This window comes from Vigna angularis, chromosome 1 (assembly GCF_016808095.1).
Source record: "Vigna angularis cultivar LongXiaoDou No.4 chromosome 1, ASM1680809v1, whole genome shotgun sequence".
Lineage (NCBI taxonomy): Eukaryota > Viridiplantae > Streptophyta > Magnoliopsida > Fabales > Fabaceae > Vigna > Vigna angularis.
This window is the reverse complement of record NC_068970.1, coordinates 6,724,607-6,796,695: the sequence shown is the minus strand read 5'-3', so window position 1 is coordinate 6,796,695 and position 72,089 is coordinate 6,724,607. Positions and strand designations below refer to the sequence as shown.

Sequence of the window (72,089 nt, the reverse complement as noted above, 5' to 3'; positions counted from 1 at the left end):
CTCATTTCATGTGCTTCCAGCGAACTTTGAAGCTCTTCTACCCTCATCATTGACAGGTCTTTATGGCCACCACGATGTAATCAAACTTTTGTTGTAAAGATCGCATGATCTTTTCAATAATCATCAACTGTTATAGAATCACCGCATCCTTTCATCTGATTTGTAATTGTGAGCACTTTGTTGAAGTACTCACTGACTTTGTCAGTTTCTTCCATTTGTAGTAGCTCATATTGGTACCTGAGTGTTTGAAGTTTCACTTTTTTCATCTTATCTCCACCTGCATGACTTCGGGTTAATATATCCCATGCTTCTTTAACTGTACTTACATTCTGAATCATCTCAAATCAAAGTGTACATCATCAAAGCACAGATGGAGTAGAAACAAAACCGTATTGTCTTTCTTCTTGGTTGCTGGCTTTTGTACATCTATGGTTTCTGACCCAGCAGAACACTTTGTACAACGTCACTCACTTCTTGATACCAAAACAACACTTTCATCTGTGTGCTCCATCTATTCTTATTCTTTTCTGTAAGAATGGGTAGATTCATTTATGGGATAAGATTATCACTCCCTGTCGTCGTTTCTTGAATTCTGATCCTTCACAACAGTTCTTTGCTTTCTTAAGACTAAACTTTCTCTTCATACAACAAATATCTCAATCACATTTGCCGCAGTAATCCTTTCCATGCTTCAATAACTTTTTCCGTCACTCATGGCACAACGGAAACAAGCATGGTTGCACGCACGCAGCAAATGCATCCCTTGAACGTGATTTCTGAAGTGCGAACCATTGGTTAGATCTTAAGAGAAAAAACAAGAATGGATGGTGTGAAATGCCTCCTCTGTTTATTAATAAGAACGAAGGTATATATATATATATATATATATATATATATATATATATATATATATATATATATATATATATATATATATATATATATATATATATATATATTGGATGTGTATAAGGACCAAACCTAGGCTAACTGTCAAGCACGTTAAAACTTAACCAACAAACAATTTTTCTCGTTTGCGTCCAGTGATGTGATCATTGTGTTGGGCTCAGTCAAGGAAGGCCCAAAAGCACAATCTAAAAAGTAAAATAAATAAAGAGAGCTTTTCTCCTATACTTTCATACATTTCAACCTTAAGTCACTATAAAATTGTGAAATGATCTATTTATCTATATCTTCTTCTTTCATTATCTTCCTCCTACACTAGTCTATCCCTTTCCTCTTTCTTCTTCCTTCACCACCACACCCCTCTCTCCTCCATTTAATAGTATTTCACATTATAATGTTTTTATTCTGGAATAAACAATTCGAAAATCAAATTTTATATTTTAGAATGTGCATTTTGAAATACTTTTTAATTGTACCTTCTGGAATCCAAAATGAAAATCTAAACTAGAAGATCAAATTGAAATTTTCTAGTATACGTGGGGATGAAGAATGAGATTATGGAGGTGCAGGAAAAACAGAGCCAATAAACCATGTTTGGGTTTTGCATCTTTGTGCTTTGAAAGTCATTCATTCTAGATAACGGTGTGGTAGCTGAAAGCCCATCGTAAAAACAAAATACGACATGTCATTTATTTGGGTTAAATAGGCTCACTAAATTTTACAAACGTCTAATGTATGTAGCATGTCGGCACTTATGTTTTGTTAATGTTAATATAGATGATTTAACAAAGGACTAAATGGAATAATAAATTACAAAATTTAAGAATTATATTTGTGCTGTTAAATTTAAGAAGTAAGGAGAGCACACTTATCAAATTCAAGAACCAAATTGTTATTCAATCATGTCTTTTATGTTTAATATTTTTATCTATGTACGAAATTGTGGAGATTGTTAACATATCTTAAATTTTTTTAGTTTGTTCTCAAATCTAAAAGCTATATTCAAATAGAAGTACAATAAGTCTTAACTAGATTTATTCTATTTACTCATACATTATTTAAAAAAAAAAATACCTTATTTTAAGAACTTTTTATTGTTGATACCGAGTTCTAATATAAAAAAATATTATTCAACCGAGAGATACGATCTTTAAAAAAATTAATTTATGTATTCAAAATAATCTAAATCATTCAACAACAATAGATCTAGTTATACCCGGAAAAAAAAATCAGGGATATCTTAAAATTGATTTATTTTACCAAGATTAAATGAAATGACACGGAATTATTTCATTTTAATTAATGCTTTTCTGTAATAGTATTAACAAACTATTTGTTTAAAAAAAAACGAAATATTAATTTACATAATTCACTTTATATCAAATTAAATTATTTTTAAAAATATATTTAAACCTTAGTCTTTTACTCCTTAATTCGTTTTCCAATTAAAATTACCCATTTTACACCCGTTATGGATATCTTCAACAAAATAACTTTAAAATTTTATTGAAATAATTAACTTACAATATAAAATATTGTAAATATTATATATATATATATATATATATATTATTTTATTTTTTTAAAATCTCAAAATAAATAAGATTTTTTCTGTCGAGGTAGGAGATATTTGTCAGTGTACTTGTAAATGAAAATAACTGGTGGCAACCCAAGGCCAATCCTGCAAATAAAAATAAATAAAATGGAAGAGTGCATAAAACAAAGAAAAGACTGGACCACATGGAACAAAAGATGTAACCTAGGTTGGATTCTAGCATACCACTTCTTCTTTCATCGGGAACCGAATTGAGAGCACTATCAACTAATGCTGAATAGTAAGATAAATATAAAAGGTTGAAAATGAAGGAACGGATTTATCCAAAAACACAGTCCCTTCAATTCAATCTCATCTGGTTGGTTGTAACTTTCTATCCCATGGCAAAATAACCATTCTAAAAGAAGAAGAAACAGTTAGAAGCAAGAGTGGGAGACCAAACCCTAACATGCTATCTTTTACTAGATTTGTGGAGTCCTAACCCCCATATCAACATCTCCATATGTTACATGTTGCTGTCGGAAATTAATTACTTACTATGCATCCCTATTTTGCTTTACATCTTTATGCGTCCTTCATTGCAGTAGTGTTGCTGAATCATACGAGAAGTGTTGTGTTGTGCTGTGTCGTGTTGACTATGCATACATACGGTAACACTGTGGGGTCATCCGTAGAAGAGTTTAGTGGGGGTGATGATTAACATATGTTGATAAGTTTAATGGACCACACGCGACAGTGCTGCTGCAACCAGACAGCTGAGCCCACAAGGGGGTGGCTTGGGCGAGTGGCGCACGTGAAGGGGGTATGGGCCGGGCCCACTCTGTAGCCCATTTGACATTGACCCCACGTGGAACAAGTAACCGACACCTTTTCGTCTTCATTCTTCCATCCCTATTATTATTATTACTCGTATAAAACGCAGCCTCCCACTGTCCGTATCACTTTTCAGTTTTTTCAACACCAAATTAAATAAAAATGTTTTCATGCTAATAATTTGAATGATCCTCGTTGTAACCAGTTCCCCAAGAATGACACTTTCGCCTTCATTTCCGCGTCAACAATCTTGTTCTCAAGTAAATTTGTCTCAAATTAAACCAATAATATTTTTCAATGTATTAATTAATAGCGGAAAACGACATTTCACCTATAACTACTCTTAAAATTGTTGAAATTCGTCGTCGCTTTACGCTTAATTAATTAATTTGTGAAAAAAAATTGTTATAAGTAAAAGTAGAGAATAACTGGATATGTTTTAATTAAAAAAATTATATAACTTCTCTAAGAAATCACTTATTGGGAGAGAAGTAGTAGTGTATGTATATATACTTGAGCTTTCAAGAGTACTGGGATAAAAAGACAGAAATAAATATATTCTTTTATAGTTTCAATTTTGTTTCTATAGACTGCTGTATGGATAAATATCAAATTTAAATTGGAGGAACTATAAAGAGACAAAAATAAATATACTCTTTAATTGTTTCAATTTAGTTTCCATATTGTATATCAAATTTAAATTGGAGGAACTATAAAGAGACAAAAATTTCATTTTAATTTGATTAAGGATTATGTGAGAGTGAGATTGATATTCAACCTTGTATTGTTATTCTTCAAAATACTAATTATTAATTAAAATTGGGCTTAATAAATATTTTTTTTTATTTTTTCATTTTTATTTTTCTATCGTTAAAAAAATTAGTTAAATAACTCAATTTTACAAAATATTAATTTGTGATCAATATGCGCGTAAATACGTAACTTAAAATTGTCATTGTTTATTTGTATATAATTTTACCGTTTATTAAATGAAAAATAACTATAGTTACGTAGACCTTTAAAAATTGAGAATCTTAATTAAACCTTTTATTAATAATGAAACTAAAGAAAGTAAATAAATAAATATCAAATTTCTATTTTTTTGAGACTGTAACATCCCAAAAATACAGTGTAAAACCATAAAATAGAATGATCACATATAATAATATTACAGCTCAGTTCTTAAAAAAGATAGGACGTACGGTTAAGACACCTTACAAAAATAGCAGGGAGTTAAAATTGTACAAATGGCTACAATATATAGAACGAACGACTTATAACCCTTCCTATGTTGAACTGTCAAATCAAAAGATAAAGTAAACGAATGACCGAACGCTCCTACAGAAGAGTAGGCCAACAACTGATCGAGCGTCCTAAGGTTCGACCTTCACGTCCGTCTCTTCCAATGCTTCATCCAGCAACTCTTCTCCTTCTGCTCCCACCCACAGGGTGATCATCGCAATGACAAGGACGAACGGGAAACAAGATAAATCATTAATTCTTTCATGCAAAGCCTAATACTAGACTCTAACTGTCCGGATTGTATGAATTCTGTGTAGCTACGACGTTCGTGCACCCGGGTGATGTAATAACTGGGATACCCTCAACAGTTGTCACCCGAGGTTAGTCCTGTAACGTCCCGGCAACTCACAGGGACCGTTGACTGCCCCCACAGACCACCACCAGGCTTTCCAGTGTGCTTTGTCCTCACTCGCACACTTTCTGGGAAAACTTCCCAGAAGGTCACCCATCCCAGAATTACTCCAGGCCAAGCACGCTTAACCATGGAGTTCTTATGAGTCAGGCTACCGAAAAGCAAATGCATTTTGGTGATATAAGTAGCCAAATCAATTCCTTTAAGTTATCCTTCAACTGTATAGTCCCATACCTATACAGTCTCTAGATCCCTCTCATTCCGGTGTATGTTCGATTCGTCCATGTACCCCTTCCACCCGAAGCTGCCAGGAGCCGCTCCTTGTCTGTGCCCCCTGCACCATGCCTCTTGCACCGGCGTCACTCCCCGCCCTCGTCTCCGTGCCCGGGTGTCACAAGTCCTATCTATCCAAATTAACCATAAGGACTAGGACCTCCTGTCATTCCCACACATGACTTACCCTTCTCTACGTGAGAACGAGTAATCACGGAATATCAGGATGAACCGCCAGCTTAGCTTTATCCACATTCATACTTTACCAATTCCAATATCCATTCATGAGATATTCCTCTCCTGAATACTCTTTCATAACCAAAGTCATTTCATCCATATCATATTCCATCATCTTTCATTATTAAAACCTCAACTTAACCAATTTGAATGAAGATCCCGTAGGATACCAAATACCGAACGTTAGTTTTTAACCCAGAACAAGACTGAAAACTTGGAGTGGGAGTGAGACCGAGATATTTCCAACTCAAAACAGATCAAATCGAGAGAGTTACTCACTTGTTGTGAAAGGGACCAAATACAATAATACTTCTCAAAGACTAATAGAATCGAACGTTATTTTTCAAGTGAGCCAATTTAATAAACTGACTCTTGAGAGTTCAAACCGAACACCGTAAAGCCTAGGCCGAGTATTAAGACTTTAGGCCGAAACCAATTAAGACAGATACTGTAGGACATCAAATAATAGTACTTGACAAAATCATATGAAGAAACCGAACGCCAATAAATACTTAGTTTCTTAATGAGTTAAATATCAAGGAAATTGAATGTCAGTCGAAAACCGGGCACTGTAGAGAGCGAACGCTATTGAGTTTGGACGAACACTCTTATTATAAAGATAGATTATGGAAATGAGAATGAGCACCTGGTGTAAGACCGAGCACTTACTTAGTACGAGCGCTTGGTGTAAGATCGAGCACTACTTAGTACGAGCGCTTGGTGTAAGACCGAACACTACTTAGTACGAGCGCTTGATGTAAGACCGAGCACTGCTTAATTTATAGAATAAAGGCTTGATAAATATAAGATATCATTTAACTAATGTTCAAGAACAAACGAAATATACAAATACATATAGATATACTGAAGTTTATAATCAAATACCAATGAACAAATATCCTTGGTTGAACGCTTAAGTACAAATATTACAAAACGAAACGAAGACGCTAGTCTTCAACTAGAACTCTCTCCAAATGAAAGAATCCAGTTCCAACCAAGTCCACAAGAAAACCGAACACTATATCGAACGAGCGATGGTCTAATACCAAACACTTATTAAGAACGAACGCTTGTATAGTTGAATGGTCAATACTGACTCTCGACAACATCCTTACTCATTTCATGTCTTTCATTAATCATCAATACTTTTAAACAACATACCATATTTCATCATCAACCAAATCATCAAACACAATCTCATTCCAGTTTCTCATCTCTTATATTCATATACTCATACAATCAACAATGCAGTAACAACCATTTTTCATATTCATTCAGCAATCAATGAGCATGCATCCATTCAAAGTAAGAAACTAAATCAAATTATATAAGCTTCCATTACCTCTAAGCGTGACCGAACGTTCATAGAGGCAGAATACGGGTTCACCACTATGGTTTCTTCTACCCTTAAAGCTCACCGATTTCAAAACTATACCAGAGTAAAGGACCAACACACTATCAGAATTAAATATGAAAAGGTGATCAACTCAAGCAGCCAAAAACTAGGCTTGCATGCACAGAAAAACCACTCGGCTGAGAGAGATGAACTTGGCTGAGAGAGATGAACTTACCAGTCCAGAATCCGAAACTGATCGGTTCAAACGGACGCCCTCGACACTGGGAAAGTAGAAATGGTGCCTGAATGGTGATCGGAGGAAGGAAAGATGAGGATTTCTTAGAGAGAAGTAAGAGCTTTTTAGAAAGAAGGAGGAGAAAATGGTTTCAGAGATTTGGAGAAGAAGGTAAGCATGCAGAAGTGGCGTGAACTTTTGAAAACCTAGAATTTTACTCCTACCGTCATTAGCGAACGGCCAGCCTCCTGCTGCCACCTGTTTTCCAGTTCCAACCAAGTCCACAAGAAAACCGAACACTATATCGAACGAGCGATGGTCTAATACCAAACACTTATTAAGAACGAACGCTTGTATAGTTGAATGGTCAATACTGACTCTCGACAACATCCTTACTCATTTCATGTCTTTCATTAATCATCAATACTTTTAAACAACATACCATATTTCATCATCAACCAAATCATCAAACACAATCTCATTCCAGTTTCTCATCTCTTATATTCATATACTCATACAATCAACAATGCAGTAACAACCATTTTTCATATTCATTCAGCAATCAATGAGCATGCATCCATTCAAAGTAAGAAACTAAATCAAATTATATAAGCTTCCATTACCTCTAAGCGTGACCGAACGTTCATAGAGGCAGAATACGGGTTCACCACTATGGTTTCTTCTACCCTTAAAGCTCACCGATTTCAAAACTATACCAGAGTAAAGGACCAACACACTATCAGAATTAAATATGAAAAGGTGATCAACTCAAGCAGCCAAAAACTAGGCTTGCATGCACAGAAAAACCACTCGGCTGAGAGAGATGAACTTGGCTGAGAGAGATGAACTTACCAGTCCAGAATCCGAAACTGATCGGTTCAAACGGACGCCCTCGACACTGGGAAAGTAGAAATGGTGCCTGAATGGTGATCGGAGGAAGGAAAGATGAGGATTTCTTAGAGAGAAGTAAGAGCTTTTTAGAAAGAAGGAGGAGAAAATGGTTTCAGAGATTTGGAGAAGAAGGTAAGCATGCAGAAGTGGCGTGAACTTTTGAAAACCTAGAATTTTACTCCTACCGTCATTAGCGAACGGCCAACCTCCTGCTGCCACCTGTTTTCCACTCTCTGATTTCCATCTCTCTTCCTTGACATTTGGCTTCCACTCAAATGGGGTTTTTAGTGGGTTTTAAATGGGTTTTGACAGAGACTAGATCCCAGACTTTAAAAACTGATAATTTATTTTTAAAACAATTTAAAATATAATTTAATTGTCAACATATATCATAATAATCAAAATACATAAAGTTAAATACAACAATTAATTTCCTTAACTATCTCACATGAATTCATTAATTATATAAATTGTAAAAAGAAATTACTTATCACTTCTAATTACAATTCAATAACTTTTTATAATTATCACATTAATTTGCAGTGCAAGTAAGTCTAACCATACTAACAGAATATCTAATCCATTTTTCTTTATTGATCGACATCTTCACAAGAATCTGGTTAAGCATATATAAAAAACTAATACAACCTATGTTGTTCTTGGCCGGATACCTATTAGAAATTCAAGTATAAGTTTAAGTTTCACATTAAATAAAAAAATAAATAAAACATTATATAAAAATGAGAAACTCATTAACATATTTGTTAATATTGATCACAGTGTGAAAGTGATGTGGGTACTGTTAAACATAATGAAAATTATATATGGAATTAATCTTCCTTGTGTTAAACACATAGGGTTCTCTATTTATAATAGAAAAAAATATGGGATAAGCCCAAAATACAAATAATAAATAATAACAAACTAACTGAAAGATAAACTGAAAGATAAAAGATATAATATTTCTAACGCTCCCCCTCAAGCTGGAGCATACAAATTGTATGAACCAAGCTTGAAATAACTAAACTAGGTTTTGAACTAGATGATTTTTCTTCAAGAGTGAGACAATAAACACTTCAACTTCAACTTCAAAAGTGTGAACCAAGCTTGTGAAACTTCAACTTCAAAAGTGGATGAAGGAGAATAATGGAGAAGGAGGCAATAAACACTTCAACTTCAGAAGTGGATGAAGGAGAGCAGCGGAGAAGGAGACAATAAACACTTCAACTTCAGAAGTGGATGAAGGAGAGCAGTGGAGAAGGAGGCAATAAACACTTCAACTTCAGAAGTGGATGAAGGAGAGCAGCGGAGAAGGAGGCAATAAATACTTCAACTTCAGAAGTGGATGAAGGAGAGCAGCGGAGAAGGATGCAATAAACGCAACAGATCTGTGCGGCAAATACAATAAGAAAGGAAGAACAAGGCAAGAACAGCAATACAGAGGCGAAACCCTCTACGGCAAATTACGCAGAAAGAAGAAGGAGGTTCGAAGATACAGAAGCATGCGGTGAGAAGAAGACATATTTCGATGGCAGCAATGACTGCTCTTGAAGGTCTAAACAGAGAGAGGGAGGTCCGGTGATTCAGAGAAGGCAGTGGTTCGCAGGAGACTTGTCAATGATTCTGGGTGCTGAGATTTAAGAAGAAGAAAACTTGAATCTTATGAAATTTTTAGGGGCTGTCGGCAGACAGCAAAGACCACCGGAAGATATCAGAAATCCTGCTCTGATACCATGTTAAACATAATGAAAATTATATATGGAATTAATCTTCCTTGTGTTAAACACATAGGATTCTCTATTTATAATAGAAAAAAATATGGGATAAACCCAAAATACAAATAATAAATAATAACAAACTAACTGAAAGATAAACTGAAAGATAAAAGATATAATATTTCTATTTCGTGTTTAAGAGTCAAATAAAAAAATAATCAAAAACAAGGAAACAACGGCAATTAGATTGATCAATCAACAACGCCCAACTACAGGCATCAATCCAGTGGATGAGCCAAGACCAAGAGTTTGTGGGGACTCTCTTTAATCAAGGATATTTTATATATACATTATTTATAGATCTTTCAACAACACTCCCCTATTTATCTTTCTATTCATATTATGCAATGCACATTTAATGTTTTTACATCAATAAGATAAGATATGACTGTACTTTTTTTTATTTAATACTCCACCTTTTATAAAATACTCCTTTCACTTTAAAATTATTAAAAGTGATATCTTAGGCTAAACCTTTGAGCAAAGTTGAGCTCCGTTTTAGAGTATATTTTCTGTAGTAATTTTAAAAATATTTTTTTAATATTTACTAATCGTCATAAAACATGTATTTATATTGAAATTACAGATTACACCATATGCAGTGTATTTATTTTGTCGCTATTATATTAAAGTAAAGGTTTGTTTTTTGAGAATTTAAATAGTTGGAAACGATTTATTTGAATTTGAGGGCATCATTGGATCGATTTTCTCCCCAGCAAGACATTAATTGAAGTATGTGTATGTTTTGTTGGTGATACTATCACACACTCAATTCATTTCCAACTTCTTTTTCTGTTATTCCTTTTCACTTTTTTTTTCTCCTTCATTTCAAGTCGGGGATAAGAAGCATAAGAGTACACCACCAGAAAAAGTGCATTTTAAATATTTGCTACTTGTAATCTGTTTCCCGTGCTAACTCTGTCAAGGGACAGAAATAAAGCTCACGTATTTTCCGATTTTTTAGACTATATAAATCAATTAAAAAAATACATTAACTAAAATCACCTTTGAGAAAAAAATATACAAAACAGCACATTTCCCCCTATTTATGAATAAGAAATAAATACCCACACTCAATTTTAATATTCTTCCTCGATTAGTTTTGTTAATATTCTGAATCTAATCTTCGACTAAAAAGAAAGTAGCAATACCAACTATTTAAGTAAAAGATCGGGAGCTTCAATAGTTTACTTGAAAAGTCTTCAAAACGCGACTTAGAATTATTACTTTAGTTTAGTTACTAACTTGAATCGTATTAACCTATACAATTAATTATATTTTTTAAATTTTTATTAGTCTTACATTAAATAAATATTAGTAAAAAATAATTAAAAACTTTTTATTCTGATGTTAACAATGTAACGTTTGAGGACATCACCTTACACTTCATATTGTATTGTATTATATTATACATAAATATATTATAATTTAATTAAATTTGTAAGTAAACGAGGATCTCCAACAAGTAATAATTAGAAAGAATAATATATTCTTAATGTTATTTTCTCTGACATAATTACTATGATTATGAAGTTCCTGGCAAACAGAAACAAAATAATACAATAATTTAAATATTTGATTGGATTAATGTTTAGATTGTTATTATTCTTTTCTGATATCTTTGTGTTATGACATTTTGAGTAGGAAATGATTGTTTGTAATGATAAATAATGAAGAGAAGAATAACTTTCCAAACTTTGTCAAGGTGGAAGGTAACAACACCGACCTTCGTCTGACCTGTTACTTGCAAATTACATATTTATAATTTAACTGTCTCCTCGGATAACGCACAAGAATCACGTTTTTGTATGTGGAAATATGTTTGAAGGGTGTTTTTGGTAGGCTGTTAAATGTGGTTTGAGTATTTCTTAAAAAAAAAAAAAGGTTACATAATTTTATTTTCTCAATCAAATTTTCATTTTAGAATAGTTTATAAGTACATTGCGGCAAACATACATACTTATATTTAGGACAAAACTCACATAATATCGTATCTACTCTAGTGATGTATACTTTGTAGGAAATGTAAAGATTGGTCTAAGTTCTGTATTCGATGTATATGAAAAAATTGAATCAGACAAAAAATTTATAAATTTATTTAATAATAATAAATATGTGTATGATGTAGCTTCTATTACATTATGTATATCACAACTCACAAAAATAAAGGCAATTATTATATATTATTGTTGGTATTTAGATTATCTTTTGTAATTCTTTATTTTTATTTTAGATGTCACATTAATTTTTATAGAATCTCTTTACTCTGAAAATCGTTATATTTAAGACACGTTTGTCTTTCTAACTTTCTTTTATTCTTATTCCTCCTTCTTTCAATTCTTTCTTTTTGGGGGTTTGAGAAGAAGTTTTACTTCAGTATAATAAGATTTATAAAAATAATGTTTAATAAATAAAATTAGATATTTACTCATTTATTTATTTTTACTTATTTATTTTTATCCCTTTCCCTTTTCCTCTTTTTTCTCCATTCCTTTCCTTTCTTCTCTTTCATATTCTATCTTTATGTTCTTTTTCACTTTTGTTTTTCTTCTCCTCTCTTTATCTCTCTTTAGTTTCATCTATATCAATATTAATGCAAAATATAAATATTGCATGTTAAGTTAGTAAGCTTTAAAATATCTTGAATGATCATATATCTAAAGTTTGACTAATTAATATTTATCTTACTAAAAATTAACATCAAATTATATATATATATTAAAACACCACAAATAGTCAAACAACAATTTTATTTTTCTCTTCAGACACAGAATCATCACAAAGTTTATTCAAGATTATCAATTAGTTTTCAACTTATGGATAACCACCATTTCACCACAACAACTCAAATGTCAACATCATGCCATAATCTTTGCCTTTAAGGTTAAAGCATTACTAATAAAAAATGTATAACTTCTCCTATATACTTCATTGTTATCTCTAGAAATACTTCCACAAGTTTTTAAGTGAAGATTGCGCAAACATTTAACAATATCTATTCATAGAGGATTTCATTATATCCCGAGCATTTTAAGAACTTTTCTAGAATGTCATCTTAAAGTACTTTAGGATATTAAGGTCCTCAACACAATTATTCATCACTCCTTTAGATCTATTACCAGTGAGACTAATACTTGCAACAATTAATGCTTTGATAGAAAATAAATAAATAAATAAATAGAGAGATTAACCAAATCTATAGACATTGCTCATGTCCTTATTATGCCTCATACATCTCACGAAATGTGTCATATATAGGTTGATTATGATTAAAGTTAATTTTTGTCATGTAAGTTAACAGAGAAAAATAAAAATTGAACTAAATTATGGTAATTTTAAAAAGTATAAAATATTATTGAACATAAGATTTATAATTTAAAGAAAAAAATATTTATGGAAATTTATATCCTATGTGTCTTACCGTTTATGTTTTTATTTATTGTGATTTTTTATGAATAAGTATCTGACATATTGGTGAAACTCTTAGTGCAGGTGGTTGAACTTCCCTTTCCAAGTTGTGACCGAGTTGATCAATGTTGTTGTTATTATTATTCTCTTTATCAATTGCATCATAAATCGTCTGTGCAGGAAGTATGGGCTAAAAACAATCCACGAATAACACCATATTATATAATGAGAATGATGTCACCAAAGATGTGATAAATATATTTTATTAAAGAAAAAAATTGAATAAGGCGAAAAAATATTATATGCATAAAAAACTTGTTTGAACGAGGATTGATGAGGTAAATTGTGCAATAATCCTTATATCAAAACAATTGTTAAAAGCCATATTGACATATTACTCTTGACCAACATATTTGAAGAATAATGAATATGTTAATAAGTATATTAATAAGTACATTGTGGCGTGATTTGTTGATCTCTTGTGACTATGGATGAAAAAAAGAGAGGTACAAATAGATATTTGTAGATAAAATATGTAATTAATGGATATCTATAGTGTAATGAATATATATATAATTAATGGGTATGTTATGGTATTTTTAATTATTCAACTCTCAAATACATATTAACCATTTATTATTCTTAGTGAATTTTATGTAAATTTTAAAACAAAAACTGATTTAAATAAAATTATTGGTGAAAAAAAATATTAACTTTAAAAAAATTACCTAGAATCTAATTTTATGTTTATATTTTTTATTTGTAGTTGTTGTGGTAGTATATATGATAAAATATGTTAAATATATCTTTGCTTGTATTTTGCATTTTCACCCAAATGATTATGAATAGGTAAACTATATTCATAATAAAATATACAACTAGTTCAAAATAAATAAAGAAAATATCTATTTTATAAAAAGAAAAGTTATAACCATAAGACATTAAGATCATATAAGTTATAGAACTTTAATTTGCTTCAGTGAATGATTAATTAAATTAATTATAAATTTTATTTTACTCTTTTAATTTACACAACAAAACTTAACTTTGATAATTAACTTAGGTCTATATTAAAAAAACAAAACATTAAAAGTATTATCATCACAAATAACAAACGAGCAGTTAAATATTTTAACTTAAAAGAAAGGGTAAATTTTTAAACATTGTTTTTTCTTAAGTAGCACTAAAATGATTAAAATAATATAATTGGTCTATTAAAAAAATATTAAACATACTAAATTCATAATTTCATTTACATCTTTTTTTAGTGTTATAATAGTAATAAAAAAAGTCAAATATAAATGGTGTACCGTATATCCAAATGGGTATGGAAAAACTTACGGAATAAGAGCAACTGGACAAACGGTCTCAGACCATAAGATTTGAGTGTGATATTCGTTTATACTATATTAACTTAAATATCAAAGTATCTTTAACGGTATCCCTCCATATATAGTTTAGTTTAGAGTTCGTATATTAAGAATACGAAAATAATTGACTAACTGCGCTTGAGACAATGTATACATATGTGTGAATGAGTTTTTAATATAGATTCTCTATCCTACACCCCATAACAAATAATATTTTTCTTCTTTTATGTGTATTCTTCCTTCATTTTCTTCCTTTTGATTGCATATAATTTATTTTCATTTTTCGTTTATTAGATAAATTTATTTTGATTTCTTCTTGATAAGATAAATTATATTTACTGATAAAGGTGGAGTTAGGTAACAGGGGACCAGAACTTCTTTTTTCTTTCCAGTGGAAGAGAAAAAAAAATGCTTAAAAAATTAAGGAGTGACCATATTTTGATATCACGGAGTCCTTCCTGATTAACATTTAACTTATATTAACGTAAATATCGTTGATAACTGTATCAATCACTTAAACATCCATCAGTAGGTTAGCCCAACCAGTATATAGGTTTATATTTATTATTTATTTAATTATATTTTGATTTAAAAATAATGTATTGTTAATAATGTGTTTGGATTCTTCATATATGATTTGAAAATGCACTGTTAAAGTTATGATTTGGTAATATATAAAGTAAAAGATAATGAAGAAAGCAAAAGAGCAGAAATTAAAATGGTGAAACAATATTTACATAAGAGATTAAAGCAGGAGTAGTTAGGAAGGAATATGAGGGAATCAAAAGCTGAGGGCGTATGGAGCGTTAAAAGAAGAAAGGGTTTGATGACAGTGAAATAAAGAAGTGATTTATATATATATAAGTTGGAAATGGCAGCCAATAGGAAGGGGGAAAGAGATCCGTGATCAGGGTGATAGAGAAAAGAGACTTTTTTATACTAAAAAAAAGACAGCAGGGAAGGTAAGGCAGTGAAAAGAGTTTACAGTACAGATTCTAATGCTACACGAGGTGAAGACGAAGATGCAGCCCCTTTAAAGTTCTTTAGAAAAAAAAAAAAAAGTAAACGGGCTTTTCTCCTCCATCCTAATGAAACAACCTTCCCCGTGGCGTTCCAGGTAAGAATCACGTTCGTATCGATTCTTCACCTTTTTCCCTAATAATCAATCCCACAGAATCACTAATCATTATTCTAAGATTTCCCAACACTAGATTCATGCACCATCCCGTCATCGTTTCCTCTTTTATACCAATAACTAAAACGACGGTACCACGCCGTATGGACTGTCCAGCATCAGCGACGCAGCGCCTGGACTGTAGAGACGCTCCACATCAGAGTCAATTTCTGCTCGCTTCGCGAACCGCCCTTTTATCCTGGGTCGGGTTTCCGCATAAGCCTTCCGCGATGCGTATCGAATGGTTTTCTCGAACTTTCGGTTCTTCCTCTTCTCTCTGTATCGCAGCACCCTCGCTTCACGATCCATCCCACACAACTGCGTCGCCCCTTGCCCTCCACTTACTCCTGACAAACCAATCCCACTCGATTCCGAACTGTTCCGACCAAACGAGTACGACATCTCCGACACGGTGTTCCCGTCCGGCACCACTCCAACATCAAGCGATGACGACGAAACCTGTTACATAATTCAATTCTCCAGTCAATTCACTGGAAGACCAAAAATTTATACATAATATTTCAAATTTGTTACTGGATGGTAGTACTCACGCTTTGGCTAAGAGACTGGGATGGGTAATTAAAGGAGGAAAGTTTGGTGCGGCAAAAATCGATGTCGAAACAGCTTTCTGATTGTTGGTGGTTATTGACGAGGGAAGGAGCGAGGGAAGGTTTGGTTTGAACTGGAACGACACTGTCGTTTCCGGAGTTGTTGTTGTGGAAGGAGTTTGAGTAATCGAAGTCGAGGAAGGGGTCCATTTCTGAGTAGAAGATCTCCTTGGACTTGATGTCAGGGGCGTCCATGAATTTCGACCCGAAATTGGGGTTAGGGATGAGCCAGGCGGCAGCGTCGGGGTCGTCGGGTGCGAAGGCATCGGAAGCAGCGGTGGCGTCGTCGGAGGGGACGATGAAGCCGAAGGAGGCGGCGGCGGAGGCCTTGACGATGGATTCGGCAGAGTCGAAGAAAGGCTCAACGGGGACGCGGTCGTGGCGGCGCGCGAGGGGGTTGGCAGAGTGGATGTCAGAGTCACACGTGATGCAGAGGGCGGCGGCGTCAGCCTTGCACGTGACAGCCGCGGGTGCCTGCTCGCAGACCTCGCACATCCAGACGCGCTCGTGGCGCGACGCCAGCTTGTTGGCGCAGTGAATCTTGGAGTCGCAGGCGATGCAGAGAAAAGCGGAATCGGGACGGCAGAAAAGCGCCGCCGAAGCCAACTTGCAGGAGTCACACGGCTTTGGCGGCACGGTCCAGCCGCTCCTGAACCCCTTCAAGCCTCCTTTTTCAATTCCCATGGTCTGAACAGAAAGAAACAGTTTTGAAAAACGCGGCTAATCTAACGGTACTACTCTTTCAATTCCCAACGAGGAGTGGAATGGAATAGAGTTAGAGCGACCTAAACGTGGAGACGAGTGTGTAAGTTGATTTCTTTGGGTGCGGTTTTTCTATTATCTATATTACTCACTGGTCGCAGAGAGGAAATCTAGGTGATAACGAATCAATGCGGGACACGTGGTTCACTCTTGGCCACATAAATGGTTCGCTCAGACCAACAATATTAGAATAGATATGTATTGCGGAGTAGTAGTTGTCATCGTGTTGTGTCTGTGCCGACGTGGGCCCGTCACGGACATTAGATGCAATCACTATGCTTTTTTAACATTTTTATTTCTTACTAAAACAACGCAACGGAGTCAAGAGGATAATTTTCTTTTTCAAGCAACCCTCCTCTTATGATAAATATTCTTCTATTTATAATTTAAAACATAATTTTGACTACTTTTACATCATCGATTAATAGAATATGTTAACAATATAATTTTTTAAGATAATACAAATTTGTCATGTATGGTAATTAATGATTAAATAACTGTGTGGAGTTATTTTACAATATAAAAGTTTAATTTATTTTTTATTTTATCATAATTTAATGTGTATGATATTGCTATTTTTCCATAATCATTTTAATGATATAAAATATTCATATTTATTTCATGATAAATGTATGGAAACTAAAATCTGTAAACACATATATTATGTTTGCCCTTCCATCGTTAATGAGAGCCTCATATCCAACCATCGAAATATCAGAAGACACAATTGGGAAGGGGAGACATGTTAAAGTTGGCACAAATAGCCAACAGCAAACCCACGTGGGTAAAACAAGATATATGAGAGAGAAAATGGAACAATTTTAAGGTATTGACTTAATTGGTATTTTGTTTGGTATGTTATATATCAAATTTCTTCTAAATTGATGCTAATTTACTACTAATAGATATTAATTGGTGGCTCATATTGTACCAAATGAAAAATATTTCGTCAGAGTTGTAAACTTCGAACCATCTCCTATGCTAATTACTTGAAGTATTTTAATTTGTGGCTTACACTTTCATACGATTATTGACAGAATTTTGAAGTGACACTTTTAGACTCTATTATAGAAATAAAATGTTTTGAGATTTGGAAACAGACAATAGCCCATTATATATGTATTCATCTCATGTGAATTATGAAAACTTGCTTTCTAAACCGTAAAGAATCGAGAAACAATGTAGTAGTCAAACATTAACCTAAGATGCGGCCTTTACTTCTATATAGAAATAGGAATGGAATGTTCTACATAATTAAACACTTATTTTAAGCGAAGTTGTTCGCAAACATCGGATATAAATTATGTGTATCGGTGAAGTTGTTAACCGATGCTTTTAAAATATTAATTTAGAAAAAATAAAATATAAAACAAAAAAAAGACTAATCACTTGCTCAAATGTGGATATTATTAAGTAATAATGAATTGTATGACATTATTGAAGTCTATGTGTCCTTAGAGTTTAAATCTGGAGGGTTATGTACCCTACAAGTCGATCAAGATGTTCATATAAAGACAACATCATACCAACACAAGCATGTTTTTTTTATCATGCGAATATCGTGCAACGATTACATAATTTCCTTGCTCCCCAATATATGTCTAATTGATCAATTCTCAAAACTCCAATGTTATTATTTTCTGCACATATAATTGAAAACGCCAACCATCAATTAAAAGCATAATCACCTTCAATATTCAAATATCATATTGAAATAATCATCAATAAAAAGTTAACACGCATTTAATTATTCAAGTTCAACTTCTTCTAACCTAAAGTGAGGACATATATTTCATGTCCTACAACTATTTTTTTTCCACCACAATCCCTTTAGCCAATCATAATCCACATCTTGTGCTATATGTACAATTTATTGCTTTTATGAGTGAAGATAAAGTTGACCTAACAAACTTAAGTATTTCGCTTAGGAGAGAAAAAAAGTTAACATTTACAATTAAAATTTGGAAGAAAAGTTTGAATGATCTATAAAATAAATGACTATCAAAATATATATACTGTAAATTAATGATATTAATAGTAGAATCTTCAACATTATTTCTATAATTTTTGTGTATATATTTTTCTAAAGACTATTTAGAAGGATATAGTAATATTAAATAATTTACACAAAAAATTTACATAAGAATAAACTTGTATAGATTTTATAACCTTTTAATTTAATTTATACATCACAGCTTGGTTATTATCTTATTAAAATATTTATTAATTTATTTTATATATCTTATTTTAGTTATTATCTTATTAAAATATTTTTTCTTATAAATTAGTAATTACTAAAAACAATTATAAACTTCATCTTATCCATCCGTATCGTGAAAACTTGATATTTTTAAAAAAACGTTTAGTTATGACAATTGATTAATCCTTTGTTTTAAAAATAAATAAAAAAAGAATTTGAGCGGTAAATAGCACTTATATTAATTTATGATAGCCATTTAAGCTTACGTAGTTTCACTAAAATAATATTTAACTTATGTAAATTTATTTAGAAAAATCACGTTTCCAAGTTAAAAACTTAATCTTATAACTTTTTTATTTAAAATTAATGCAATTTATTTTAAAACAACTAATTCTTTTATGGTGACTAAAACGTATCCAAAACTTTAAATAATATTTTTTTTATAGATTGTACATAATGAAGCAATTTATTTAAAATTAATAATTTTTCAAAAAAAACACTATTATATATCTGAATATATTTTTCTAAAACTAAGCATATATCTTTTAAAAGAAAAAAAAACATTCCCAACCGTTTATACTAAACTAAAACCATTATAGTAATCATGATTTCCACAATTTATATGATACTAATTAACAAGCTGTGATTGTTAAATGTGAAAAATCATTTTACCAAATACCCCCATGTCATGTTTACCACATGTTTTTCTAAATCACCTTAATTAATTATTCTAAGACGGCACTACATCTCTATTAAAGTCATTGTTTCCTTCTCCTTCACCGTTTTCCATTTTCTCTTTCTCTCAAAAATTTTCTTTTCTCTCTCTCTCTCTAATTTTCTTCTTCTATAGTTTATCTCTTACAAAATTTGATCAAATCTTGTCATATAATCGAGGATTTAAGAAACATTTCCATCCGATCATATTTTCAAACAAATTAATTGTGTATTTGTTCTTGAGATTTTTTGTTCTCTCTTTTTCTCTTATGTTTTTATTATCAATTTTCAAACATCAGCACATTCTCTCTGCACCACGTGGCCTTAATTTAAGACCGTCTGAGACCAGTTAACGGTTAGGGTAAAATGTATTCATTTTTACAAAAAATATGACCCAATTGAGACAGATAAAAAAATGAGGACAGAACTGAGATTTCCATACAAAAATGGGACTAAGGGAAGGTTTAAACCATAATTTTATTAAGATAGAAATGGATTGATCATTTTTATCCATTTTTTTAGTTGAGTATATATATATATATATATATATATATATATATATATATATATATATATATATATATATATATATATATACATACTAACACAAAAAATGATTCTAATGTTTATTTTTTTAGGTTTTTAATGTTTGCTAAAGGTTTGATGTTATAGCGGAAGGCGTCAAATTGACATCTATTGTCTCTAAACAAACGTCAATTAACTTCTGTTACATTTATAACAATGTTAGTTGACGTATGTTGTAGGAACAATATACATCAATTTGTTATTTTTTTTAGGTTTTCACTAATATTTTCCTTCACTAAAACTAAGGAAAATCAATATACAATACAAGGATATACCATTAAAACTTTTAGAATTTTAGAAGTAGTATGAGTATCTAAAATAAAAGTGTAAAGTATATAAAAATGGTAAAAAATACTAATAAAATAAAAAACATACTTAAAGATGAATATTTGAAATTTCCAGAATATTCCAAGAAAATAAATATCTTTAATGATAATCAATGCATTCGTCACCTCATTTTTCAAATCTTTCATTTTTGGAGCAGCTCTATTCAAAGTTCATACCAAAAGTTATGACAATTTGAAGTTTACAAATCTTAATATTAAATTAAAAACTAAAAAACATAACCTTTGGACACACAATAATGGTTAGTGAATGAAAACATTAACCTTAATGCGAAATGTAATAAAAAAAATGAAAGTTTAAGCTCAAACAACACCATAATGGCAAGATGAAGGAAAATGAGTTGAAGAACTTGCTGTTATGAGTTTAGCATCATCGTTAAGGACAATGACGTTGTTTCATAAATTTTGAAAGAAAAATTGACGTCAGACACACTCACAGATGTTAATTTGCAATTTAATGTCGATTTTAGGGTAGTCTAATGTCATTTAATGTCTGTTGATCCTAGGATCGACGTTAAATTACAAATTGACATCTATTGTGAATGAGTCCGACATTATTTTAAACGAAATATTTACAAAAATGTTATCACATATTTTATTATCAAATTTTATTATTAATATAAATATTTGAACATTATAATCTCTTTTTGCATATTATATTATATATATATATATATATATATATATATATATATATATATATATATATAAGTGAAAAGTCTATTCAATGTATAAGTCTTTCAAAGTCAAATATCTATAAGTAACATGAGAAGAAGTTAAGAAAGTTGTATTGTGTGAGACTTGATTTTTGATGTGAATTATTATTTTAAGTTGATGATATAATATTATATATATTTTGTTGTAATTTCACTAACTTACCTTTTCATATATTGATGTAACGTGACCTGCGATGAAAATACTATAAACACAATATATGTAGAGCACGGGAGAATGAATATTTGGACAATAAAAAAAAATATTGTTACATTATCGATATTTTATATAAATTTAAGTTATATTTTGTTTTGATGTAAAAATTTGTTCAAGCGTTGATGAATTTATAGTATAATTAATACTGTAAACGTGAGAATGTTACATCAAGATCATAACAAGCGGCAATCACGAGACTTTCGGATTATTATCTTTTAATATAACTCATAGTTACTGAAAATTGTACACCAACATAACATTATAATGTCAAAGTCATTCATAGAAGAGGTAAATTGTTCAAAACAACAATACGAAGAAACCCTTCTTATATTCATTTGACATGCAGAAATAACGAGTTCCAAATCCAACGAACGATGAACGTGCGTTGAACAGTGAAATTGTGGCATTGCAGGGTGGTTGTGACATTATTTAACGGTGTCTAAATCTGGTGTGGTGCAATGTGGCCACACAATGCACGGTGGATGTGTCACCGAAGATGGTGAGCATGGCCATAGATAACGGGAGACAATATTTTCTCTGAAAAATATAAAATAATTGTTATTATGAACTTATAGCTGAATAATTGGATAAGGTGACAAACTGAATGGAAAGACTACTGTTGAACGGTTAAGGTTTGAATTAATCAATTAATTGGTCAGATTCTTTTAAATTCTATAAATAAGGGTTTAATTTTGAGGTAAATTCACTTTTACTCGTTATTGAATTACAAAAGTCCTACAGAGAAAAATTTTTGACTTGAGCATGAAAGTATATTTTGTATGTCACCTTCTACACCTATTGGTTATCCTAGTCCCATTTTATCAGAAACATTATTATACAATATATTAATCTATAAAGTTTCTGATAAGGCTCCATGTAGAGTACCTGAATAGGTAATCCACCTAGCATTCACCATATAAAAATCTTAATAAACATATGTTTGTCTCTTTGGTTGTGTCATACGGCTGGGCACCAAAAAGAGCAATTCTTATTTTATGACATTTTGTCATTAGAAATGTGTTATTTAACTCTGTCTTTTGATGATTTTGAAAAAAAAAATTCTGCAAACCACAAAATCAAGAGAGAAACTTTAAGACTTGGGTATATATGCGCGTTTTATAGAGTGGAAGGTATAAGATATAATTTAGAAGAGGTACAAAGCGAATATGGTATAGTGGGAGTCAGAATCATTGCATCAAAGACATTCTGAGCAATGTCAAACAGTGCGAGGATGTTAGAAATTATCATCTGGTGGGGACGCTTTATGTTTTTGTTTGGAGAGGGGAAAATGAAAGAATAAACAGTGTTAGCCTTAAGCAATGATAGAAAGGATAATGGGATAAGGTGCTATAGAAAAAAAAAATCTTTTGCTCTTCAAGTTATCGATAAAAGAAAAAGAAGTTATCTAAATTAACCATTTTTCAAACTATTTTCCGCTGAAAATATAAAAGGACAAGTTTACCCCCACCATGGTTTATCCCTGGCTGTAGTTGGATAAGAGAAACAGTTACAGAGATTAAGGTAAGAACTGAAACGTAGGTGTTAGGTAAGTTAGTTTTCAGGTCGGGTAAGAGATGCGAATAGCCAGCTATGAGTATGTATAATTATCAACTATCCAGCTATATATCTTAAAAAATATCAACCTCTAATATAACCCATTCACGTGTTTGGCATATAACTCATATTAACAAGAAAAAATGTAAAGATTCACGAGTTATTGGCATTAAATTAAATATAAGTGTCCATAAAAGTTAATTTAAAATATGTTTGAAATATTATTATCTTAAAGTGGTATATAAGGAATGTGTTATTACTTTATGAAAAAGTAATGTGAAAATAACAGTTTTTTATAACTAGAGAGATTAAAAACGGTTTTTATGAATTTGTTTAAAATTTTAATTTATTAATGGTTTAATTACGTATAGATATAAAAACATAGAAATACTATTTTCATTTGACACATTGGGATAAAAATAGTCTTTTGACGCATTGACCGAGAAAATCTATGCATCAAAGTAAACATTTAAAAATTCCATTAGTGATATGTTTTGAAATTAGAAAAGTGTGTAACTTAGCAGTTTATTTCAAAAATAAATCATGGGATATCCCTAACAAAATGCAGGAGGTGAGAATGAAAGAGGCCATGCCTTGACAATCTTTGAAGAAACATAATCACTTTAGATGTCTAGCATTCCTCTGTAACCAAAGATACTGACGCAAACTACCCAATTTCCTCATATTTAGCTTATGAAACAGGTCCAGTCCAAGGGGAAAATCGGGTTCACCCAATATGCCTTAAGTAATGTCTCAAATAAACCAAGATGAAAGAAAGGAAAATGGAAGTATTTTGACTTCAATTTCTTGGATTCAGTATTATTCTATATCATATTAACCATGTACAGCGTATTTAAATGTACATTTTTATTGCTGACAATATTGAAACAAACAACAAATTTATATTACTTACAAATTAATTTTAAAAAATTCTATAATATATTTTTGTAAATTAAAAGTACAATGAAATGTTTCTGAAGTCTTGTTATGTTTACTCTGTAATACTAAATTTTATTAACATGTCTCATGCAAACAAGTATTATTTACTTACTACATTGATAATTTGAAAATTAAATAAAATATTTAAAGTGTTTTGATGATAAATACTTGCAATTTGTTTATATTTTTAATTTTTATAAAAAAATATTGTCAATGAATGACTGGGCTTGTCTGATCAGGTCAGAGCTATAAATGAACCGTATGGGCACATAACACATTAGCCGAACTGGTTATTAATGCAAATATTAATCATATTCAAAAGGGAATGAGACTAAGAGTCAAAATTTTAAGTTATCACGATATTTGGGAAAGGAATTTAAGATGTTTGATAAATTTTTTAACTAAACGGAGTGAAATATATTCTACGAGAGAATATATCAACTAGTTAATACGAGGTGAATGAAATCCTAGTTAATTTCTTGATAGTATATTATCATCTATATTTAATTATAATTTTACTCTCTTAAATTGAAAATAAATTCGCCTTTAATCTCTTTAATTTAAAAATTGTATTGATCTCTTACATCTTAAAGTTATATTTTGTATTCCTACAGACTAAAAAATTAAAATATTTTTTAAATTTGATTTTATTCTTCAAACAAAAAATTTATGAAATGAAAATAATATTTTAAATTTAACAACATCTTATAAAAAGTTAAAATGCACAAATGATGTTCACTCCAAAATTATTATTCTATATATATATATATATAAAATAATTTTGACAACAATTTAACATTATCTATGTATCATTTTGTGATTGGTTCAAAATTATTTTACAATCAATAATAATAATCACAAATACTAACATGGATCAATCCCAAAATGACATGTAAATGATGTTAAAATGTTGTCAAAGTATCATATTTTTTTTATATATATATATATAGTTACGTAGATGTTTCCGTTTTAAATTGGGCCACAGAGGATGAAGATCTTCTCAATTTAGAAAAACAATGGGTTTGCGGCGGAAAAATGGCCTCCGAGAGGGAAAAGAATAGACTTCATTATTTATTTTCACATTATTCATTTATTTTATTTTATTTAATTCAATCCTATTTATAATAAATGATTTCCATAAACTTTTTTAATATTTGAAAATGTAATCATATTATCACCTTCCATCCAGTTAAGAGTAGGTTTTTACACTTTTCACCAAATAAGTAACAAAACTTTCAATAAATAAATAGGCTACTTAAGGGACATGATTTTTTATATAATCAACGTATAATGAAAATTTATGAAATTAACATGTTAATTTGAATTAATGAACAAATTGTTCAAGTTTTTTAAAAAGAAGAAGAGGTATATATAATATTATAGATATATATCATATATAAAATTTCATTTTGAGAAATATGTAATATAAATAAAGTAGATATTGCTAAAGAGTATATGAAAGATAAGGTAAAGCACTTACTAGAAATAGTGGGAGTCAACTCTTATTTTAAGGAAGGGGAATAGGAAAGAAAAGATAAACTAGTTAAATGAAAAGTCGGTTGTGCGCTGCTATCTTAATCTGCTCACTTCTAAGTTAAGGATCATAAAGAAAGAAAGTAGAGAGCAATAATGGTGGCACACCAAAGCTTTAGGTCACTTTCTTGGGCGGTGGTATGGCGAAAAAAGAAAATGGCTTACACAACGACAGAGACAGAAGAAAATAACATTAATTATTGTCTTCCCATACTTGTTCATAAAAGCCTACCTTCGTCTTCTTCTGACTTCTAACAATAACTCTAAACATGCTTAGACGCATTATCTTCATGTCTAAATTACACAAACTCCACAACACCCAACTCTGCTTTACCTTTCTTTTTGCTCTTCCCTGCTCCAAAGGGCAAACACACCCTTTCGGCATTACTTCCACTAATTAATGACCAATCTCTCAATAACGTTTCAACATTTCCCCATCAATGCGTTTTCAAGATTTTTCTCAATACTACGCGCTTTCCTAAGACTGTCTTCCACAAAATCAACTTGTCTTTTTTTTTTTATTATTATTAAATTTTCTTCTTCTATTGAGATTCGAGATTTAATTTTTTTTCACGGGGTGATTGCCTTGATTTATATGTGATATAATAAGTATATGTGTAATTGATAAATCTTTGTTTGGTTATAATGTTTTGATGATTTTTTATTAGATGTTTGCAATACATCTAAATCGTCGTAATATTCAATTAACTTATTGTTTATCTTTAAAATTTTAAAAGAAGATAGGTTGTAGTGGTATATATAAATATAAATATACAGTGTTGTAGTGGTAGTTCCAAGGTCGAAAAATATGTTAGTCATTTTAGTTTAAGAGACTACAGGCTGAGAAAGATGTATGTTAGGCATCCTAAAGTCAGACCTTATATTAAAAGTCGTAGTTTAATTGTTTTAAGAATATATTTCAAAGGTTAAGCGAAATATATATATATATATATATATATATATATATATATATATATATATATATATATATATATATATATATATATATATATATATATATATATTTCAATAAGAGGTTAATTGTTTCGAGAAATTTTCATGATTACTGTTTGGATAGGAATTTGTGAGACCGCGGCTGAATTTGTGACTACCGCGGCTGAATATGCCGCGGTTCGTGAACCGCGACGTATAGTGAAAAATAACCGCGATAAAAGCCCCTCGTTGCACTAGTCCTTGCTGCAGAAGACACATTTGATATGACAATAATTCCAATAATACCTGTTAATTGTCTATTAATATCACAATCTTCTTTAATATGACCTGTCAATCACTCATAAATAGCGTATATTCGCATTTAATATAACTATTAAACGTATTAATTGATCATTAATAATATTGACCTTTCCTGATTAATGTTTGTCTGACAGCCGGTCGGTTGCCTGTTTTGGCTTCGGATTCTCCTTAGTCGATCGACCACCGGGTATAGTACAATTACAAAAAGAAATATGTGTCTACATAACGGATAAAATATGTTCATTATTCGCAAACAGTTGATATTTTATCCGCCAATAAACAAAGTATAGGTATTATACTATTTGACCGGTACATATCTATTACATGTAAAAATTAAAAAAAATTATTTTATATTTTATTAAATTTAATTTAATTTATGTTTTATTAGATTAAATTTAATTAAATATATATTTTATATATATTGTAATTTTATTTTTAAATGCATAAAATATATATTTTTTAATGTGTGACAATTTTATTTTCAACGTTGTTTAACTTATTTATTATCAGCAAAATTCACTTAGATTTTTACAATTTTTTCTCTTTTACTACAAATTTGATTACTTTTTTATAATTTTATTTATTAAGTGGTTACTTTAAAAATGAAACTGAAGATAGATTTTTGTATTTTAGAAATCATGATAAGACAGTAAAATCCATACCCACGCCAGTCTGTTACCATCTCAACTTTTGCAATAGAAGAATAATTTATGATGCAATTTTGCAATAAAAGAATAATATAACTGTCAAACGGGTAAGGTCGGACTGATCGTAATTTAGTGAGTCAGCCTAACTAAACTCACTTATTAGCAAGTTGAAAAAAATTTGAACTCAATCCGATTCATTATTGGTTGGTGGATTAAACGAGTTGATTCATTAGCTTATTTAATTATAAGTGTTTTTAAATAAAAAAGTTACAATTTTTTTAATTCAAATATAAATAAACGTCATACAAAAATGATGTTAAACTCTAAAGATAATTCAAAATAAATAAATGAAAGTATTATACAATCCAAACATAATCCAAAAACATGTATAAAAGGCAAACAAATAAGTTTTTAATATTGATAATTTGTGTATCAGTTGTCCATTTATAATATTAGAAGCCTCAATAGATAAATCTATAATATTTTCCTCTCTTGAAACATCTTCATCTTTATCACTATTTACAATATAATAAAAAATGCTAAGTAATAATATTGAAACACAAAATAATAAATAATTAAATTAGGAAGATTGCTGAGCCAACCCGGCTCACCAGGATTCAACTTGATGAACTGGGTCTAAGTGAGCCGGTTGAAAACTAGCTAGTATGAAAAAATTACATTTTCTTTAAACCTATTCCGGCTTATATCCGTAGTGAGAGGAGACAGCTCGCAGGTTACAACCAATTTTGACTACTTATTTATATATATATATATATATATATATATATATATATATATATATATATATATATATATATATATATATATATATATGACAACTTTTTTACCGCAACTAAATTAAGATGCATTTAAGTGATGATAAATGCTTCAAACGTTATTGAAAGTGATAATATAAATGCTCTTCTAAAACTTCAAAATTTATGCAAATTAAAATTATTAAAAAAATAAAAAGTTCAATTGAAAAGTTGTGTCTTTAATATTAAAAAGTATATTATTCCCTCTAACTTAACAATCAAGTATTAAAATTTAAATATATCTAAAAGTGTAATTTGATATTGCTTTAACCGCGTTAACTATACATATGCTGGATTTTTATTGAAAAGTGAGTTGGAAACAAATGCAAATTATTTAAAAGACCTTCTTAATTTGGTCCATGGACTTTATTTACAGTCTAATGTAAAAAAAGAAATTTTTTATAAAATAGATTTTGTTAATTAACTACCAAACTTTTAAATTCAAAATACATGAAAAATAAATTTACATAAAGCTCTGTAAAACAACTTTTTTTTTTATCATTTTATTGAATAAAAATGATTTCTACATGTTTTTTTTTGTCAATTACATTTTACAAAACCCTTATGGCAGCCTATAAAGAATCTCTTAAAATTAATAAAAGGTTAATTAAAATTTTAAGTTTATAATAAATTTGAGTATTTTAAATTATATTTTCGTTAAAATTTAATTATGTCACCTTTTTGTTCATATAAAAACACATCACAAATGACAATATAAGTAATAATAGTCACATTATTTCTCATAACAGTACCTTCAAACAATAAATACCCAATTAAAAAAATATGCAAAGTTTAAATACTCAATAAAATAATATTTGTATAAATTCAGTTAAAAATGTTTAAATTTAAAACTTAATTAAATTAAAAAAAAAAACAAATAACAAGTTAACTAGGACCACACTTCCACACTGAATCAAAGCATATAATCAAAACTTCAGGGCACCATCAAGAGTTAGACATGTTTGTGCATTAAAAACTAATTAAGACAATAATTAAATTTTGGGTCTTTATATTTGAAACATTATATCAATACTTTATTTTGTGAATTAATTTGCAGTTAGGAAGAATCTGTCCAAATAACTAAAATACTTGATATGGTCCCTGATAAAAGCTCTGTTGGGACTTCATAACCCCTTGGAAATAAATCTAACTCGTACCATAGAAATGTTTTATTTGTAAAGCAAGTTCAAAGATATTACATATATTATATTTATGTATAGTTAAATTTAGACAATATAGTAAAAAAGGTAGGGTTTTGTATATTTCCTGCTGCTGTTAATATTATACTGTTTAGAAAAATAAGTATAACTTTTGAAAGCATACACATAATTATAATTATTTTTAAGTTTATAATTAAATTTAGAATACAATCAACCTAAAAAAATTATTTACATTAGAAAGTCAATATGTTTATCAAAATATAAATATAAATAGTAAACTTTATAAAAATAAAATAAAAATATAAAGGATAAAACTACTGTAAAAATATAGACTACACTCTTTCAAAATATATCGGATATGTAAAAATTAGTTGAGTAAACTCGCTGAAAATACAAATAAGTGTATGAACAAACTTGTCTAATATGTATTGTTAGACTCGTCTAGTGAGTGCATTGACAATCTTAACCAATATGTGGTGTTAGACACTTCTAATACTTATATGGATACTCATCTTATATGTATTATTAGACTCGTTCAATAAGTATATGGACAAATTTATCTAATTTATATTAATAAACTCATATAATCAGTGTTGTTAAAAGAGGTTAGAACCCACAAGCGAACCTAATCCACTATGGGTTTGCGTCGAGTTTGGTTGCAAGAAAATTTGAAATTTCGATACTAGTCAATTTTAAGCCTGACTCACTAAGAACTCTCAGTTCATCCAGGTCAAATATGTGGTGAGCTGGATTGGCTCACCAGCTCACCTAATTTTTCTAATAAGTATTTTTTGTTAAGTTAATTATTTTACAAAATATTGAAACAAAGACTCGCAAATTATTTTTGTATGATATAATTAGATAACATGGAAAATCTATAAATTTATACTTAGTAACTCAATTTTTATACAGAAACAAATTTGAATCGTTATGAAGCCATTAAAACTTTTTGTTGAGATTTTATGAAATATTTGTGTTAATGAAATCTTATGTTTGATTGACCATAAATCTAATTTAAAACTTTTTCTCTTTATTTTAATTAAAATTAGAAAAAAATGTTATTTTCTTTAATTAAAAAAAGCTTGTAATTAAGTGAGCCAATGAGTCAACCTGTTTAACTCACCAATTAGTGGTGGGTTGACCTGAGTTTAAATTTTTTTTGGCTCACTAATTAGTGAGTCAGGTTGGGTTGACTCACTAATTAGTGAGTCAGGTTGGGTTGACTCACTAAGTGACCAACCTATGGTGGACTAAGTCGAATCGGGTCGGGTGATCCATTTTATTAACACTACAAATAATATGTGTATGAAGAGACATTTCTAACTTAGACTCATCTAATTAGTATATGAACAAATCCATTAAATTTGGGTTGCAATACTTAGCTTATTAGTATGTGGACATACTTATCTAACGTGTGTTCTTAAACTTATCTAAACAATGTATGAAATGACTCATAATATTTTTTATTATACTCATCTAAATATTATATAGACAAATTTGTCTAATGTGTATTGTGAAACCCATATAATGTCCTTTTATTATATTAATTTAATAAGTGTATGAAAAAATTTGTCTAATGTGTATTACAATATTCATCTAATCAGTGAATGAATAAACTTATCTAATGTGTATTAATAAACTTGTTTAATTTGTGTTTGGAAAAACTTGTCTAATATATATTGCTAGTATCATTTAATCAATGTATGAATAACTTGTCCAATGTGTATTGTTAGACTCATCTAATCAATACATCGATAAACTCGTCTAATAGTTTTTGCTTTACACATCTAATCATTATATTCCTAGACTTGTGTAATTATTTTTGTCTAATCAACGTACGGAATGATATAGACATACTTACCTAGTATTTATTACTAGACTCGTTTGATTAGTGTATGGATAGAATTGTCTTTTAATGTTAGACGAATCTTTAATATTAAATTTGATTATTGACTGGTTATGATGCATGAATATGATACATGGATACAACATACATGTTATTATATGTTATACACTTATACTTTTATCTTGAAATATGTATATTAAAAAATATACAAAAATTCTTAAAAATAAGATAAATATATGATTTTGTTGTTCGAATCCAAATTAAATTATATGTATTAAACATAATCAACACAAGAGAAATATAAATTATTATCATTATAAAAGTACTATTACATATCAAATACATTAAAATCTTAAACACAAATACATATCAAATACAAATACATGTCAGACACATTCAGATTAAAGTGTCGGTGCATCATTTGAGTAGTAGGCCACATCTAAATATTTCACTTATTATGCCTCGTTTAGTTTATTTTAGGCTTTTACTTCGTGCACCTCCACTATTTCTTGACCATCTTTTCAATTTTTCAAAATGATCATTTTACTCTCCATAGAACAATTTTCGGATTACATATTCTGAAAACTTTCAGAAACAAGCTTTCCAAAATTTCCGAAACAAAGTTATGAAAATAAAATTTCCGAAACAAAAAATTTGAACTGCTTCAAATACATTCTGGAATAAGTTTTTTAGAATGAAATTTCTGGAATAAACTTTCAGAAATAATATAATGTCTCTGGAACATGCTATTACATCAAGTATATTATCGAAAGAACTTTCCAGAACATATGAAATATGGTTTGAAAAAAATAAACTTTTTGGAATAAGTTTTTTCTTTTGCATTATCTATCTTTTTCTTCCTCTACAGAATTCTCCCTCTCTTTTTCATTTCCTAAAGCAGTGGTGCAGCGGTAACAAGGGTAACAGAGGCATTGTTGGAGTGACGCAGTGATGAAAAGTGTTTGAGTTTTTAACTAATGTTCTGAAGGTGTAGTTAGTAATAGTGGGGCTACCTAAAGTATAACCTTAATGTTATGGCACAACTGATTGCAGGCCCAGTGAAAGAAATCTTAGTAATTTAACAAAAAAATATCTTTTATTTGTCATAATTAATTTCATTTAAAATTTATTTTTTAATATATAATAAGGTCAATATATCTAATCTTTATTAAGATATTGATTATATTAAATAATTTTTTATTATCTTTAGTTTTAAAGAACACTTTTCGAATAAAGTAATTGAAGTTGTTATCATTTTTCTGTAAACTATGTATATGCATTTAGAAAATAATTTATTCTTTTCATATAATTAAAAATATCAATTGATTTATTATTTTCCAATCATAATTTTTTTTTTCAAGATATTTAATTCTGCAAATAAATCTGATCCATTAAAATAGAACAAATTATTATGTTTCAAATATTTTCAAGTTTTAAGCATTTTCCAACTATCTCTATATAAGCTATTTCAATCTCTTCCTCCTTGTCATGGGTTTGAGAATCAAATTATTTAATCACTAACTACTTTTTTTTTCTATTGACTTATGTCTATAATGTTATTATCATCTTGTTCATTCAAAGAGTATTCATAAGAATATATATATATATATATATATATATATATATATATATATATATATATATTGCGTAGGTATGTTTTTCAGTTGGTATATTTTAGTAATGTGTATAGAATTTTAGTAGACAAAAATACCTTTATATATCATGATTCTAAGTTTTAAGGTAAGGGTATTTTAAGATTAGAATTCATGATATATAAGAATATTTTTGTCTACTAAAACCCGACGCATTGCTAAAATGTACCAACGGAAAAACAGTTGTACGCGTTAACAAACCCCTATTATATATATAATTATTTTCTTTTACTTAAACAAAATTATGGTTTATTAAAAAGAAACTATTAATTCATTAAATGTCATTTTTTATATTAATAAAATTTAACATTCACTTATAATATTTAATTAAAATTTATTTTTAAACATATTTTTATAATTAATTTAATAAAAATATACTTGTAAACAATTTTTGGAGAAGATCTAAAATAAAAACTTTACTTGCCATACTAACACTTACAGGCCTAATATATAAAGAATATAAGACTGGGAAAAAAATTACATTTTACTAGTAAAATGGTATAAAGAAATGCATGCTACTATAATATATGATTAAGTATTTTGTTAATAAAATATATTAAGCTCCGCTTAATTTGAAGCAATCTATCAGTTTAACTTTTAATTCAAATAGTTTTAAATTGGATAGACATGCGGTTTAAAAATAATAATTATAATTTCAAAATGTTGAAAAACAGCATTATATATATATATATATATATTACAATTTTATACATCTATATATTAAATTCTATACATATATTAAATTTTACATATTAAATTATTATATCAGAAAATTGAAATTAATTTTATCTAGAGTTAAACTTTCAAAATTAGAAAACACATCATAATTACTGTCACACTTTCACAATTGTACAAAATATATCCTTTATCTCTTGTTTGTTTACACCAAAGCATGATAATCACTTTATTGTGATACTGTTGGGGATATGATAGCTAGCAATGTACAGGTATTTAAGGGACACAACCCACAACTTGTGTTAAGATTCATATCTGTAGGCTGAGAAGCAAACGACTATCCCAATTCACATTGGTTAATGACAAAGCAGTTGCTGCAATGTGGTTTGAACTCAGCCCTGCCATTGCAATTTGATCTTTCTGAGATCCATGGTTTATATACATGTCAGGCAATGTCATCGCTCGCCACTGTATCATATCAAAAACACATTGCTTAATCAATACACCATACACCATCCATCTGCATACGAAGAAGAGCAGAAAAAAAGCCTCACCTTGAGATTACCATCAAGAAGACCATTTAATCCCAGAAAATGAGAAACATGAGAACCAAATCCTCCCACAGATCCCTCTTCCACTGTGATAAGAATCTCATGCTCTCTGGCCAGTTGCCTCATCAAATCTCCATCCAGAGGCTTACAAAATCGTGCATCAACCACAGTTGTTGAGATGCCATGAGCTTCAAGAACCTTAGCCGCTTCCATGCAACTCTGAACCATCGTTCCATAACCAACAAGAGCCACTCTACTTCCCTCCTTTAACACCCTTCCTTTGCCCACCTACATTTCATTTCTCAATCAGAAAAAAACCAAGCAATCTGGGGAGAAAAAACAAGATAATTTATGAGACTAAAAGGACTAGTTGAAATAAGCACCTCCAGTGGTGTGCCCTTATTGTTGGGAGGAAGAACGGAACCTACACCATTCCCTCTTGGATATCTAAAGCAACTTGGCCTATCATCTATGGCTGCAGCAGTGGCTATCATGTGCATCAGTTCGGTCTCATCCGACGGAGCCATGACCACCATGTTTGGCAAACAAGCCATGAATGTTGTATCAAATGCCCCACAATGAGTTGGACCATCTGCACCAACTAACCCAGCTCTGTCCAACGCAAATCTAACAGGAAGCTTTTGAAGGTCCACATCATGTGCTACCTGCATGGACCACAAGGCAAAAATGTCAGAGGGTCGATTCCACGAATAATTTCAAGCATGCAAACAATTGAAAGAAAGAAAAAAAGATAGTTTGGATCAGTTGTACAAAGTTAAATGAGTCCTGACCTGATCATAACCTCTTTGTAGGAAGGAAGAGTTGTAAAATAAACTTAGTGGACAACCAACCACCCATCATGGGTCTTCCACTCTGACCATTATCTCCATTCTGCACCATCCATTTTGCTCCATTAAGTTGCCCACCATACCACTCAAATTTGGATTTTAGTGTCCACCATTTTCAGCTACTCCACTACGTTTTGGATTGTTTTGTCTATGCTTTGCTATAAATAGAAGCACCGTGTGTGTAAAATATCAAGAAAGTGAAAGAAAAATAAATAGTGCTTGTGTAGTGTTCCGTGAAGGAAGAGAGAAATATAGTGGTGTATGTAAGCTTTTAGAGTGTTGTGAGAAAGAAAGAGTGAAGTATTCTGTGTGAGCTTGTATTTCAAAGTTTCTTAATAAAGAGATAATTTTCTTAGATACCAACAAATTGGTATCAGAGCTTTCACAGTCTGAGTGTTCGAGTTAAAAAAAGAGAGTGAGAAATGACAAACTTTGCAAACAGTATGTCTCTACCCCAATTGTCAAAGAAAGTTAATTATGACAATTGGAGTGTGCAAATGAGAGCTCTTTTGGGATCCCAAGACATATGGGATGTAGTGGAGAGTGGGTACGAAGAACCCACAGATGACGAAGCACAGACGGTTGCCCAACTTGCAGCGTTGAAGAAAACGCGTGTGAAGGATAAATCAGCTCTATACATATTGTACCGAGCTGTGGATGAATCTGGCTTTGAGAAGATAGTAAATGCTAAATCTTCAAAAGAAGCATGGCAGATTTTGGAGAAAGTATATAAAGGTGACAACCGAGTTAAGCAAGTCAGGCTTCAAACACTCAGAGGCGAGTTTGAAAGTTTGAGAATGGAGGAAAAAGAAAGAGTAACCGAGTATATATCTCGGGTGGAAGCAGTGGCAAATCAAATCTGTAAAAATGGAGAGGAATTGCCAGCCAGCAGGGTGGTAGAGAAAATTTTGAGATCACTAACAAATGATTTCGAAAGCATAGTTTGTGCTATTGAGGAATCGAAGGACCTCTCAACACTCTCAGTTGAAGAGCTTACTGGGTCACTTGAGGCCCATGAACAAAGGAGAAGAAAAATGAAAGAACCTCTTGACCAAGCACTACAAGTGCAACTTGACTTAAGAGGAACTCGGAACACTCAGAGCCAAGATCCTAGAGGAAGAGGAAGAGGTGGCCGAGGACGCGGTACACGTGGCAGAGGTGGACGTGGCAGAGGTGAATTTGAAGCCGACACAAACCAGACCAGACAACAGAATTGGCGTGGACGTGGTCAAGGAAAAGGTCGAGGAGGTCGATCTAAGTCAGGAATTGAATGTTTCAGGTGTGGCAAAATTGGCCACTATGCAAACGAGTGCAGATCAGGGAATTGCTATAATTGTGGGAAGCCAAGCCACATAGAAAAATATTGTCAGGCTGAAAAGAAAAAGGAAACAAATTTTCTTACTGAGGAAACCAATGAAGAAATTGGGATCTTATTGATGTCAAAAGATCCAGAAGCTGAGCTTGTGCCAAACTGTTCAAACAATTCTGTTTGGTACTTAGACACAGGGGCAAGTAACCACATGTGCGGAGATCAGAGTTTGTTCAACGAACTCATCAAAGTTGAAATCGGACATGTCTCATTTGGAGATGATTCCAAGGTGGCTGTAAAAGGGCGTGGAACAATCCGACACATACAGAAGGATGGACGGATTGGAGAAATAAGGGATGTCTACTATGTTCCCGAGTTGAAAAGTAATATTTTAAGCATGGGTCAAATGATGGAAAAAGGCAACTCAGTTCTGATAAAAGATCGAGTACTATATTTGAAAGATAAAAGCGGTCGTCTGATTGCACGAGTAGAAATGAAGAAAAACCGGATGTATAAGTTGGAGCTGAATATTCTGAAAAACAAGTGTCTGAAGCTTGATGTGAAGGATGAAGCTATGGTATGGCATTTCCGGTTTGGCCACTTGAACTTTGGAGGTCTGACTGAACTATTAGAGAAGCAATTAGTACGCGGACTACCTGATGTAGAATTTGAAAAGAAGTTTTGTGAAGAGTGTGTACTCGGAAAACATCCGAGGACTAAGTTTCCGAAGTCAACTGAGTTCAAGGCAGAAGAACAACTCGGTCTGATACACACTGACCTGTGTGGACCAATCTCTCCTTATTCATTCAGTGGTAAGAAATACTTTATTTCGTTCATAGATGATTTCTCTCGGAAGACTTGGGTATATTTCTTAAAAGAGAAATCAGAAGCTTTTGATGCATTTAAGAAGTTCAGACTAATGGTGGAGAAGGAGACCAGCAAACAGATAAAAGCTGTCCGATCAGACAGGGGAGGTGAATTCACTTCAACAAAGTTTAATGAATACTGTGAACAACATGGGATAAAACGATTTCTTACAGCTCCATACTCCCCACAACAAAATGGTGTTGCTGAAAGGAAGAATCAGACCATTCTTGATATGGTTCGAACCATGCTTAAAGGGAAGAATATGCCAAAGAAGTTCTGGGCAGAAGCAGTACAATGTGCAGTTTATGTGCAAAACAGGTGTCCACATACTAAACTAGATGGAATAACTCCACAAGAAGCATGGAGAGGGAGAAAGCCGAATGTCAGCCATTTTAGGGTTTTCGGCAGCATGGCTTATGGTCATGTTCCTACTCAGCACAGAACAAAACTAGAAGACAAAAGCAAGAAATATGTTTTTATTGGGTACGATGAAAAAGCAAAAGCATACAAACTTTATAACCCAATTACAAACACGGTAGTTGTAAGCCGGGATGTCCAAGTTAATGAGGAAAGTGAATGGAGCTGGGACAACATGAAGGAGAAGTCATCATGGAACTCGGAGTCTGGAGAAGAGAACTCAACAATATCTGAGAAAGCTTCTGAAAGAAACCTAGAGACTATAGCTGAGAGAATCAACAATTATTCTGATGAAGAAGATGAGCCTGTGCAACCTAGATCTCGAAGTTTACAAGACATTTACAACTCCACTGATGAGGTACATGTAATATGTTTGTTGGCAGGAGCAGAAGATGTCAAATTTGAAGAGGCTGTGATCGATGGAAGATGGAAGAAAGCAATGGACGAAGAAATCAGCTCAATTGAAAAAAATGAAACCTGGGAGCTGACAGATCTACCCATAGGAGCTCAACCAATTGGCTTAAAATGGGTATACAAGAAGAAAATCAATGCAAATGGAGATGTGGAACGTTACAAAGCTCGTCTCGTGGTGAAGGGTTATAAACAGCAAAAAGGAATTGACTATGATGAAGTGTTTGCTCCAGTAACAAGAATGGAGACAATCCGACTGCTATTTTCTTTAGCAGCACAACACAGATGGAAGATACAGCAGATGGATGTGAAATCAGCATTTCTAAATGGAATTTTAAAAGAAGAGATCTATGTAGAGCAACCTCTTGGTTACATGAGAAGAGGTGAAGAAAAAAAGGTGTTGAAGCTGAAGAAAGCATTGTATGGTTTGAAACAAGCTCCTCGAGCCTGGAATGAGAGAATTGACACCTACTTCAAGAAGAATGGTTATGAGCAGTGTCCGTATGAGCATGCTCTATACCTAAAGAAGAACAAAGGAGATATGTTGTTCGTTGCTCTATACGTAGATGATTTAATCTTCATGGGAAGCAGAAATGAGTTGGTCGTAGAGTTTAAGAAGGTGATGAAAAAGGAATTTGAGATGACTGATCTGGGTGTTATGAAGTACTTTCTTGGTTTGGAGGTGGACCAAAGCACAAAAGGAATTTTTGTGTCTCAAAAGAAGTATGCTGAGGAGATATTGAAGAAAGCAAAGATGATGAAGTGCAATCCGGTTTCTACTCCTATGGAACCTGGAACAAAACTGTCCAGACACGGAGATGGAAATCGAGTTGATGCAACAAGGTATCGCAGTTTGATTGGAAGTCTGAGATACTTGACAAATACAAGACCAGACTTGATGCTAAGTGTAGGAATCACAAGCCGATTTATGGAGGAGCCAAGGTATTCTCATTGGAAAGCACTAAAGCGGATACTAAGGTATGTAAAGGGAACCATGTCTTTTGGATTATTGTACACCAACTCAGATCATTACCGGCTTAGTGGATATTCAGATAGTGATTGGTGTGGAGATATAGATGATAGAAAGAGCACAACTGGCTATGTTTTCTTCATGGGAGATACAGCATTTACTTGGCTATCAAAGAAGCAACCCATCGTGACGCTATCCACATGTGAGGCTGAGTATGTGGCAGCATCCTGGAGTGTCCGACATGCAATATGGCTCAGAAACCTGTTGCAAAGTTTGGAGATAATGCAAGAAGAAAAGGTGTTGATCCGAGTAGATAATAGATCGGCAATAGAGTTAGCAAAGAACCCGGTAAATCATGAGAGAAGCAAGCATATTGATGTTCGTTTTCATTTCATCCGTGAAAAGTTGAAAGAAGGAAGCGTGGAACTTGAACATGTAGAAAGCAAGAAGCAAATTGCAGATATATTCACAAAACCATTACCAACAAGGTCATTCCAAGATTTAAGGAAGTTGATTGGCATGACAGAAGGATACAAAGTCCATTAAGTTTATGGAGGAGTTTTGTAAAATAAACTTAGTGGACAACCAACCACCCATCATGGGTCTTCCACTCTGACCATTATCTCCATTCTGCACCATCCATTTTGCTCCATTAAGTTGCCCACCATACCACTCAAATTTGGATTTTAGTGTCCACCATTTTCAGCTACTCCACTACGTTTTGGATTGTTTTGTCTATGCTTTGCTATAAATAGAAGCACCGTGTGTGTGTAAAATATCAAGAAAGTGAAAGAAAAATAAATAGTGCTTGTGTAGTGTTCCGTGAAGGAAGAGAGAAATATAGTGGTGTATGTAAGCTTTTAGAGTGTTGTGAGAAAGAAAGAGTGAAGTATTCTGTGTGAGCTTGTATTTCAAAGTTTCTTAATAAAGAGATAATTTTCTTAGATACCAACAAGAGTAAATTGCGCAAAAGGGTTTACAACCCTCAGCAGCTAGGCCAGCAGCAAAGGTTACGGCGTGTTGTTCTGCTATCCCAACATCGAAACATCTTTCTGGAAAACGCTTTTGAAACAGGTTAAGCCCTGTACCCCCTCCCATTGCAGCATGGATTGCAACTATTTTCTCATCAACTTCAGCTTCTGCTATTAAAGACTCGGCAAAATACTGTGTGTAAGACAGAGTGCTAGTCTTGGATTTCAACTGCTTCCCTGACTTGGGATCAAATTTCACAACACCTACACAAATAAATAATAAAACACATCAAGCCAATTGCACAGTGTAAATGTTACGGAGGACGCAGTGAAGTACAATTGATTCATAATTGCGAAAGAATAGAATAAATTTATGTAGTAACTAAATTACCGTGCATCTTGTCCGCAGCAACTTCAGCTGGATGATAACCTTTCCCTTTCTCGGTGATTACATGAATGAGAACAGCTCCAAGTGTTGGCATGCCCTTCACACTTTTCAGGATGTGTACAAGGTCTTCCATGTCATGCCCATCTACTGGGCCTATGTAGAAGAGCCCAAGCTCTTCGAATAAACAAGCACCAGCTCCCCCTATCATCCCTCTAACGTAGGAATCCAATTGAGATGCAAACTTTCGCTTCGTGCCCTGTTCATTTCTCGCCAAATATTAGTTCTAGTACAAGTGTAGACCTAACCGCGTGAGATTTTTTTATGCATGCATACATTTTTTCCCAAAGTAGTTATTATACATAATCCAATACCTTTGCGATTTCATTTAGTTGATGGGGCTCAGAGCTGGTATGTAGGCTCGCGAGAGCCTTACTAAGAGCTCCAACTGGTGGAACTGGGCCATCAATTGAGGCAGTGGGAAGGGAAACTTGTTCATTTTCATTCAATATTATAATAAGATTGGTATCAAGAAAGCCAGCATTGTTCATTGCCTCGTAAGCTTGTCCACCTGTCATGGCTCCGTCACCAATCACCGAAATCACATGGTTATCCTTTCCATTCAAGTCTCTAGCCACTGCCATCCCTGAAATGCACGAGAAAATTCATCAATAAAAAAAAATGAAAAGTTCATCGCTTTTAGTGGCCACAAATAAAAATTGGCTGCTATAGTAAAGGCATTATTACATCAACTTCATGGATGTCTCACTCACACAAGAAATAATTCTTGCGTAACATCGCTTTCGCAGAATATCATTTAATCATTCATCTTTAAATACATTGTACATCTTGTAACACATGTTTACACTTACAGATGCATGAACTAAGTGTCTTTTAACACATTTTTTAACTTCAAATTTTGATATATGCATTATTATACATTATTATTGAGTTGGGTTTATTTATTTTTCAATTATGTATATTGTTTGTTACCTAAGCCAGCCGAAATGCTAGTGGAACTATGACCAACACCAAAATCATCATGGACACTCTCATCCCTCTTGGGAAATCCTGCAAGGCCACCAGTTTGTCTAATTGTGTGCATTTTGGATCTCCTTCCGGTTAAAATCTTATGAGCATAGGTCTGCCAATCCACCAAATTGTTCACTGGTTAGACACATGAAAACTATGATATATCATAAATACCAATTATTTTGGGCGCCCACCTGATGACCAACATCCCAAATGATCTTATCTTGGGGAGTGTCGAATACATGATGAAGTGCCACGGTTAACTCTGCCACGCCTAAGCTTGAACTTAAATGCCCTCCGGTCTTTGACACCGTGTAAACAATCTCTTCCCGGAGTTCATCCGCCAGCTCTTCAAGTTCCTGATTATAATATAATACTACAATTATATATCCTACTCAAATACAAATATCAAGAACAAATAGTTTCATTATTTAAGCATTGAATGGCATTGCAATAATACTACTCTCACAAAAACTAGAAAAGAAATCAGCAAGAGTAATGATGGGAGCAAGCAGAAGGAGGAAATTAATTAAGTCGAAGTCCAAGTTAATTATGCTTGTGTATAGGTATACCTGAATGGATAGATTTTTCATGTGGATTGGATAATTAACGGTGTCCAGTACTGGCGTTGATGGCTTCTCTCCCGAGAAATTCAGAGATCTCCTCAACTGTTGATTTGGTTGGTAACTTTTTTTCACCACTGTGTTGTCCACCTCCTCACAAACATTGTCTCCTCCAGCAGCTATCACTTGGGTCATCTGAAAATGAGAATGAGATACCAATCCATTAGTAATTTAGCTTAGTAATTTAGCTGTTGAAACTGAAAGATTCTAGAATTGCTAACCATACCCTTTGTGGAATGGTGAGTGAGATTTTGGTGGTGATGTTTGAAATAATTGGGGAGCCGCAGTGCTTATCATGAGAATGTAAGAGTGGAAGGAAAGTAGTCCCAAGAAGAAAGGAAGACATGTTAAGTTGATTGAATGGTAAAATCTGGAAAGTGGAAAGAAAAAACAGCAGAAAAGTGAGTCCTTGGTGGTGTAAGAGGGCGTGGAATGTGTGGTGTTGCAGGGTGGTTATCGGGATGGAAAATTTATAGACACATTATATGAGATATATTCGTGCATGGTACATGTTTCCAACTTCAATCCTTGAAGTTGCACGTTATAATCCTTTTGCACGCGGATTTCATATCACGCGCAGTTTGACATGACTTCATCAATTCATTTGACAATTATTTTTTAAGTTTTTTATTTAATCAATATAAAGAAAGAAAATTAGTTATGCCAATAAGTAAATACTACTAATAATAGACAAATTAAACGATTTCTTTAATTTAGGTGAAAGAACTATTATAGAATAAGGAAAATAATACAATTTATATAGATAAAAGTGTATTTTTAATTCCTTAGTTTTTTTCTGGGATTTTAATTTCAAATAGACCGTAAGCACATTTACTGAAGATATTAATTATCTATAAAACTTTTTTTAAGAAAAAAGTTATATAATTAGTGGTTGTAAATATTCAATTTAAATCCTTCAACTTGATAAAGTTGTGTAGATAAAGTGGGTCTCAATGTTTCTTTCAGTGTGTGTGTGTGATATTTTAATAATTAATGAAAAAATCTAGACTAAATAGTTGGTTTAATACAAAAAGTAATTACATATTTTATTGTTAGTAAGTGCGGTAAAAACACTTTTAATATAATACTTTAATTTTGTTAGTTGTATTTATGGTTGAACTCTATTGATAATTATAATTGAACATGTATTTAGTCCTTATTAATTGTTATATGTGTTTATTAAAAAAATTAAAGTTAAAATCTTTTCAAGATTAACTATATATAATGTTTAATTTTTTTCCAATAAACAGGTTGCCAACAATACTGAAAATCAAACATCTTTTTACTTCCTTCAATCATAAGGTTTTATAATAAATTATAATTATTTTCTTATTATATTAAAAACAAAAATATTAATACTTATTAGTCACTATTTATCAAAAATGTTAATATTTTAATAGAGTTTTTATTTTTAATTAAAAATAATAATATATATCATTACATTACTAAAATAGATTGTGAATTGGACATTTTTATTTTCTGGTAGCCGTGAAGCTATCATTTAAGTTAGCTGTGCAAATTGAATTATTTGTTTTGTTGTCAACTAACCTGAATTTGTACTATGCTAGGAAGCCAAGTTATTGGTCCTAGAATGATTGATGTTGTGTGGAAAGGTCCAATTTATCAGGGCCATTGTATTATTCAATTAGAATCGGGTTCTTCGCATATTCTTGAATTTAAATTTAATAATTAGAATTACTTAAGTGTATAATTTATTACAAAAACAATGTTTTTATTAATATATAATAATTTCTTATTTCATTAAATTTATTAATTTTTTAATAATACTTTTATTATTTTGACATTTTTTCTAAAAAAAATAATTCATAATATAGATTTTTTCCGTGATAACGTTATTTTTTTTTTCTCTTTTTATCTTATCTTTATTAACGCAACTCTTTTGTAATTTTGTATTTGTCAAAAACAAATCTATAATAAATAATAGTTATTTTTAAATATTATATAATTATAATATTATAGAAGTTAATAAAAATGTTTTATTTTATAGTTTTCTTCTATATCAACTTTTTATAACTTTAATACATTAAATATTATTATAAAAAAATTATAATATTTAAATTTTTACTTTTCATTATCGTATCAAAGTAGATAAACAACTGATAAGATTCCACTTATGATAATAATAGATATTGTTTTTGTAATTCTTTTATAGACATATCTTTTTTATCTTTTGTATTCTTATACTTTACGGCTAATATTTTATTTTTTTTATGTTTTACAATAAACTACCCATCTTTTGTATTCTTATACTTTACAGCTAATATTTTTTTTTTATGTTTTACAATAAACTTCCCATAGTCATGAGAAACAGTGATATAAAATTCAAAATGCTTATTATATGATTATAATAATTAATAAAGATAGATTATTTCCCTATATATTTTATTATGATTTATTTTATATTTTATGTAATTATTATTATATCGATTTTTAATAATATTTATTATTTTTTATTATAAAAATGTTACTAGTACATATCCAGATCAGTCAGGAATTATTTATGTTTGTCCCATATTTGGCACAATAGTCTAGTCCCGTCCTATATGGGTCATAGCTCACAGATCTATAGCTGGTTTTTTTTTCTTTTTCTTTCTTTTTGTGATAAATCTTTTGATGTACTCATAAAATTAAGAAAAGACTATGGTAATAGAATGATAAATTGATAATTCAATATTTTCATCTATTCATATGTAATTTAACATGAATGATGACTTATTGAGATTTTAGTATATTGTCACTTAAACAAGAATTTAGAATGTACAAAAAGTAAGTAGTTTAAATCTTTTAAACAGATCGGGACTTAGGTTGCTCGTCCCTTTTCAAACCCATACGTGCTACGATTATGTGGATTAATAATTTTAAAATTCAGTATTTTTTTAAATATCAATTAACTCAGTATTTTTTGTGCAGACTCGTGCACCTATTTTTGTTACCCGTTCCGCTTTACCATCCCTGAAACAATGACACTTGTATGTATATCACAAGCTATTAATTAGATAAATGATTATAATTTCTTATCTTCACAAACTATTAGATAAATGAATTCTAACTTATCTTCATCACATCAGGAATGGGATGAAGTGATTAAGATAGTTGATTAATAAATCTCAACGTCTTATTCTCAGCTTATCAACATGGTGCCAAAATATATTAATCATACATTTTTTTCTAAACATGTTTTTCTTGCAGCTGGACAACTTTTTATGATAAAGACACGTGCTTTTTTAACTCAGGGTTTTCCATATTCCTTCACCTTTTATGGATAGAATAGGTAGGGAAAGAATTATGGAACAAAGGAAAAGAAAAGAAAATAATTAACAATTTTTGTAATACTGTAATTAAGAGAAGAATATGTTTTTAACGGACTCTAGAAAAAAAAATTAAAGTTAATGTATTTCAATAATGTGGTTGACTAGCACTCAGAACATAACTTCAGTCACACAATAAATGTTATTAAAGTGTCGCGAAATTATAAATGACAATGGGTCGAGTCGGACATACATAGTATCTATATGTTACTCAACTCGATTCGCAAACAAATTTATTCAGTTACTCTTACTCACACAAATATTTAAAAATTGTATGCAGATATTTAAAAGGGTGTTGCTCCCTCCACCTCCACATTCTTGTTTTATACCTCCCTCCACCTTCTTATTCCTGTTTTATCCTTCAGTAAAATTTTGTTTTTAGGGTTAATATTTTTTAACTTCCATCCACTCCAATCCCCTATATGAATGCGATGGTCTGGTTTATGTTTAACCAACAAGCATGTGTTATTGACAACTGTTTCTTTCTCTCTTCAATCTCATAACCCAAACAACACAACCATCTTAATGGCGGACCCAGATTTCTATGTTTCATTTTCTTTTGTCTCTTTCTGTTTTTTATGCTTCTTTCCATTGTTGTATCTTTTGAACTTTCTGATTGTTTATCTTACCCACACCAACATACGAAGAGTTAAGCAATCTCACATAAAAAAAAATGTTGATACATGAGGAAGAAATATGTCACAATGTGTCAGAAAAAATATTGTGGAGGATGGTTAATTTTATAAAAAGGTTGAAACATTTTATATAATCATTTAAATAGAAAATAAAAATATTGAAATTTTAAAACTTTAAGAGAGGAATTTGATCATTTAAATTTAGAAAATTTTAAATTATAATTAAATAGTAAGAATTTTGAACTTTTGAATTTTTTTTAATTAATTTATGTATACATTTTTCACTTTTTTTATTCTGTTATGGTTTTGAAATTGAGATACATATACTTTAACACATTTTACTAACAATAATGAATATTTCTCTCATGTTAACAATCGATTGTGGTTAATTTCAAGATTTATTTTGCAATCATTTTTTTTATCAACATTAATGATATATGTTTCCATTAATGTCATTTAGAATTTTTTTATCAATGTCAACAAAATTATTTTTTTATGATGTTAGTCATAAAATATTCATTATTGTTAGTCATAAAATATTCATTATCATTTGGAATCACTGCACCGCAGAATGACCACCGTAAACACTCTGCATCGCCGCACCACGAAACCAAACAGATATGAAAACAAGAATATGAAGAAGAACCAATGGATATGGAGAAGAGAAGTAAGAGTTGGGAGATGAGAAGAAACGGATCCGGTGAGAGTTTGAAGGGGTGGGAATCTGGAAGGAGAGAAAGTGAGACTTGGGAGAGTGGGGGATGGGGTTACACGAGTGAAAATGGATGAGTAAAAATAGGTAAGAATTTAGGTTTCAGAATAAAGTAAATAAATAGGGTTAAAAGTAAAAAAAAAAGTTATTTTTGTAATTAAAATTTTTTTATAAAGGGTTTGGAAGGTGGAGGAAACAAGGGGTGGTGGTGGAGGAAACAACACCCTATTTAAAAAGTTGCAAGTATCTACCAATACCTCGAAATATTTTAAAAATATATTTTTATAAAATTACAAAAAATATATATAATATAATATAAATTAAATTAAATATAAATTAAATTTTAATTTTAATTAAATTTAACCTATTAAAATATAAATTAATTTTAATTAAATTTAACTTAATAAAATATAAATTAAATTTTTATTTTTATTTTTTACGTTGGATACTTTTAAATATGAATACTATAATATTCTATTTATTTATAAATGAATACTAAAATACTCATTACACTGGTAATTCACATCTAATAAATATTTAAGGAAATAACTGTTGTAGATTTGATCCGTGATACTCACATACGGGTTTTTCTTTTTCACCTTAATTAGAATACCGATGAAAGTTTTTATTGTTACTTGTGTTGCGTACATGTAAGTGAGGTTCAATACACTAAAATAGTAGAGATAGTTGTAGATAAAAAATCATTGTAGTGCAGGAAATTGAAATAATATTTTATGAATCTGCGTTATTGAATTAGTTTGGGACAAAAAATAGTCCAAATGTAGCATTAGTTTGGAAGATCACTGAGAGATCACTTCTTTCCTACCCTTAAGGCCCAAGTCTTCCCGGTTGTTGTTCCTTCCACATTCACCACAATTTTGCTGATTGAAATATCTCCAAAAGTCAGCCTGTACACCCAACTCAACTAGTTCATGATCCATGACCATATTTAATTAGATAGTCAAAAGTTGGTGGCTTTAGGCCATATGGGTTGAATTTCAGTACTCAATTGAAGGGATTGAGAGGTTGTTGAAATGTATAGAAAGAAGATTTTTTAATAAAAGTCTTTTTTTCGATTTTGATATTGAATTAGAATCTAAGTAAATTTTATATTGTAAAATAAGATTTATACTTATTTATATATCTTTTAAAATAATTTTATTTTTTAGTTGATGGAGAACTATAATCTATTTTAAAAAAATTTGTTAATTGCATTCTAGATTTTAATAATTGTTATATATTGATTACATAGATATAACAAACAATATACATATAAGATTATCAATACACTAATTAAACAATTATAACAAAATACATTTGACAAATCATTTTATAAATTGATTAGATAATATAAAAAATTTATTAGACGAGTTTAGAAATTGATTGATTAGATAAGTAAAGAAAAAATAATTAAATAAGTTTAGCAATATACTTTAGATGTATTATTCATATATTACTTAGATGTATCTAGCATTATACATTAAACAAGTCTTTTTGTACACAAATTAGACAAATATATTAATTAGACAAATACATTAGAATAATTTGTTTATTCATAAAATAGTTGAATATTGTAATACACATTAGATAAGTTTATTCGTATACTAATTAAATTTTTAGGATACAAGCAAAGTTTCATATAGAATAAAGCAAGAGATGGATATGAGTTTATATACACATAAATATTTTCCTTGATAAGAGGTTTTTTTGGAGTGGTACTAAAAATAAATCCGATGATTTTGTTCATACACTAATCATACAACTATAACAAAAATCATTAAATGAATAACTTCATAAATTGATTAAATGAGTTTAACAATGAATATAGTCTACACATCCTTTATATTTTTAGAGTGTAGTTTATATTTTTTACACATGTTTTACCCTTTATATTTATACAAACTATACTATGTATATTTTTAGATACATACTGACTTTCTAAACCTATAAATAGTTTTTTTAATTTCATTTTAATCAAAATTTAATTATAAACTTAAAAATATTTATTATTATTTTTCTCAACCTCTTAATTTCTCTTTGTAACATCCCAATATCTCACGCCAGATAATTCATAATTTATATATGTCTACACATGTTTTAAACTCAGATTTCAACTATAATCTCATAAATATAATTCGAATTCTTCTAACTTATTCTTCTGTCTCTCCCTTCATTGGCATTGGATCAGACGACATTCCTTCATCTGCTCCCGTATAACGAATTATACGATCATCGCACATACCCAAACACAAAACAAACACAAACAAGTAGGGTGAGCTAACATGCAACAAATCATTTAAAACATGTATAATTACCTTGATATAAACATCATATAATAATTATGTTCGACACCCTCATACCACAATCCCTATTAGACACTCGTCTCACAATACCCAATAGACACCACAATACCCAATAGACACTCATCCGGATGATACGTTGATGAGCGGTCACGGGAGGTTATGCACTTGGAATGACTTCTACTTCTTCTTACAAATACACTTCCAAAATACTTCATACCATTCACAAGGTTAGTCCCCTCACTATGTCCAAAACCGGCACATAGACCAGGACCTCCTGCTCCTCTCACCACATAATTCATCCCTCTCTACTTGAGACTAGATGATTATTAGAGTATCAGGATAACCTCCAACTACGGGACCCTCAACATCAACATATACACAAATACTATAATATTACTGAATCTCTCCACGAGACTCATGCCATACTCATATTCCTCAACTCATATTATACCATTACGAAATCTACCCCTAATCCTCATACACATACCCTGACATTACAGAATCTCTCCGCGAGACTCATACCATACTCACATTCCTCGACTCATATTATACCCTTACGACATTTCCCCGTAATACTCATACATGTGTAGATGCATAAATTCAAATCAAATAAACTTCAATCATTTCAGGAATCATACAAACTGAATATATTCCAACAAGATATATTACATGATAATTTAACAGTACATAATCTGTACACAAGATTTAAGTTAAAAACCTGTCGAGTAGACTTCCAGGAAAGAGAGGGGCATCACAATGGACAACTTAAGTACCAAGTCTTTCCTTAGCCAAAGTGTTCCTCAACTAGTTTTTAACAAATTTCTTATTAACAGATTCAAAACAACAGCATATAATATTTATACCGAATATCAATATAGATAAACATACAGTAAGCATTAACAATATTCATACATAATTTCAAGACATGAATAGTAATAAAACAGTACTAAATCATAATATAAAAGCTTAGAAAAGTTAGCTCCCCTACCTCTATTCCAGACTTAATCTCCTGCTCCGAATTTGTTTCCCCCGAAACCCTTCAGAACCTCTACTCTTCTTGCAACTAAAAATTTCTCCCTAACTCTTTCTTCTCTATTTCTCAAGCTCTCACTTGATTCCTCTTTTCTTGGTGCAAAATACCCTTCCCTCCTATGGCTATTTATAGTAAAAAAAAATTTACTATTCATTAATATTTTAATATTATTTATTATTTTAATATTATTTAAAAATAATATTTCAATCATTTTCTCACCAAATCTGATCCTAATTTCTACCTACTACTTACTTCCATGCTAAGGAATCCAAATGCTGAAAATTTATTTTTACTATTTACTATTCACTTTTACTATTCACTTTTTACTATTCACTATTCAATTTTTACTATTCGATTTTTTTAAAAATTTACTAAATAAGTTATCAAAAATTTTAACTTCTCCTTATAAAATTACTATAATTTTATATCCAAAATTTATATTTTTCTATCCATTAAAATTATTATTACTAATAAAATGCTAAAATTTACTATTATAAATTTTTTCATGGGTTTTACACTCTTAATAAACACACAAACAAACATTAATTCATAATTAAGTACGCGTTTAAAACTAATTTCCTAAAAAAAAATTCAAAAGTGAACCGATAGGTGCTTTGTAGTGTCCCTTAATCATTAAAATATAGATTCAATAAATCTTACGGAAAATAGAGAATAATTCATAACACTTACACTCCATTTTTAGCTATTAAAGAAAACATATTATAATTACTATCACAATTGGACAAAATATATCCTTTATTTACACAAAAGCATTATAATCACTTTATTGTGATACTGTTGGGGATATGATAGCTAGCAATGTACAGGTATTTAAGGGACACAACCCACAACTTGTGTTAAGATTCATATCTGTAGGCTGAGAAGCAAACGACTATCCCAATTCACATTGGTTAATGACAAAGCAGTTGCTGCAATGTGGTTTGAACTCAGCCCTGCCATTGCAATTTGATCTTTCTGAGATCCATGGTTTATATACATGTCAGGCAATGTCATCGCTCGCCACTGTATCATATCAAAAACACATTGCTTAATCAATACACCATACACCATCCATCTGCATACGAAGAAGAGCAGAAAAAAAGCCTCACCTTGAGATTACCATCAAGAAGACCATTTAATCCCAGAAAATGAGAAACATGAGAACCAAATCCTCCCACAGATCCCTCTTCCACTGTGATAAGAATCTCATGCTCTCTGGCCAGTTGCCTCATCAAATCTCCATCCAGAGGCTTACAAAATCGTGCATCAACCACAGTTGTTGAGATGCCATGAGCTTCAAGAACCTTAGCCGCTTCCATGCAACTCTGAACCATCGTTCCATAACCAACAAGAGCCACTCTACTTCCCTCCTTTAACACCCTTCCTTTGCCCACCTACATTTCATTTCTCAATCAGAAAAAAACCAAGCAATCTGGGGAGAAAAAACAAGATAATTTATGAGACTAAAAGGACTAGTTGAAATAAGCACCTCCAGTGGTGTGCCCTTATTGTTGGGAGGAAGAACGGAACCTACACCATTCCCTCTTGGATATCTAAAGCAACTTGGCCTATCATCTATGGCTGCAGCAGTGGCTATCATGTGCATCAGTTCGGTCTCATCCGACGGAGCCATGACCACCATGTTTGGCAAACAAGCCATGAATGTTGTATCAAATGCCCCACAATGAGTTGGACCATCTGCACCAACTAACCCAGCTCTGTCCAACGCAAATCTAACAGGAAGCTTTTGAAGGTCCACATCATGTGCTACCTGCATGGACCACAAGGCAAAAATGTCAGAGGGTCGATTCCACGAATAATTTCAAGCATGCAAACAATTGAAAGAAAGAAAAAAAGATAGTTTGGATCAGTTGTACAAAGTTAAATGAGTCCTGACCTGATCATAACCTCTTTGTAGGAAGGAAGAGTAAATTGCGCAAAAGGGTTTACAACCCTCAGCAGCTAGGCCAGCAGCAAAGGTTACGGCGTGTTGTTCTGCTATCCCAACATCGAAACATCTTTCTGGAAAACGCTTTTGAAACAGGTTAAGCCCTGTACCCCCTCCCATTGCAGCATGGATTGCAACTATTTTCTCATCAACTTCAGCTTCTGCTATTAAAGACTCGGCAAAATACTGTGTGTAAGACAGAGTGCTAGTCTTGGATTTCAACTGCTTCCCTGACTTGGGATCAAATTTCACAACACCTACACAAATAAATAATAAAACACATCAAGCCAATTGCACAGTGTAAATGTTACGGAGGACGCAGTGAAGTACAATTGATTCATAATTGCGAAAGAATAGAATAAATTTATGTAGTAACTAAATTACCGTGCATCTTGTCCGCAGCAACTTCAGCTGGATGATAACCTTTCCCTTTCTCGGTGATTACATGAATGAGAACAGCTCCAAGTGTTGGCATGCCCTTCACACTTTTCAGGATGTGTACAAGGTCTTCCATGTCATGCCCATCTACTGGGCCTATGTAGAAGAGCCCAAGCTCTTCGAATAAACAAGCACCAGCTCCCCCTATCATCCCTCTAACGTAGGAATCCAATTGAGATGCAAATTGACGTGCTTGGCTTTCAATTTGCTTCGTGCTCTGTTCAATTCTCACTAAATATTAGTCCTTGTACAAGTAGAATTATCTGCCTGATGTTATATCTTGCTTACAATTTTTTTAACATAATTATTATATATTTAGCTATTTCTATTATAATATCGCCCGTGGCTAAAACATGTTTCATAATTCAATACCTTTGCCACTTCACGTAGTTGATGGAACTTAGGACTGGTGTGTAGCCTCGCGAGGGCTTTACTAAGAGCTCCAACTGGTGGTGCTGCACCATCAACGGTGGCAGTGGGAAGGGAAACTTGTTCATTTTCATTTAATATTATAATAAGATTGGTATCAAGAAAGCCAGCATTGTTCATTGCCTCGTAAGCTTGTCCACCTGTCATGGCTCCGTCACCAATCACCGAAATCACATGGTTATCGCTTCCATTCAAGTCTCTAGCCACTGCCATCCCTGAAAAGCACGTGACAATTCATCAATAAAAAAAATTAAAATTCATCGCTTTTAGTGGCCACAAATAAATATGGCTAACTATAATAAAGACAATACACATCAACTTCATGGATGTCTCACTTATACGCAAGCAATAATTATTGCTTAACATCTCTTTCGCAGAATATTTTTATGATTACTCATGTTTAAATAAACTGTACATCTTTTAACACATGTTTAAAATTATAGACGCACGAACTAAGTATCTTAATAATCAATTATACCGAATGAAAGTGTTATATATCTTTGTTACCTAAGCCAGCCGAAATGCTAGTTGAACTATGACCAGCACCAAAAGCATCATGGACACTCTCATCCCTCTTGGGAAATCCTGCAAGGCCACCAGTTTGTCTAATTGTGTGCATTTTGGATCTCCTTCCGGTTAAAATCTTATGAGCATAGGTCTGCCAATCCACCAAATTGTTCACTGGTTAGACACATGAAAACTATGATATATCATAAATACCAATTATTTTGGGCGCCCACCTGATGACCAACATCCCAAATGATCTTATCTTGGGGAGTGTCGAATACATGATGAAGTGCCACGGTTAACTCTGCCACGCCTAAGCTTGAACTTAAATGCCCTCCGGTCTTTGACACCGTGTAAACAATCTCTTCCCGGAGTTCATCCGCCAGCTCTTCAAGTTCCTGAATTATGATATAATTGTACAATTACATATCGTACTCAAATACAAATATCAAGAGTAAATAGTTTCATTATTTAAGCACTGGATGATGACATTGTAATAATACTACTCTCACAAAAACTGGAAAAGAAATGAGCAAGAGTAAAGATGGGAGCAAGCAGAAGGAGGAAATTAATTAAGTCGAAGTCCAAGTTAATTATACTTGTGTATTACCTGAATGGATAGATTTTTCATGTGGATTGGGTAATTAACGGTGTCCAGTACTGGCGTTGATGGCTTCTCTCCCGAGAAATTCAGAGATCTCCTCAACGGTTGATTTGGTTGGTAGGTTTTCTTCACCACTGTGTTGTCAACCTCCTCACAAACATTGTCTCCTCCAGCAGCTATCACTTGGTTTATCTGAAAATGAAAATGAAATAGCAATCAGTGTTACCACCCTAGACTTCACCTTTCGAAATTTAATGATGCTAAAATGTTAATTAACCATACTCTTTGTGGAATGGTGACTGAGATTTTGGTGGTGATGTTTGAAATAGTTGGGGAGCCGCAGTGTTTATCATGAGAATGTAAGAAAGGGAGGAAACTAGTTCCAAGAACAAAGGAAGGCATGTTATAAGTTGGTTGAGTGGTAAAATGTGGAGAGTGGAGAGAAATGTTTCGTTATGTGGTGAGGAGAGAAAAAATGGCACACAATTAGAGAGGCGCTCCTTGGTGGTGCTTGGGAAGTTGTGGTCTTGCAGTGTCGTCGATGGAATGAACAATTTATAGATACATCATAAATTCATAACAGTTTCAAGTTGCACATTTTGCATGCTGCAAATTATTGAATTATTAGTGGTCCCTCATTTATCACCAACCAAACCCATCTTCACTAACACAAAGAATGATGAAATCAGTAATACATATTTGTGTTTTTTTAGCGAACAAAATATCCATTTAATGTTATTTTATTACTTCTAGTAGAGATGAAGTTGATATACCTTCATCAAAGCATAACTAAATATTATTAATTATTTTATTTCAAATTTTAATGAGTGTAAAAGAATTTGAGTGTTAAAATATCATTATATATATATATATATATATATATATATATATATATATATATATATATATATATATATATATATATACCACACACACAAGGGACAGTGGTTAATTTTGTTGATTTGTAAATGTAAGAATCTATTTATTAAAATACTTTTAGTAAACTTTATTTGCTCTGTCACTATTAATTGTGTTACTATTCTTTGATGCCCGGTAAGTTGGAGGTATTTTTGGAATTTTGAGTGCAACATTTTAATGTGTAATTGATGGCTTAAAAAGGAATTGAGACAACCTCGGTTGAATATATTTTAACCCAAAAGGAGCAATCATGTAAACATTTTCCTTCAACTCTCGTGTAAAAAAGATATTATTTATGTCTAGTTATTGCAATTCACGGCTAGTGTTCTAACATTAGAAGGGATGGTATTTAAAGTAAGAATAAAATAAATAAATAAAGGGTTAAATATGTTTTTAGTTCCTAAACTATTGGCCATTTCTGGTTTTCGTCCCTCTTCCAAAGTAAGGTACACTTTAGTCCTCATACTTTTCGAAACTTTGATTTTAGTCTTCCAAAACTAACACCGTGAAAAATATGCTGACGTGGCTAACGGTAGACTGACAGAGTTCTTTCTTTTTTCAGAGTTTATCAGCTTTTCTTCCTTTCTCTCTCCCTCGTCTCTTCCTTCAGTTTCAAAACACAAAACATTTTTGGGATCCATAATAGCCTTATAAATAAGCTCGTAAGCTTCGGCCAATGACCTGGCCACGCCTATAGAAGCCTCAGAACGCAATCTTGGAACCTGCATCTGCTCAAATTCCGGCAGGGAACTTTCACTTCCCAAAATAAGACCAAACAGAGCTTTCAAACACTCCGAAAGAATGGCTGGACTAGTGTCCTCCCTCTCAGCCAATGGGGTACCGACTTCATTCTCCCCTTCCTTGTGTATTGAATTCTGCAAGAGACGCATCTTTTCTGACAAATTACATCTTCTTAAGATTGCTTCAGCTTCTTTTTCCACAAGAACGCGTAAGTGATTATCAATCATTGCTCCAAGTCTATTCACGTAATCAGCGACAGCCTCGTATCCAGATAAAGGTTGTTGAATAGCACACAAGCAGTTAATGAGAAAGATTTTTGAAGGAGTTTCACTAGTCTGTCAACATATGGCACGAGTTAATGCAAATGTCGCACAGAAACAAAAGATATTCTACTGCATAAAACTTCCACAAGGAACTTAAATTTTTTTTTATAAAGATATATATGTTTAAGTTCTCCCATATTCCTTTCACGCACCTGGAATAACGGAGTATGGAACTATATTTGTTGGTCCACAAGATTATACATTTACAACATAATTTCCAGTAAAGTTACATATTACTTCAATTTCAGGTTCTAGATTCCAAGTAAAGTTTTCATTCAATTGCTCGTAGGACTGATCTTAAAAGGATTTGTAGACAGACTCATGTACCAACATGGCAAATGCTGATAAAAATAGAAAACTGGCAAATGAAAAATCAAAGGAAGAAATTGAAGGAAGAGACGAGGGAGAGAGAAAGGAAGAAAAGCTGATAAACTCTGAAAAAAGAAAGAACTGTGTCAGTCTACCGTTAGCCACGTCAGCATATTTTTCACGGTGTTAGTTTTGGAGGACTAAAACCAAAGTTTCGAAAAGTATGAGGACTAAAGTGTACCTTACTTTGGAAGAGGGACGAAAACCAGAAATGGCCAATAGTTTAGGGACTAAAAACATATTTAACCCATAAATAAATAAAAGTCTAAAAATACAACAAATTCAAATATATTTATAAAGTTGTTTATCAGATCATAAGCTTTCTTTTAAATTAAAGATTGTTAATATTCAAACAATTTCGCATTTTTATAATTATAAAAGAAAGTGTTTAAAATGAGTGAAAAATGAATGTTTTAATTCCTTTAAGTACAATATAAAGTAAAATCATTTTTCATTTTTTGAAAAAATTATCAAACTTCAAAAATCTTTGTCTTCTCTTTAGGTTTATGATATAGTTGTTTTTCATTTTCTCTTTCGCAAACTATTGTGCAGAAGACAACAAAGTTTAAGTAAATCGTTTTTTTATTCATGTTTTTTTTCCCCTCAATTCTCAAGTTGTCGTTTTTTTTCCCTGTATGGATTGAGTTTGATTTCACATATGTTTGGTTTGATGTGAAAAGTTGAATCTACGTATTAATGAGTTTGCAGTTATGTGTTTACTTCTTAAACAAGACTTCATATGATCAAGTTATAAAGCATTTCTGGCTCTTTTTTACAATATTTACTTGAAAACAAGTAGCTTCAAAGTGAGAAAATTTAATTTAAGATTTACTTTTGAATTTGTTAACAGTTGAGAAATTTTGTTAAACTCTTGATTGAACCATAGGTTCACCATGAAGGATATGAATTTTTTTTATTGATGAGCTAGATGATATTGTTTGTTTTGATTTAAATTTACTTTTTGTTTTAAAATAAATAAATATGTTGAGTTCTTATGTTGGATGGTACTGAGTAGAAATAGACAATTTACACAAATTTTTGAGCAAAAACAAGTTTGTTTCTAAGTAATATGGATGTGATTTTGATTTGATTTAATAAAATTAAGTTTTTTTTTCAATTTACTTAAGTTATTAATTAATTATTATCTTGATTTGTTTAAGCTATGATCATTGAAGCAATGTTCAAGAGGTGGCATGGAGTGGACTCAGACATTCAAGCAATAATTTGAGTAAAAAAAAGTTAACTATTATTCTTTAAGAGTTTGATAGTTCAAATGTCCATAGAATTTGAACATTTGAACTAAGAAAAATCAATGTATTTTTTCCTTTGGTTTGATTTGACCCGATCCACCAAAGGTTGTTCACTTAATGAGTCAACCCAATTCGGCTTATTTATTAACGAGTCAAAAAAATTAGAACTTATGGATTAAAATGGTTGACTCATGGGTGCATTTAACTTTCTTTTTCACTCTCTTCTTCTAGGATTCTTATAACATGTTACTTTGATTGATCAAATTGAAATAGTAATATTTGGACCAATTGATATATAAAAGGATTTTGCATAGACAGAACAAGGATTTGAGTTACAACATTTTTTATTTCATTGAATAATTAATTTATTTCATTTCATTAAAAAAATAGGTGAGTTGGTGAGCTGGCTCACCACAGAGTTCAACCTAGGTAAATCGGGTTCATAGTAAGTCGGGTCAAAATTAACTCGCTTCAAAATTTCATATTTTTTTTCAATCAAATTCGATTCGAACCCATTATGGGTCAAATTAACTCACAGTTTCAACCCATTTTGATACTACTAACTTAAGGAATATTTTTTTTCAAACATTGTAAAAATGCTTTTAATAAATTACATCACTTAAACAATCAATATAATGTCTGAGGGGGAAATATATTAAAAGAATTTTCTTTCCTTTCTATTAAAAATATTTCTATTGATTTTATGACTATGTGAATAGGATATATAATAAATATAAAGATGAAAAATAATGTAATATGAAGATTTATATAATTGATTTTGGGTTTTAATTAAACTACATTAGTTTACTTTGTTTATTTTTATTATAGTTATGATGGTATCTTTTCATAAAATTTAATAATAGAGATAAACCAATCACATCATAAGTATCATAAGATATTTATATTTATATTTTTTATATTACATGTTTTGTTTACATAATGTTTTGAGATAGTGAATTTAAAACACACAAAACAAGTTTCATACATATTTGTAATTAACATAATAAGTAATTTTAATTTCTCAATGGGATCAAGTTGTATTAATAAAGTGTGTCGAAGCTGTTTATTTTATTTTATTTTTAAACAAGTGATTAGAAGAATTTATGGTACGTATATACTTTAAAACCAAAGAACGAGTACAAGTCTGGACAGGAAAAAGGTAGTAGATGTAATATGTGTTTTTTTACATGTTCTGAATAAGTAAAAGGAAAATTTTATTAGAAAAGTACTTATACGATGCATGCATCGAAGATAATGTGCAAGTTGAAGTATTTGTTGTGTAGTGGTTAACCCGCATTTTGTATGCATGCTAGGACATATATTAATGTTCACTAGAAGTCGTTGGACCACGGAGCCCACGTGTTTAATATTATAACAAATTATTAAAAGGAGTCTATTATCTTCCCGCTAAATAATAATGTCACACGTAAATAATTAAAATGTGATATTTTTAATAAGAATATAAAAATTTAAACATCTCTTTTAAACAATTTAGTCATAAATCTTTTTTTATCAAATATTACATAAATCAAAAATTTAAAATTAATTCTAAAATTAAAAAATCTAAAAAGTAATTATTCTATTATATTTTTTATTTATTATAAATCATTACTTCATTCATATCGTCTCAATAGTTCGGATTCAACGTAATACTTAAAGATGTATATTAAACATAAAAAAATCAATTTAAAGTTATGAATCGAGAATTGAACCTAAATTCGAATTGTTTTCAATTTAAATTTTATTTATATATAATATTGTATGGAAAATTTGATAAGTCATTATTATCTATATAATCTTTATTTTGGTTCTATTATAGAAATTTATTATCTTTATAATTTTTATTTTAATTATTCTCCTGTTTTTTAAAAATTAAAACGAGTTATAACTGTTTTATCTAACTCTAACCGCTAATGAATAAAACTATTTTAATCTAAGTATTTTCTACTGCATTTTAAGTCAAGAAGATTCTTATTCTTTGTATTTGTCTTCTATGGAAGACACTAAAGTTTTTTACCGGAATAGTATATATCATTATCACTACCACAATCTCTTTTGTTACCATGATCAATATTTATATGGTTAGTACGTAGCATTAGTGTCACTATGGTAATAAAAATATAATTGTAGCCACAAAAATTATTATAGTAGTTATAATAATTATAGTTAAAATTGAGGTTTAACTCGTAAATTTTATAATTTTAGTAGTATTTTTTATTCAAATCTCATTATGTAATATAATCGTTTGAATCGTCAAACAAAATGTAAAATTCTATAAATCGCCATTTTTTTTAAAATTATTCATTGTATCACATGTTTATCTGTTAAAGGATTTAGTTTAATTAAATTGAACCTAAATCTAATTAAAAATGTTTTTTAATGTACCCTACTACTTCTTTCCTGAAAGAATTTCAATTAAAACAAAGCTCAATTAAATTACCTGTACCTTACAAGTATCCCTTTTCTTCACTTGCATTCATGTTCCAGTTAAGCATAAAATTAACAACTTCAACGTAAGTCTTCTACTATTGATTTATATATATATATATATATATATATATATATATATATATATATATATATATATATATATATATATATATATATATATATATAATTTACAATTTGTATTATGATCTACCAATTACAACTTTATTTGTAATGTGTGAAGAAAAGAAGTTATAATATTTATATCATTATTGTATAAAGGGAATTCATCCTTTTCTTGTTCACATTTGGCTTTCCCATTTTACCATTAACTTCTTTTAAAACTAAATTATTTTGTTTACCAGCTTTACCCTTTAAGTGATCTTTTTTAAAATTTAGTTGTTTTTTATTTGACCGTTTTTTTAAAAAAAATTTAACCATTTTTTAAAACTAAAATAACTATCTATAACAAAAAAAATTCCCTATAAAACAAATAAAAACTATATTTTATTTATGTTTACATTTATAATTATAATTTTATTATTTTTTTATCATAAAAAAATGACACACATGTAACACATGTATTTTCTCTAGTAATAATATAAATAATAAGATAATGATGAGAAGGAAGGAAAGATAACTTTCAACTTCCAACTTCTTGCACGTGCAACACCATATTTCTCCTTCATCTTTCTCACTCATTTCACTCTTTCATCTTCATTTGTTTTTAAAATCCAATCACACTATAAAGACATTGTAACTTTAAGGAACGTTGGACTTAACATTTTTCAATATAGAATAAATTTCTATTCACTCTATAAAATCTTTCTTATAGTTTTATCATATTTCAATCTACTACATACCGAATTTTGGTTTTATTTAGACACTTTAATACAGGTCTCTAATTGGGAGTGGCTCAATTTTTTAAGCTTAGAAACTAGTTTGAAAACAAGTTGTTTTACAGGTAAGGAAATAAAATAAGGATTCTAAAATAAAATTGTTTTAAGGTTATAGTAACATTGAAATGTATGTGATGAAAATTTATGGAGTTTGATTTAATTATTTGGTTTATGTTTTGAATGTGATTCATTGCTTATTCAAGTAAGAATTGGTGATTTGATCTATTTTTATTATGGGATGATGACGAGTAGAGTTGTAAAAGGGGTAGGAAATTGTATTTTGATGGCATAATTGTTGGGTTACTTTATTGAGTTGTTTTTCTTGTGTTGAATTGAGTGTTTCGGAGCAATTTTATAAATAAATGGGATTTGGTAAAATGAATAGTTTATGTTTGGTGTGCTTCAAACGGGTGAATTAGTTTATTTGATAGGTTTTGAAAAGAAAAGAACCTATATGGCATAGAAAAGTCTTTAAATAACTTAGATATATTCAATGAACCAATTTTAAACCCACTAAAATTATTATATGTTTGCTATAACATTTGATAGAACTAGAGAACCGTCAGATGCCACCTAAGAAAAGGATTCCAAAGGGCTTCAAGAGTTGGAGTGGTAAGAGAGGGTGAGGTCTCACTAGGTGGAAATTAAAGAGAATTATCTTTGAATCACTCAATACGGGATGATGTATGTATTGACTCAATATGAGAGAATTAAATCAAATTGAAGTCATAAAAAGATAATGAGTTTTGTGTGAATGATGTGTATGTAATGGATCTAAGGGAGGGAGTATTACTTTGTTGTGAAGTGATGCTAACTAGTGTATTGAGAGAAAATTTTGTGGGAAGATTATAATGGCTTGACTAGTATCAGATTTAAAGAGAGAATGATTTTCAATGGTGAGAGTTGAATGAGATTTTTATACTTTAGATATTAGTTTGAAAAGGACTAGACTCACATACATATAAATTTAGCCACCATGAAGGGATTGAGGATCCTAATTTTCAAATATATATAGTTATAACTCTTGTAAGAAAGGGGAAGACATGACATGTGTCTTTAAGTCACTTAATATACTTGACTTTTGAAAACAAAATTATGTGTGGTTCATATAGTTTCTATTTTTGGTAAAGCATTGAGATCTCTTACTTAAAGCACTCAAAGTCCCTTGAAGACCAAATGAACTTCTTGATGTTGTCCAAGCCGTGTGGGAGGCTACATGTAGAGAACACTCTGACTCATTTATTACCAATAAATGACATATTATTCTTATTAATTATCAATTAATAACTATTATTCTCGTTAACTGCTCGTTTATAATTGTTACTACTCGAATTAATTATCAATTAATAACTATTCTGAAGGATCATTTCCTTACTAGATTGTGGACTACTTAGTCCTTTAGGGACGAGATGATCATAGAATACAATTTATTATACTAGTTTTGATGTATTACATCTTATATAAAATCCAAAATTTTGTTTTTTCAATTTGTTTTTATTATCTTTTGCAATATATTAGAAATTGTTATAAATTACGGTATATATATATATATATATATATATATATATATATATATATATATATTCCAAAAGGTTTCTTTCTCTAACGTGATAGATCTGCAACCGTTTCTCTAAATAAGTATCCCTCCTTGGGATGGAGGCTGACCAACAAATCCAACAAACAGTGGCTTGTAGAAGAATCCCACCCTTGCGGAATAGAAGTTTGTTATAACTTTTATCCCTTTGCAATTTAAATGATATAGTACAAGTGACTATCTTAATACGTGAATTTTAAAATTAAAAGTGATTATAGTTGGACATACCACACCATTATTCACTCAATCTCTTCAGCTATTCTTATTGTTAACACTTTATAAAAAAAAACCATGTGCAATTTTTAGGTAAATCTGGAGAATACGTTTAAATCTTAAATAGATGAAAATAATTCCAAAATTTTGTAGGACATATATATTAATTGATGTATTTAATTATTTATTGTCCGAATATAATAATTTATCGTGTTATGGCGTGTGATAGTTATTTGTGATGCACGTGAATTGCAAGAGACAGCTGTATTATCATTGTTGGCAGTAGGTCGTGTCGTGTGGTGTCGTTGAACACCTTGACAGTAGTAACACGAACGTGGGGAGCTATAAAAAGAAATGGAGTGGGAAGTTTCCCAGTATTGTGGCAGCGACTCTCCAATGAGTGTACTTCAGAACTAACTTGTCATTCATGGTCAATAGGATGCGCTGCTAGGTAAAAATATTCTAGCAGGGCATAGAAAACTTTAGAACATCATATATTTTTACAATAAATAATAATGCAACAATCAGATAATTAATATATTAATATTTTAATTATATCTGTTCTAAACTAAAGTAAAATTTTCAAGCAGGTATTTTTTAGTAAAAAATATCAAAATATATTTTGTTAAGTTTTACTATCTACCAAATTAAAAAGAAAATAAACGATAAAAATTTAATTAAAAGTTTAAGACTATAAAATAAAAAATTAATTAAAATTATTCAAAATTTATAAATTTGAAGCTTAATTGAGGTATTTTTATAAATAAATTAAAAAATCAATTGTAAGAGAGAATAATTGGAAAAAATATTCACAGGTTAATCTATGAATAAACTAACTTTATTTTTTAAGTGTTTTCTTAATATTTAAAAAAAACTATTATATGTTAAGAAGAATAATGTTAAGAAGTAGATTTTAAGATTAAATTAATTTTACAAAATTAATATGTAAGGTTCATACTTACTTATATATTATGAATTAACTTTATTTATAATTAATGTTGGACTCACTTATATATTATGAATTAACTTTATTTATAATTAATGTTGGACTTTCAATCCACTTTTCTCGTGTAGAGACGTATATATCTTTTTGTAATTATAAATTAAAAGATGGTCTAATAATGATATGATAGTACTGAAACAACATACCAATAAACAACAAATTTGTTATGATAAATTCTAACTCATGACTATGATATCATATGAATAAATAGATTTAAAATTTAATTCAATCTTACAAAATTGATTTATAAAATGAGATTTGCATCTATTTATATATTGTAAATTGATTTTATTTTTGATTGTTGTGAAACTTTTAACAATAAAATATGAAAAAAAAATGTAGTAATCAACAATAAAATATAAGAAAGAAAATGTGGTAATGTGATCATAGATTCTTTGACGAAATGTTTGTTATTTGAGTGTTAATATATCTTTGTTAATTTTTTATTCTCATATATTGTATATATGCTTGATTTAGTAAGATGATTATAGAAAACAAAAAGAAAATCTTGATTTACTCAATCTCAAACAAAAAAATATACAAAAGAAACATAAATAGTAGCAACTGGTGTTTATATATTGGTAATGCTACTTTTTTTTATAAAATAAATCATATTTAATATATATATATATATATATTTTGAATATGAAATAAAACATATTGCGAAGGAAGATACTTAATTGTTGGTGTCAATTTAATTGGTAGCTTGTGCTATTATAAGGCTTTTAAACATATTCATCAAATATGGTCCCAGCACCTTCTATCTTACATGTACAAGTAATTTTGTTGTCTTTTTGTTGTCTATAATACAATGAGAACGGTGTCGAAAATGTGAACAAGTCTTGAAATTTGTGGAGATATTTTAGAGATTTTACCGTTTGTGCATACATCTCTGTGTTAGATGCTGTACAATTTTATGCCATATTTAGATGTAATAGATTGTACAATTTTATGCCATATTTAGATAAAAAAATTGTCAACATTAAGTTACTCTATGTATTTATAGGTTTAATGCAACGAGAGTAACGCAGTTAAAATCCAAAATTATAATTAAGATAATAAATGACTCAAAATTATAAACCATACATATATATATATATATATATGATAACTTTGGTATGCTTTTTTTAGTTGATATATTTTAACAATGTGTACTGAATTTTAGTAGACAAAAATACTCTCATATATTATGAATTCTAAGTTTTAAGTTCAAGGATATTTGAATAATTTTTATTTTTAAAACTAAAAAAAAAAACAAGAAATCCCAAACCCTTGCTTACCTCCCTTGTTCCTCTCAACCTTTTGTCTTTCATTTCTCTCACTCCAACTTTTTTTCTGTCATTCCTACTATAGCCATAACTGAAAAAATCAGAAACACTCATCTAACCCTAATGTACCTTCCTTACTTATCCAATTATGTATCTTCCTCACTTATCCAATTTGTTTCTTTCTTATCTTCATACTCTCTCTCACCCAAGGGTTGCTTATAACTCTTTTCGGATTTGAATCTAAGAAAAGGATGAAAACAACTCAGATAAAAAAGAAGAATTCGAAAAATGATGAAAGATTTTGTTCCAATTTAACTGAATCTAGTACAAAAAAGATAGTACAAAAAGAATACATGGATCTAGAGCTATATTTCTTTTCAAATTGCTAGTATTTTAGTTTTTTTTAAGTATTTTTTATGATATTGTTGTCCCAACCTCCTATCCATGAATCTAAGAAATAGCGAGAATTCTTGATTTCTCTCAATATCTCTCTCAATTTGAAAATCCAAGATTTAAATTGATGTCATTTCATCAAATTCTCTTAATATCGTTGATTTATAAAAAAAAATTCACTTCAATTGGAATTGTGTGCGTGAAAGAGAGTATGAAGATGAGAGAGAAACAAATTGGATAAGTGAGGAAGGTGAAATATGGTTAGACGAGTAATTCTAATTTGTTCAGTTGAGGCTACACTAACAGAGAAAAGGTTAGAGTGAGAGGGATAAAAGAGAAAGGGTTGAGAGAAATGAAAAGGTGAGTAAGGGTTTGAAGGTTCCTTGTTTTCTTTTTTTAGTTTTGAGAATGAAAATTATTCAAATACCTTTAATCTTAAATCTTAGAATCCATAATATATAGGATATATTTGTCTACTAAAACCGGGTAGAAATAAGAGCGTACATAAGTTAGCAAATATTATATATATATATATATATATAGGGCTTTGCTAACGCGCGTACGCCTGTTTTTCAGTTGGTACATTTTAGCAATGTGTACCGGGTTTTAGTAGACAAAAATTTCCTTATATACCATGGATTCTAAGTTTTAAGGTTAAGGGTATTTTAATAATTTTCATTCTCAAAACTAAAAAAAAAAAAAAAAGAAACCCGCGTAACCCTTACTCACCTCTCTCATTCCTCTCAATCCTTTCTCTTTCATCTCTCTCACTCCAACCTTTTCTCTGTCATCCCTACTGTAGCCCCAATTAAAAATATCAGAAACACTTGCCTTTAAACAATTTGCCTTTGTAAAGAGTTGAGTCATTGACATATTCACCTTCAGGCAAATGTTCATTCAAGATCTCTTCAATTTCACCATCTTCACTAATCTCTCTAATTTCATCATCTGGATATGTTGAATCATCATCTCTAAAAAAAACCCTCCAGGCCAATTACCAATTCTTTCGGATGTCATTATGCTTGTGAAAATTAGATAAAATTATATACGACAAAAATTTCATTATAAAGTCATTTTTTGTAAGAAATTGTTTAACAACGAGTGTTTCTGATTTTTTCCAGGCCAATTACCAATTCCTTTGATGTCATTATGCTTGTGAAAATTAGATAAGACAAAAAATTATAAAATAAAAACTCATTATAAAATCATTTTTTTTAAGAAATTGTTTAACAACAAGTATTTATGATTTTTTCCAAGTCAATTACCAATTCCTTTATGCTTGTGAAAATTGGATAAAATTAGATATGATTTTTTCAATTTGATTTTTTCAATTGAAGCTACAGTAGGACAGAGAAAAGATTGGAGTGAGAAAGATGAAAGAGAAAGGGTTGAGAGGAATGAGAGAGGTGAGTAAGAGTTTGGGTTTTTTTTTTTTTTTTTAGTTTTGAGAATGAAAATTATTAAAATACCCTTAACCTTAAAACTTAGAATCCATAGTATATAAGGATATTTTTGTCTACTAAAACCCGGTACACATTGCTAAAATGTACCAACTGAAAAATAGGCGTACGCGCGTTAGCAAACCTCATATATATATATATATATATATATATATATATATATATATATATATATATATATATATATATATATATATATATATATATATATATATATATATATATATATAATATGTATTTTAATTGAGTTTTATTTTAATTTAATCAAGTAGGCGAATGGTGCAATAGAAAATACATTTAATTTTTTATTAGGTCTAAATTTTGTTTAATCGAAATCTAAGAATGAATAATTATTGTATGTGAAAAAAAAATGTGAATTTTAATCGTATTAATTTTTGAATTGGGTGATATTGCAACTGACAACACACAAAATGAATTTTAATTACATTAATTTTTAATCAGGTTTAACTTTTATTTTATCTGAATTCATCTACTAAAAAAAATGAACAAGTCATGCAACGAATAATTTAGAAAAAAATGCGATTTATATAATTTTACGATTTTGTCAACAATTCTAGCGAGTTTACTGGCTCGGATCATGTCCGGAATTTGAATCGAAAATATATATAAAATTGTAAAATTTTATAATTTTTAAAACTAAATCTCAATATTGTCTGTAATGACAATGAGTTTATGTTTAGTCTTTATTTATTTCTTTATATATATATATATATATATATATATATATATATATATATATATATATATATATATATATATAATGTTGTGTGACATGTTTTAAATGATTGATTTGAATTGAAGTGTGTAGGTAGAATGATAAGATGCACAATAATAAATTTGTATACTTTGTTGTGTTTAAAAATGAATTTACATAGTGCACTTAATGGTTAACAAATAATCACTTGAATAAATGAAAAGATAAAATAAACTAGGTTTATATTTTAGAATTATTAACTGTCGTTTTTTTTCTATTAATTTTCAAGAGCTAAAACCAACAATTACAATCCAACTGATAGAGATATATTCGATCAAATTCCAAAGGTTCAGTGATGATTGAATTGGTTATTGAGATCTTTAATCTTCTATTCTTTTATTATCCCCTAATATATTTAAATATTGCTTAAAAAGGAAAAAATTGTAGTTATAAGTTCTAAATCAATAATGAAAGTAATGTATGTAAAAATAATATTAATTCATTTAACATTCTCTTCCCTTACGTTTTATATTGGTCTCTAATCTAGTAGAAATTATGGAGATGTATATAGGCATTCATTTATCGCGTTCATTAAAGGAAAAAAAATATTACTCTTAAAACGCAATTACATAAATCCAGACACCTCATCATGAATTATAAATTTGGATTTAGATTTGAATGTCTTATTAATTAATTTTTTTTCTTCTAATCTTAACTTTGATAAGGATAAATAAATAAATGAGATTGTAAGAGGATGACAATGGTCTTATTTTCATTTTTATAAAAAACAGAAATTATAATTGTATAAATATATAAAAGGTTTAAATGCTTATTTTGTCTCAATGTTAAGAGGTGTATTTGTGTTTAGTATCCGGTTTTAAAAATGAAAACATTAAGTTTCTATGTTATGAAAAGTAGTATATGAATAAGGTTCACAAAGAAAGAACAAGTTCAACAAATCATAAAAAAAAAACTAAACAAGAGAGATAAAAAGTTAGACAGCAGAAGAGAGAAAGAGAAAAAACACGATCTTATCAGGCAATAATCTATCGAATAAATATAAAAAAGTAGCAATGGTTAAACGTATTGAAGTAATTTAAGACTAAAACAAATACAAAGTTGAAGACAATACAAAGTTGAAGACATGAATAGGTGCCTATCCATTTCCCTCTCAATATCTAATTTAAAAAAATTAGATATTGCTTACGTTGATATTCAATTTAGAAATAAAATGTTAATTTTATCCACATTTTATCAATGTTGAATGGATTCATTTAATATCTGAAATGGTTAACAATGAGAAAAGCAAAAATCACATAACCACAAGTTACAACCTTGCAGCAAAACTTGAAGGGAAGAATAAGCCGAAAAGGAGAGTCATTTAGAGCCATACTTTAGTTGCAGAAAGGTTTCAAGAGTCACTCTGGTGGTTCCACGACCAGTTCAACAAATTTTGGAACTTAGTTTTTTTAATTTTTTTTATAGCAATAATTTGCACGTTAGTTTTGTCGCTGCACTCTTCCCCATGACACGACACATGAAAAAAAAACATTTGTAATAGTTTATTTTTAAAAGCTAAATGCCGAAGATAACCTAGCTATTGCCAGTTTTAAGCAGAGAAAACAAAAACAGAGGAAGAGAAAGTAAAGAAAGAAAAGAATATAATGAAATTGAAGTTGTTTGGTTAAAAAAAACTAAATTAAAAAATATTCTATTTATTATTGTTATTATTATTATTACATATTGTTATTATTGTTGCACATGCAGTGACATTATTCGAGCCATGCCAAGACATTGAAAATTTAAAAATGGTCCTCCATAATCAATGATGGAGTATGGTAATGGATTATCGGAGCCAATAACGTGATAAATATGTTGATATTGGTGTAATCATTTGCAATTTTTTTAAGAAAAAAAAGACAAGCTTAACTCATTTCATGAATTGATCCGCACCATGTATAAGGTGGAGTTAAACTGAGTTTATATATAAATCATTTTGTAAAATATGTATACTAAAGTTTTAAAAGGTTTATTTGGGCTTATGAATTTTCTATAATTTTAATTAGGTCTTTAAAATTGAAGTTTGTAGTAGTAAAATAATGAAGAGTGAATTACAATTTATACGCTGAGCGTGTTTATTAATGAAGTTGTCTTTTTTCTGATATTTGTACAACAATATTGTATTATAATATTATTATTATTTTAATACAGCAGCTTTCAGAAGAAAATATTCGATTTGAAAGTTTGTCTTTTAAGTGCTAAGAATTTCTTTTCACAGCGGATGGGGTCGGACACGGGTAATACTTACCTGTAATCCGATCTGTTGAATAAAATCGTATCCACTATCCGATCTGTTATCCGTTGAATATTTATTTAAAAAATACTTAAATATTTTAAAACCTACGAATACCCGTAAAAAATAAAAAAAAATATTTAATATATATTTAAAATAAAATTTAAATAAAATTACAAAAAATATATATAATATAATATAAATTAAAATTAAATTAAAATTAAAATTAAATTTTAATTAAATTTAACTTAATAAAATATAATTTTATTTTATTTTTAATTAATTTAATTAAAATATATATAATTTTCTTTTAAAATTTTTTGCGGTCGCGGAACAAGTAGTATACTACCTGTATCCGATACGTTTAAAAACGGATATTAAAATACCCACTATTTGTTACTTACCAGTAATAAATATTCACAAATAATTACTATCTATCGTAAATTTTACCTACAGATATCCGTGCCCGGGTAAAATTGCCTGTAAGAAACGAACCCTCAATAATGCATTTTCAATAAATGCACTTCTTCTTCCTCCACCCAGGGACGGAAGCACGTTCTGGGAATGGGGTTGGCCCATGATTTTTTGTTTTTTCTTTAAAAAACAACGTGCGTCTCTCTCTCTATATATATAATAACTTAATTTTTCAAAGTCATATTTCTCAAATGATAAAAACTCATCCATATAAACGCAATTAAAAATAAAAAAACTATAAATATAAGAGAAAATAAAAATTTACTCAAAACAAACGTTTAATTTACTTAAATAGTTTTAAAACTTGTTATCTTCTGCATCCTGGTGTCTAAAATCTTAAACAAAAAAAGTAAGATCTTCTAAACATAGAGAAAAAATAAATTAGAAAAATAAATTTTAATTTATTTTATATCATATATATCCTTATAAATAAAAATATCAAAATAGTAAGAACGAGTTTTTACAAATATAATATAATAATTTTTAATGAAATTCTATTATTAACGTACATAAATGTTAATATTTATTAAAAATTACTGAAAATTTATTTATAAATATAAATTTAATTAAATTTGAAGTTTGGTAAATTTTGATATTTTTAATTGTGTTCCTATTAAATTTCAAATTATTTTTTTTATCACCTACTCAAAGTTAGTTTTATATTCTTTAATTAAAATTTTATCACTTAATTTTTTTATTAATAAAGGCATACTTATTATATTGTTCTATCATCTTTTTTGTTTCTTTTATATATTAAAACATATAAAATATATTATTTTATTATTACTTTAAAATAATATTTCAATTAAATATTAATACTTATTCATCAGTCTATCTTAAAAACATGATTACTTATTCAAGATATTTGAAACAAATATCTTCTTCCATAAATTATTTAACTTATAAAATTATTCAATTTTTTATTCTTAATACATCAAACAAATTTAAAATATTTTTTGAGATTTTATATAAAATACTGAATATTCTCTTTTAAACAGGTATGAAACTAAGAAATGTTGATCCACCATTCAATGTTTATATACATTTTATCCAATAAATATAGAAAATAAATAAATATAATTATTTAAACTCGATTATACTAAATATGTTTTACCTCTCAAATTCATTTTTATATGATAACTAAGAATATATGTTTAACACGTTAAAAATATTTAATGTAATTAGATTAAAAAAATTATATTTATTTATTTTAAAAGTTCTTTTTTTTATAATTTTGGACATAAAAAATTTTTAGTTTCACGTTAAATTTTAATAAATAAAATATATTTAATATATATATGTGAGAGATTAGTTAATTTACGTAACTTCTTAAAGTTAAAGGTTATCTTCAAAAAATATTATATTAAAAAAAATATATTTTAAATATATGAGTATTTTAATAATTTTTATTTTTAATTTAAAATAAAAATTTAAAAATTTATTTAAATATCTTTAACGTTAAAACTTAGAATCACAGTATTTTTATTAATTAAAATTTGATACCAATTAAGATAAACTTTTATATATATATATATATATATATATATATATATATATATATGTGTGTGTGTGTGTGGGGAAG

At 30.0% G+C, this 72,089-nt stretch overlaps 3 protein-coding genes and 1 pseudogene across 3 annotated transcripts; all 4 read right to left on the bottom strand.

Annotated features, from left to right (window-relative positions):
• Nucleotides 1–15,366: 15,366 nt before the first annotated feature.
• Nucleotides 15,367–17,304, bottom strand: LOC108322122 (zinc finger protein CONSTANS-LIKE 5). Its single transcript, XM_017554105.2, has 2 exons — nt 16,179–17,304; nt 15,367–16,086 (listed from the first exon to the last, which is right to left on the bottom strand). Exons 1-2 carry the CDS (start codon nt 16,917–16,919, stop codon nt 15,709–15,711), a joined length of 1,119 nt encoding a protein of 372 aa, XP_017409594.1. The 5' UTR covers nt 16,920–17,304; the 3' UTR covers nt 15,367–15,708.
• A 16,713-nt stretch (nt 17,305–34,017) lies between these two features.
• LOC108322120 (probable 1-deoxy-D-xylulose-5-phosphate synthase 2, chloroplastic) lies at nt 34,018–42,674 on the bottom strand (annotated as a pseudogene).
• Nucleotides 42,675–50,927: 8,253 nt separating this feature from the next.
• LOC108322180 (probable 1-deoxy-D-xylulose-5-phosphate synthase 2, chloroplastic) lies at nt 50,928–54,710 on the bottom strand. Its single transcript, XM_017554188.2, has 10 exons — nt 54,450–54,710; nt 54,174–54,359; nt 53,797–53,961; nt 53,564–53,714; nt 53,000–53,271; nt 52,574–52,844; nt 52,139–52,446; nt 51,731–52,012; nt 51,351–51,635; nt 50,928–51,264 (listed from the first exon to the last, which is right to left on the bottom strand). The coding sequence occupies exons 1-10, from the start codon at nt 54,567–54,569 to the stop codon at nt 51,106–51,108; spliced, it is 2,199 nt and encodes a 732-aa protein (XP_017409677.1). The 5' UTR covers nt 54,570–54,710; the 3' UTR covers nt 50,928–51,105.
• An 872-nt stretch (nt 54,711–55,582) lies between these two features.
• LOC108322119 (conserved oligomeric Golgi complex subunit 6-like) lies at nt 55,583–56,309 on the bottom strand. The gene has a single exon (XM_017554102.2). It carries the CDS (start codon nt 56,051–56,053, stop codon nt 55,583–55,585), a length of 471 nt encoding a protein of 156 aa, XP_017409591.1. The 5' UTR covers nt 56,054–56,309.
• Nucleotides 56,310–72,089: the final 15,780 nt, after the last annotated feature.

What these genes read in the sequence shown, in the direction of transcription:
- LOC108322122 (XM_017554105.2), bottom strand. Translation starts at nt 16,919, where the DNA reads ATGGGAATTGAAAAAGGAGGCTTGAAGGGGTTCAGGAGCGGCTGGACC. An exon ending in CCCAGTCTCTTAGCCAAAGC is followed by an intron (nt 16,087 to 16,178) that starts GTGAGTACTACC and finishes ATTATGTAACAG; the next exon opens with GTTTCGTCGTCATCGCTTGA.
- LOC108322180 (XM_017554188.2), bottom strand. Translation starts at nt 54,569, where the DNA reads ATGCCTTCCTTTGTTCTTGGAACTAGTTTCCTCCCTTTCTTACATTCT. An exon ending in TGAAAAATCTATCCATTCAG is followed by an intron (nt 53,962 to 54,173) that starts GTAATACACAAG and finishes ATCATAATTCAG; the next exon opens with GAACTTGAAGAGCTGGCGGA. An exon ending in TACAAAGAGGTTATGATCAG is followed by an intron (nt 52,013 to 52,138) that starts GTCAGGACTCAT and finishes TGGTCCATGCAG; the next exon opens with GTAGCACATGATGTGGACCT.
- LOC108322119 (XM_017554102.2), bottom strand. Translation starts at nt 56,053, where the DNA reads ATGATTGATAATCACTTACGCGTTCTTGTGGAAAAAGAAGCTGAAGCA.